The sequence below is a fragment of the Triticum urartu genome, chromosome 4 (genome assembly GCF_003073215.2).
Source record: "Triticum urartu cultivar G1812 chromosome 4, Tu2.1, whole genome shotgun sequence".
NCBI lineage: Eukaryota > Viridiplantae > Streptophyta > Magnoliopsida > Poales > Poaceae > Triticum > Triticum urartu.
In genome coordinates this window covers 138,198,616-138,270,704 of record NC_053025.1, presented here as the reverse complement: position 1 = coordinate 138,270,704, position 72,089 = coordinate 138,198,616, and the positions used below count along the sequence as shown (strand labels likewise).

The 72,089-nt window shown below is 43.9% G+C and overlaps 1 protein-coding gene across 1 annotated transcript; it reads right to left on the bottom strand.

Annotated features, from left to right (window-relative positions):
- Window positions 1–42,264: 42,264 nt before the first annotated feature.
- Window positions 42,265–50,784, bottom strand: LOC125551109 (coiled-coil domain-containing protein SCD2-like). The gene is made up of 16 exons (XM_048714268.1): window positions 49,636–50,784; window positions 48,561–48,696; window positions 47,109–47,187; window positions 46,891–46,932; window positions 46,721–46,783; window positions 46,317–46,366; window positions 46,166–46,193; window positions 45,799–45,873; window positions 45,612–45,722; window positions 45,455–45,515; window positions 44,870–45,096; window positions 44,714–44,783; window positions 44,498–44,539; window positions 44,282–44,322; window positions 43,147–43,273; window positions 42,265–42,691 (listed from the first exon to the last, which is right to left on the bottom strand). The coding sequence occupies exons 1-16, from the start codon at window positions 50,690–50,692 to the stop codon at window positions 42,570–42,572; spliced, it is 2,331 nt and encodes a 776-aa protein (XP_048570225.1). The 5' UTR covers window positions 50,693–50,784; the 3' UTR covers window positions 42,265–42,569.
- Between the last annotated feature and the right edge of the window lie 21,305 nt (window positions 50,785–72,089).

Sequence of the window (72,089 nt, the reverse complement as noted above, 5' to 3'; positions counted from 1 at the left end):
GGCCGGCGTTCGTCGCGGGGCGGCGCCGGGGAGGGAGCGGACCGGATCCAGGGGCTCCTGGGGAGTGCGGCGCGGCGCGGTGGCGCGTCTCCGGCAAGGAGCGGCGTCGGGGAGGAAGCTCGGCGGAGGACGGCAAGGAAGCAGTGGTCGGCGCAGCCGGCCGGCAATGGCGCCACGGTGGCGCAACAGAGAAGGCGGCGGCGCGGGCAAGGAGGAGTGGGGCGGCGCGGGAAGACGGCCAACCGGGCTCGGGGGCCGGAGCTGGGCCGCGCGGGCCTCGGCGGCGGCGGGTGGCAGCGCGCCACATGGCAGGCGGCGGTTAGCGGTGGCGGATCCGGACGCGTCCGGCTTCGTCTGAACGTGTCCGACGGCGGCGGAGATCCGATTTTTAGGGTTAGGGGGGAAGATCCGGGAATTGGAAATGGGGTTCTACTTATAGAGGTAGAGGGAGCTAGGAGAGTCCAAATGAGGTGCGGTTTTCGGCCACGCGATCGTGATTGAACGCTCTAGATGATGGAGAAGGTTTTTGTGGGTTTTGGGCCAACTTGGAGGGGTGTTGGGCTGCAACACACACGAGGCCTTTTCGGTCCCTCGGTTAACCGTTGGAGTATCAAACGAAGTCCAAATGATACGAAACTTGATAAGCGGTCTACCAGTAGTAAACCAAGGCCGCTTGGCAAGTCTCGGTCCAATCCGAAAATGTTTAATCCCCACACACGAAAGAAAGGTAGAAATGACCACCGGAGGAGAACGAAGCGCCGGAATGCAAGACGGACAACGGGGAAAATGCTCGAATGCATGAGATGAACACGTATGCAAATGCAATGCACATGATGACATGATATGAGATGCATGATAACAAAAACAACACACGGAGACAAAAACCCGAACCCGAGAAAATAAAATAACTTAAGGCCGGAAACGGCAAGAGTTGGAATACATATTGGGAAAGTCATATCCGGGGTGTTACACCATCTTAATAGGTTCGTTGATTTGTGTGACATGCAGAAGAATAAAGATGTCGATAATGATATTGTTAAATTGAAGCTATTTCCTTTTTCTCTTAGAGATCGTGCTAAAGCTTGGTTTTCGTCTTTGCCTAAAAATAGTATTGATTCTTGTAACAAGTGCAAAGATGCTTTTATCTCTAAGTATTTTCCTCCCGCTAAGATCATCTCTCTTAGAAACGATATTATGAATTTTAAACAATTTGATCATGAACATGTTGCACAAGCTTGTGAGAGAATGAAATTAATGATACGTAATTGCCCTACTCATGGTTTAAATTTGTGGATGATTGTTCAGAATTTTTATGCCGGATTGAATTTTGCTTCCAGAAATCTTTTAGATTCGGCCGCGGGAGGCACTTTTATGGAAATCACTTTAGGAGAAGCTACTAATGTCCTAGATAATATTATGGTTAATTATTCTCAATGGCATACTGAAGATCTACTAAAACGGTGCATGCGATAGAAAAAATTAATGTTTTGAGTGGAAAGATGGATGAACTTATGAAATTATTTGCTAATAAGAGTGTTTCTTCTGATCCTAATGATGTGCCCTTGTCTACTTTGATTGAGAATAATAGTGAATCTATGGATGTGAATTTTGTTAGTAGGAATAATTTTGGTAACAACGCGTATAGAGGAAATTTCAACCCTAGGCCTTATCCTAGTAATCCCTCTAATAATTATGGTAATTCCTACAACAATTCTTATGGAAATTATAATAAGATGTCCTCTGATTTTGAATCTAATATTAAAGAATTTATTTCTTCGCAAAAGAATTTTAATGCTATGATTGAAGAAAAATTGCTTAAGATTGATGATTTGGCTAGGAACGTTGATAGAATTGCTCTTGGTTAGGACATCCCGTCTTTAGAGATAAAGAAGGACGTGAGCTTTTTGTACGCTGTATGCCTACTTTTTTTAAAACATTTCCGGTTGTTTTGGTAGATGAGGAGGGAATTGTTAGAGCATATGTTGATTCTTTGAAACTTAGATCTATTCCACCTAAGCATGATATCAATGAGTCTCTCAAATCCATGAGAATTTCCATTGACGAGTGCAAAGAAAGAACCGCTAGGATGCGTGCTTAGAAAGATGCCTTCATAAAAGCATGTTCTTCTAGTTCCTATGAAAATAATGATGAAGATCTAAAAGTTATTGATGTGTCCCCTATTAAATCTTTGTTTTACAATATGAATCTTGATAATTATGGGACTGAATATGATCCACATTTACCTAGAAGGCGTTCTAAGAATTTGGAATTTGTTGATCTTGATGCTAAATTTGATAAAAGTGGGATTGAAGAAATTAAAACCCTAGATGTTGCTAAACCCACTATTATGGATTTCAAGGAATTTAACTATGAAAATTTCTCTTTAATTGATTGTATTTCCTTGTTGCAATCCGTGCTAAAATCTCCTCACACTTATAGTCAAAATAAAGCGTTTACTAAACATATCGTTGATGCCTTGATGCAATCTTATGAAGAAAACTAGAATTGGAAGTTTCTATCCCTAGAAAACTTTATGATTAGTGGGAACCTATTATTAAAATTAAAATTAAAAATTATGAGTTTTATGCTTTGTGTGATTTGGGTGCTAGTGTCTCTACTATTCCCAAAACTTTGTGCGATTTGCTAGATTTCCGTGATTTTGATTATTGCTCTCTAAACTTGCATCTTTCGGATTCCACTATTAAGAAAACTTCCCTGGAAAGAAAATAAAATTACCATATGAATCTATCATGAGAGCCACTTATGGATTGCCTACCAAAGATGGCAATACCTAGATCTATTCTTGCTTGTTATGCCTAGCTAGGGGCGTTAAACGATAGCGCTTGTTGGGAGGCAACCCAATTTTATTTTTTTCCTTGCTTTTTTCTCCTGTTTAGTAATAAATAAATTATTTAGCCTCTGTTTTGGTTGTTTTTTTGTGTTTAATTAGTGTTTGTGCCAATTAGAACCGTTGGGAAGACTTGGGGAAAGTCTTGTTGAACTTGCTGTAAAAAACAGAAACTTTAGCGCTCACGAGAACTGCTGTCATTTTTATTTGTAAAGTGATATTTAGTTAATTCTTTTTGAATATGATTAATAAATAAATTCCTCACGTCCATAAAATTATTTTATAATTTTTTGGGTTCCATATCTTGCGCTAGCTACAGATTACTACAGACTGTTATGTTTTTGACAGATTCTGTTTTTCATGTGTTGTTTGCTTATTTTAATGAATCTATGGCTAGTAAAATAGTTTATAATCCATAGAGAAGTTGGAATACAGTAGGTTTAACACCAATATAAATAAATAATGAGTTAATTACAGTACCTTGAAGTGGTCTTTTGTTTTCTTTCGCTAACGGAGCTCACAAGATTTTCTACTTTAAGTTTTGTGTTGTGAAGTTTTCAAGTTTTGGGTAAAGATTTGATGGATTATGGAACAAGAAGTGGCAAGAGCCTAAGCTTGGGGATGCCCATGGCACCCCCAAGATAATTTAAGGACACCTAAAATCCAAAGCTTGGGGATGCCCCGGAAGGCATCCCCTCTTTTGTCTACTTCTATCGGTAACTTTACTTCGAGCTATATTTTTATTCACCACATGATATGTGTTTTGCTTGGAGCGTCTTTTATGATTTGAGTCTTTGCTTGTTAGTCTACCACAATCATCCTTGCTGTACACACCTTTTGAGAGAGCCATACATGATTTGGAATTTGATAGAATACTCTATGTGCTTCACTTATATCTTTTGAGCTTTATAGTTTTGCTCTAGTGCTTCACTTATATCTTTTAGAGCACGGTGGTGGATTTGTTTTATAGAAACTATTGTTCTCTCATGCTTCACTTAGATTATTTTGAGAGTCTTAATAGCATGGTAATTTGCTTAAAATCCTAATATGCTTGGTATGCAAAGATTAATAATAAAACTTTCGTATGAGTGTGTTGAATACTAAGAAAAGTTTGATGCTTGATGATTGTTTTGAGATATGGAGGTAATAATATCAAAGTCATGCTAGTTGAGTAGTTGTGAAATTTAGAAATACTTGTGTTGAGGTTTTCAAGTCCCGAAGCATGCACGTATGGTAAACGTTATGCAACAAATTTGAAACATGAGGTGTTATTTGATTGTCTTCCTTATGAGCGGTGGTCGGGGACGAGCGATGGTCTTTTCCTACCAATCTATACCCCTAGGAGCATGCGCGTAGTGCCGAGGTTTTTGATGACTTGTAGATTGTTCCCTTTGAAGTTATCTTATCGGATTGAGAACACTTGATGTATGTCTTGCGTGGGATACCCGTGGTGACAATGGGGTATTCTATTGATCTGCTTGATGTATGGTTTGGTGATCAACTTGCGGGTTCCGTGACCTTGGGAATCTATGCATAGGGGTTGGCACACGTTTTCGTCTTGACTCTCCGGTAGAATCTTTGGGGCACTCTTTGAAGTTCTATGTGTTGGTTGAATAGATGAACCTGAGATTGTGTGATGCATATCGTATAATCATACCCACGGATACTTGAGGTGACATTGGAGTATCTAGGTGACATTAGGGTTTTGGTTGATTTGTGTCTTAAGGTGTTATTCTAGTACGAACTCTAGGGCTGTTTGTGACACTTATAGGAATTGCCCAACGGATTGATTGGAACGAATAACTTTGAGGTGGTTTCGTACCCTACCATAATCTCTTCGTTTGTTCTCCGCTATTAGTGACTTTGGAGTGACTCTTTGTTGCATGTTGAGGGATAGTTATATGATCCGATTATGTTATTATTGTTGAGAGAACTTGCACTAGTGAAAGTATGAACCCTAGGCCTTGTTTCCTAGCATTGCAATACCGTTTGTGCTCACTTTTATCATTAGTTACCTTGCTGTTTTTATAATTTCAGATTACAAAAACCTTTATCTACTATCCATATTGCGCTTGTATCACCATCTCTTCGCCGAACTAGTGCACCTATACAATTTACCATTGTATTGGGTGTGTTGGGGACACAAGAGACTCTTTGTTATTTGGTTGCAGGGTTGCTTGAGAGAGACCATCTTCATCCTACGCCTCCTACGGATTGATAAACCTTAGGTCATCCACTTGAGGGAAATTTGCTACTGTCCTACAAACCTCTGCACTTTGAGGCCCAACAACGTCTACAAGAAGAAGGTTGTGTAGTAGACATCAAGCTCTCTTCTGGCGCCGTTGCTGTGGAGGTGAGTGCTTGAAGGTATATCTTTAGATCTTGCAGTCGAGTCTTTTAGTTTCTTGTTTTATCACTAGTTTAGTTAAAAAATAAAACTACAAAAAAATATGGAATTAAGTTTGCCTCATACGCTTCATCTTTTTAATGTCTTTCGTGAGTATGATGGAAAGGAAAATTGTGCCGAAGTATTAGAAGAAGAATGCATTAAAATGTTTGGCACTAAATCTTTGAATGATGAGCATGATTGCAATGTTGTTAGTATGAACTCTTTAAATATCTATGGTACTAATGATGATTGCACTAGTTATGATGAAAATGTCTCCTATAAACATGTCAATTTTTGTGGAGTGCATTGGGTTTGTAAGTACACACCAAATAGGGAAGATAGATATTGCAAGAGGCACAAGTACTTAGAAACTAAGTCGTTGCAAGAAAGGATAGATGATTGTGTTGAAAATTTAAATATTCTTGGTCGTACTTGTGGACTTTGCAATGAAAAGGGTCATTTAGCTATCCGATGCAAATTGTTTCATGATCTAATCGTGTCCAAAAATTGTGATGACTTGATTTCCCTTGCACATTATAATGAACTCAGTTTGCTTATGGGTTACGAAGAAATGAAACGTATAACTAAGCATCTTTCAGAATTTTCCCGTTATAAACTTCTTGGTTTTGATCTAGAGGAAATTTATATGTATTGTGCGGTGAATTGCATTGAAAATCCTTATATTGCCAATTACATAAAGAAAAGAAAACAAATAGTAGATGAAGAGAATACTAATGAAAGGGAAGAGACTTCCCAATACCCTCCTATTATTTCTTGTGATGAATCAGGTAACGAGGAGGAGCCTTCTATTCAACCAATCTCATTAATAAGGACCTCCAAAAAGAGGATTGAACCCACACATGATGTGGTGAAGAAGAAGAAAAGAAAAAGCAAGAGAGGTTAAAAGATATCTCCCCCAAATAATGCTGCTCCTATTACTATTGTGCCTCATGAAAATATAATTGTGGAAGGTAATGATACTTCTTATGATCTTGAAAATCTTTTTGGCACCTGCTTGGAAGAATATGATAATTGCTATACTATTGGTGCTATCCATACTATTAATGATGAGAGTGATTATGCTTATGATATGAAAAGACCCAAGCTTGGGGATGCTATGTTTGATGAACATGATGTTTTTGAGAATATATTGCTGCAATTAATGGTTGTCCCAAGCTTGGGGATTCTATGTATAATGAAGATGATATTTTTAGTCTCCCAAGTTTTGATATGCAAATTTATAATGATGATAGCATGCCTCCTACTTATGATGATTATTGTGATGATACTTATGCTATAAAAAGTAGTGATTATATTTATAAAATTTATCATTATTATGAGTACCCCTTCTCTGAACATTACTCTTTTAATGTGGAAACAATTTATAGTATTCAAGTCTCTTATGATACTCCCATTATCCCGAATGAGAATTTTTTTGCTTGTGTGGAGAGTAGTAAATTTTCTATGCTTGTAGATCATGAAAAGAATGTTTTAGGTGCTGGTTATATTGTTGAATTAATTCATTATGCTACTGAAAATTATTATGAGGGAGGAATATATGCTTGTAGGAATTGTAATAATATCAAGTTACCTCTCTATGTGCTTAAAGTTTTGAAGTTATGCTTGTTTTGCCTTCCTATGCTAGTTGATTATTGTTCCCATAAGTTGTTTTCTCAAAAAATCCCTATACATAGGAAGTGGGTTAGACTTAAATGTGCTAGTCATATTCTTCATGATGCTCTATTTATGTTACAATTCTTATCTTTTATGTGAGCATCGTTGAAATCATCATGCCTAGCTAAGGGCGTTAAACGATAGCGCTTGTTGGGAGGCAACCCAATCCTATTCTTGTTCTTTACTTTTTGCTCCTGTTTAGTAATAAATAATTTATCTAGCCTATGTTATGATTGAGTTTTTATGTTTTAGTTAGTGTTTGTGCCAAGTAGAACCTTTGGGAAGACTTGGGTGAAGTCTTTGCGATCATGTTGCAAAAAATCAGAAACTTTAGCGCTCACGAGAATTGCTGCCATTTTTATTTGGAGAGTTCTATTTAGTTAATTCTTTTTGAAGATTATTAATAGAAAAATTCCTCACGTCCATAAATTTATTTTAGAATTTTTGGGGTTTCATAAGTATACGTTTGATCCAGATTACTACAGACTGTTCTGTTTTTGACAGATTCTGTTTTCGATGTGTTGTTTGCTTATTTTGATGAATCTATGAGTAGTATCGGAGGGTATGAACCATAGATAAGTTGAAATACGGCAGATATTACACCAATATGAATTTAGAATGAGTTCACAACAGTACCTAAGTGGTGATTTATTTTCTTATACTAACGGAGCTTACGAGTTTTCTGTTAAGTTTTGTGTTGTGAAGTTTTCAAGTTTTGGGTAAAGATTCGATGGACTATGGAATAAGGAGTGGCAAGAGCCTAAGCCTGGGGATGCACAAGGCACCCCAAGGTAATATTCAAGGACAACCAAAAGCCTAAGCTTGGGAATGCCCCGGAAGGCATCCCCTCTTTCGTCTTCGTTCATCGGTAACTTTACTTGGAGCTATATTTTTATTTACCACATGATATGTGTTTTGCTTGGAGCGTCATTTTATTTTATTTTTTTGCTTGCTGTTTGAATAAAATACCAAGATCTGAAATTATTAAATGTTAGAGAGTCTTCATATAGTTGCATAATTGTTTGACTACTCATTGGTCTTCACTTATATCTTTCGGAGTAGTTTGTCATTTGCTCTAGTGCTTCACTTATATCTTTTTAGAGCACGGTGGTGGTTTTATTTTGAAGAAATAATTGATCTCTCATGCTTCACTTATATTATTTTGAGAGTATTTCGAACAGCATGGTAGTTTGCTTTGGTTATGAAACTAGTCCTAATATGATGGGCATCCAAGAGGGATATAATAAAAACTTTCATACAAGTGCATTGAATACTAAGAGAAGTTTGATACTTGATGATTGTTTTGAGATATGGAGATAGTGATATCAAAGTTGTGATAGTTGGGTAGTTGTGAATTTGAGGAATACTTGTGTTGAAGTTTGCAAGTCCCGTAGCATGCACATATGGTAAACGTTGTGTAACAAATTTGAAACATGAAGTGTTATTTGATTGTCTTCCTTATGAGTGGCGGTCGGGGACGAGCGATGGTCTTTTCCTACCAATCTACCCCCCTAGGAGCATGCGCGTAGTACTTGGTTTTGATGACTTGTAGATTTTTGCAATAAGTATGTGAGTTCTTTATGACTAATGTTGAGTCCATGGATTATACGCACTCTTAACCTTCCATCATTGCTAGCCTCTTCGGTACCGTGCATTGCCCTTTCTCACATTGAGAGTTGGTGCAAACTTCGCCGGTGCATCCAAACCCCGTGATATGATACGCTCTTTCACACATAAACCACCTTATGTCTTCCTCAAAACAGCCACCATACCTACCTATTATGGCACTTCCATAGCCATTCCGAGATATATTGCCATGCAACTTTCCACCGTTCCGTTTATTATGACACACATCATCATTGTCATATTGCTTTGCATGACCATGTAGTTGACGTCCTAATTGTGGCAAAGTGTAGCACCCCGAGACCGATGTGTCAGGTGTCCTCCAGTTATTCGCTGTTGTTGCCTTGTCATTGCTTGCGTGTCATGCATTGCATATCATGTCATCATGTGCATTTCATTTGCATACGTGTTCGTCTCATGCATCCGAGCTTTTTCCCCGTTGTCCGTTTTGCATTCCGGCGCTCCTATCTCCTCAAGTGGTCCTTTCTACCTTCTTTTCGTGTGTGGAGGTTAAACATTTCCGAATTGGACCGAGACTTGCCAGGCGGCCTTGGTTTACTACCGGTAGACCGCCTGTCAAGTTTCGTACCATTTGGACTTCGTTTGATACTCCAACGGTTAACCGAGGGACCGAGAAGGCCTCGAGCGTGTTTCAGCCCAACACCCTTCCAATTTGGCCCAAAACCCACCTAAACTCTCTCCATCATCTAGAGCGTTCGATCATGATCGCGTGGCCGAAAACCACACCTCATTTGGACTCTCCTAGCTCCCTTTATGCCTATATAAAGGCCTCTCCCCGAAAATCCCGGGTCTCTCTTTTCCCCAAACCCTAAAAATTCCCTCTCGCCCACCGGACATGTCCGTCCCGGGGCCGGACAGGATCCCGCCGCCGCGCCCAGCCACTCCTAGGCCGCCACCTGGCCTCAGCCGCCGCCTCCACCGCGCGGCCCGCGGGACCCAGATCGGGCCCGCGCCGCCGCCGCCGCCGTTCGCCCGCAGCGCCCAACGCCGCCCGCCTCTTCCTCCGCGCCGCGCCGCCGCGACGGCTCGCTGCCCGCCGCACTTCTCCTCGCCGGCGCCACCACGCCCGCGGCCACCGCCGCCGTTCGCCCGTGCCGGCGTGCGCCTCTCCTCCGGCCAGATCCGGGCAGGAGCCGGCCGGATCCGGCGGCCCCAACCTCCTCTCCGGCGATCCCTGGCGTTCCCGGCGAGCTCCGGTCATCCTCGAAGTCCGTGCCACGAAACCCTAGACCTGGGTGAGATATTTCTCTAAGTCCCCGAGATTTCCAGTTTTGAATGGCCATGTTCATCATGTCGTAACTTTGCATTTGTAGCTCCGTTTTGCGCGTATAGCATATCAAAATGTTCATCTCAGAGAGCACATCATTTCATCTCATTGCATCATTTTCATTTGAGCTCATCTTGATGCCTGAAATGCTGTTGGAAGAGAGCTATTTGAGATAATTGTCAGATCTGCTGCACCAATTAGCTATTTGTCATTTTTGCCATGATTAATGTGTGCATGATATGCTCCTGAGCTCTACGTGTGTTTTGTTATATGCCATGCCATCTTTACAGAGGTGCTTACCATGTATTTTTGTGATATGTGTGGTGACTAGCACAAGCTTGCAAAGTAGTGCTTTCGTTAATGCTGATTTCAGGGACTTAGAATTTCACTAAGTCCTTGATCTATTTTTATCAACATGCCATATGTTCATGTTGTTTCCTAGTGATCAGTGCCTCTTTTGAGGATGATCAGTAAGGATGATTTGTTAATATTGTGGTTCTATATCCATCCATGTCTTTTTTTGCATTTATGGAGCACCCTAGCTTGAGTCAATCGAGCTCTACTTTTGCTATTTCGTGAATCTGGGCAGATTGTCTACTTGTTAGCGATTTTGCCGAGGATGTTGTTGTTGATCCATGCATGCTATGTTGTTGTTCTTGCCATGTCTAGCTTATATAATATGTATAATTGATGGGTGTATGCTTATTTTGTCATGCCTTGCTCTGTAGTGAGTGCATCGAGCTCGTAAACATGACTACTCGTTAACAGATTTGCATGTTCCAGTTTTTTCTCTATGTCTGTAACCTGTTCATGTTTTTGCCATGTTCACATGCTTGCAATTGTATTTTCTGATCTCTTTTAGCTCAAGGTCACTAAGGGACTTTTGTTAAGCTCTTTGAGTAGCTCAATGCCATGCCTTGCTTTGCCATGTTAAGATCCTGTAGCATATAGTGTTCTTGCTCCAAAGTGTGCTACCTGATCTGAAATTCCAGGCTTGTGTTAATTTCACTTAAGTCTGAAATCTGTTTATCAATTGCACTTTTTCCATGCTTGTTTGAACCTGTTAATGGATGAATTGGCCGTAGCTCAGTGTTCATCTTTTGTCAAGCATTATGAGTCGATCCCTTCCATGTATTTTGTTGCCATGTTTGAGTGCTGTAGCATAATTATCTTGATGTATTTAGATGGCTACTTGCTGTTTATCGCATACCGGTGCCATATTTGTTTTGCTTGCCATTTTCAAACCGTGCATCCGATTCCGGCGATCTTTATATCAATTTCAACAGAAATCATCTCATCTTTCCAGTGGCACTCTTGGATTTCCAAGTTGAGGCCAGGTTCCATCATTCCTTTGCAAATCATGCATATGCATCACATACCGCATCCCGCATATCATACCATGTTCATGTGTGGTTTGTTTACTATGTTGTTTGCTTCTTTCCGGTGTTGCTTCTTTGGGTTAGATCTGGTAACGTTGCGTTTGTGAGGATACGTTGGCTATGTCCATTTGTCTTCTTCATGGACTCGTTCTTCTTCCTTGCGAGATTTCAGGCAAGATGACCATACCCTCGAAATCACTTCTATCTTTGCTTGCTAGTTGCTCGCTCTTTTGCTATGCCTATGCTACGATAACTACCACTTGCTTATCATGCCTCCCATATTATTGAACCAAGCCTCTCACCCACCTTGTCCTAGCAAACCGTTGTTTGGCTATGTTACCGCTTTGCTCAGCCCCTCTTATAGCGTTGTTAGTTGCAGGTGAAGATTGAAGTTTGTTCCTTGTTGGAACATGGAGATGTTGTTCCTTGTTGGGACATGTTTACTTGTTGGGATATCACAATATCTCTTATTTAATTAATGCATCTATATACTTGGTAAAGGGTGGAAGGCTCGGCCTTATGCCTAGTGTTTTATTCCACTCTTGCCGCCCTAGTTTCCGTCATATCGGTGTTATGTTCCCGGATTTTGCGTTCCTTACGCGGTTGGGCTATAATGGGAACACCTTGACAGTTCGCCTTGAATAAAACTCTTCCAGCAATGCCCAACATTGGTTTTACCATTCGCCACCTAGCCTTTTTCTTTCCCTTGGGTTCTGCAGACTCAATGGTCATCATTATTTTAACCCCCCCCCCCCGGGGGCCAGTGCTCCTCTGAGTGTTGGTCCAAACTAGAGTCCTGTGCAGCGCCCCCTCGGGGAAACTCGAGGTTTGGTTTTAGTTGTATGGAGCGCTCATCTGAGTGTGCCCTGAGAACGAGATATGTGCAGCTCCTATCGGGATTTGTCGGCACATTCGGGCGGTGTTCCTTGATTTGTTTTAACTTGTCAAAGTTGTCTTGTAGAACCGGGATACCGAGTCTGATCGGAATGTCTCGGGAGAAGGTATATCCTTCGTTGACCGTGAGAGCTTGTCATGGGCTAAGTTGGGACTCCCTTGCAGGGATTGAACTTTCGAAAGCCGTGCCCACGGTTATGGGCAGATGGGAATTTGTTAATGTCCGGTTGTAGAAAACCCAAAGTTGACCTTAATTAAAATGCATCAACCGCGTGTGTAACCATGATGGTCTCTTTCCGGCGGAGTCCGGGAAGTGAACGCGGTGTTGGAGTTATGCTTGACGTAGGTTGTTCTAGGATCACTTCTTGATCATACTTTTATCGACCGTGCTTTGCCTTCTCTTCTCGCTCTCATTTGCGTATGTTAGCCACCAAATATGCTAGTCGCTTGCTGCAGCTCCACCTCATACTTTTACCTTACCCATAAGCTTAAATAGTCTTGATCGCGAGGGTGTGAGATTGCTGAGTCCCCGTGACTCACAGATACTTCCAAAACCAGTTTGCAGGTGCCGATGTTACCGAGCAGGTGATGCAACCAAGCTCAAGGAGGAGCTCGATGAAGATCTTGTCCTTTATGTTGTTCCGTTTCCAGTTGATCAGTAGTGGAGCCCAGTCGGGACGATCGGGGATCTGTGTAGCTTTTGGGGTAGTCTTCTTTTATTTTGGTTCCGTAGTCGGACCTTGATTGTATTTGGATGTTGTAATGCTTTATTCATGTAATTGTGTGAAGTGGCGATTGTAAGCCAACTATGTATCTCTTTTCCCTTATTGTATTACATGGGTTGTTTGAAGATTACCTCACTTGCGACATTGCTTTCAATGCGGTTATGCCTCTAAGTCGTGCTTCGACATGTGGGAGATATAGCCGCATCGAGGGCGTTACACAAAGCCACTGTTCATAATTCTTTCATACATGTCACTCATGAGTCATCGCAATCCCGGTACACCGCCGGAGGCATTCATATAGAGTCATACTTTGTTCTAGTATCGAGTCGTAATCATTGAGTTGTAAATAAATAGAAGTGTGATGATCATCATTTTCTAGAGCATTGTCCCAAGTGGGGAATAAAAAAAGAGAAAAGCCCCCCCAAAAAAAGAGAAAGGCCATAAAAAGAGAAGACCCAAAAAAATGAGAGAAAAAGAGAGAAGGGACAATACTACTATCCTTTGCCACACTTGTGCTTAAAAGTAGCACCATGATTTTCATGATAGAGAGTCTCTTGTTTTGTCACTTTCATTTACTAGTGGGAAATTTTCATTATAGAACTTGGCTTGTATATTCCAACAATGGGCCTCCTCAAGTGCCCTAGGTCTTCGCGAGCAAGCAAGTTGGATGCACACCCACTTAGTTTCTTTTGTTGAGCTTCCATACATTTATAGCTCTAGTGCATCCGTTGCATGGCAATCCCTACTCCTTGCATTGACATCAATTGATGGGCATCTCCCTATCCCATTGATTAGCCGCGTCGATGTGAGACTTTCTCCTTTTTGTCTTCTCCACATAACCCCCTCATTATATTCTATTCCACCCATAGTGCTATATCCATGGCTCATGCTCATGTATTGCGTGAAAATTGAAAAAAGTTTGAGATTACTAAAGTGTGAAACAATTGCTTGGCTTGTCATCGGGGTTGTGCATGATGAGAGCATTCTTGTGTGACGAAAATGGAGCATGACCAAACTATATGATTTTGTTGGGATGAACTTTCTTTGGCCATGTTATTTTGAGAAGACATGATTGCTTAGTTAGTATGCTTGAAGTATTATTATTTTTATGTCAATATTAAACTTTTGTCTTGAATCTTATGGATCTGAATATTCTTGCTACAATAAAGAAGATTATATGGATAAATATGTTAGGTAGAATTCCACATCAAAAATTCTGTTTTTATCATTTACCTACTCGAGGACGAGCAGGAATTAAGCTTGGGGATGCTGATACGTCTCCAATGTATCTATAATTTTTGATTGTTCCATGCTATTATATTATCAACCTTGGATGTTTTATATGCATTTATATGCTATTTTATATGATTTTTGGGACTAACCTATTAACCCAGAGCCCAGTGCTAGTTTTTGTTTTTTCCTTGTTTTAGGGTTTCGAAGAAAAGGAATATCAAACGGAGTCCAAACAGAATGAAACCTTCGGAAAAGTTATTTTTGGAAAGAAAGCAATACAGGAGACTTGGAGTGCACGTCAGGGGATCAACGAGGAAGCCACGAGGCAGGGGGCGTGCCCACCCCCCTGGGCGCGCCCTCCACCCTCGTGGGCCCCTCGTGGCCCCCCAACGTATTTCTTCCGCCTACATATATCCATATACCCTAAAACGATCAGAGAGGAGAATAGATCGGGAGTTCCGCCGCCAGAAGCCTCCATAGCCACCGAAAATCAATCTAGACCCGTTCCGGCACCCTGCCGGAGGGGGAATCCTTCTCCGGTGGCTATCTTCATCATCCTGGCGCTCTCCATGACGAGGAGGGAGTAGTTCTCCCTCGGGGCTGAGGGTATGTACCAGTAGCTATGTGTTTGATCTCTCTCTCTCTCTCTCGTGTTCTTGAGGTGATACGATCTTGATGTATCGCGAGCTTTGCTATTATATTTGGATCCTGTGATGTTTCTTCCCCCCTCTACTCTCTTGTAATGGATTGAGTTTTCCCTTTGAAGTTATCTTATCGAATTGAGTCTTTAAGGATTTGAGAACACTTGATGTATGTCTTGCGTGGGATACCCGTGGTGACAATGGGGTATTCTATGGATCTACTTGATGTATGTTTTGGTGATCAACTTGCGGGTTCCGTGACCTTGGGAATCTATGCATAGGGGTTTGATGACCCACACGTATAGGGGATCTATCGTAGTCCTTTCGATAAGTAAGAGTGGCGAACCCAACGAGGAGCAGAAGGAAATGATAAGCGGTTTTCAGCAAGGTGTTCTCTGCAAGTACTGAAATAAGTGGTAATAGATAGTTTTGTGATAAGATAATTTGTAACGAGCAACAACTAACAAAAGTAAATAAAGTGCAGCAAGGTGGCCCAATCCTTTTTGTAGCAAAGGACAAGCCTGGACAAACTCGTATATAAGGAAAAGCGCTCCCGAGGACACATGGGAATATCGTCAAGCTAGTATTCATCACGTTCATATGATTCACGTTCGATACTTTGATAATTTGATATGTGGGTGGACCGGCGCTTGGGTGCTGTTCTTACTTGAACAAGCATCCCACTTATGATTAACCTCTATTGCAAGCATCCGCAACTACAACAAAAGTATTAAGGTAAACCTAACCATAGCATGAAACATGTGGGTCCAAATCAACCCCTTATGAAGCAACGCATAAACTAGGGTTTAAGCTTCTGTCACTTTAGTAACCCATCGTCTACTTATTACTTCCCAATGCCTTCCTCTAGGCCCAAATAATGGTAAAGTGTTATGTAGTCGACGTTCACATAACACCACTAGAGGCTAGACAACATACATCTTATCAAAATATCAAACGAATACCAAATTCACATGACTACTCATAGCAAGACTTCTCCCTTGTCCTCGGGAACGAACGTAATTACTCACAAAGCATATTCATGTTCATAATCAGAGGGGTAATAATATGCATATAGGATCTGAACATATGATCTTCCACCAAATAAACCAACTAGCATCAACTACAAGGAGTAATCAACACTACTAGCAACCTACTAGCACTAATCCCGGACTTTGAGACAAGAATTGGATACAAGAGATGAACTAGGGTCTGGAGATGAGATGGTGCTGGTGAAGATGTTGATGGAGATTGCCCTCTCCCGATGAGAGGAGCATTGGTGATGACGATGGTGATGATTTCCCCCTCCTGGAGGGAAGTTTCCCCGGCAGAACAGCTCTGCCGGAGCTCTAGATTGGATCCGCCAAGGTTCCGCCTCGTGGCGGCGGAGTCTCGTCCCGAAAAGTTCCTTCTTATTTTTTTCTCATCGAAAGACCTCATATAGGAGAAGATGGACGTCGGAGAGCCACCAGGGGGCGCGCCCTAGGGGGGCGCCCCCCACCCTCGTGAGCAGGGTGTGGGCCCCCTGGCCATCATCTTTGGCGAGGATTTTTATTTATTTATTTTAAGACCTTCCGTGGAGTTTCAGGACTTTTGGAGTTGTGCCGAATAGGTCTCTAATATTTGCTCCTTTTCTAGCCCAGAATTCTAGCTGCCGGCATTCTCCATCCTTATGTAAACCTTGTAAAATAAGAGAGAATAGCCATAAGTATTGTGACATAAAGTGAAATAACAGTCCATAATGCAATAAATATCGATATAAAAGCATGATGCAAAATGGACGTATCAACTCCCCCAAGCTTAGACCTCGCTTGTCCTCAAGCGAAAAGCCGATAACAATAAATATGTCCTCATGTTTAGAAGTAGAGGCGTCGATAAAAAATAAAATATGGACATGAAGGCATCATGATTATTTTCATAACAGCAACATATATAGCTTTTGTCATATGATTACTTATATTCAAGTGATGATCTATTCACAATGCAAAAGTATAAATCATAAACCTTATTGGGCTCCGACAAACTATAATCTCAGTGATTGAAGCAATTGCAATTTATCATAACATCGGAAAGAGTCTATGTCAGAGCTAAAAAACAAGTCCACATACTCAACTATCATTTAGTCCTCCATAATTGCTAACACTCACGCAATACTTGTGGTTACGGAGTTTTAATCGGACATGGAGAAAGATAGGAGCTTATAGTTTTGCCCCACAACCTTTTACCTCAAGGGTAATGTCAACAATAATGGTTCATGCTCCCCTACATCCAATTAGATATATATATCATGTTCTTTCCAACATGCTGAGCTTGCCAAAGGATAAAATGAAAAAGAAAAGGTGAAGATCACCATGACTCTTGCATAAGGTAGAACATAACAATAAAGGATAGGCCCTTCGCAGAGGGAAGAAGAGGTTGCCATGCGCTTATATGGTTGGATATATAAAATCTCAATGCGAAAGAACGTCACTTTATATTGCCCCTTGTGATATGAACCTTTATTATGCAGTCCGTCGCTTTTATTACTTCCACATCACAAGATCGTATAAAGCTTATTTCTCCCACACCAATCAATCATACATATTTAGAGCAATTTGTATTGCTTTGCACCGATGACAACTTACTTGAAGGACCTTACTCAATCCATAGGTAGATATGGTGGACTCTCATGGCAAAACTGGTTTAAGGGTATTTGGAAGCACAAGTAGTATTTCTACTTGGTGCTGAGAATTTGGCTATCATGAGGGGGAAAGGCAAGCTCAACAAGTTAGAGGATCCATGACAACATACTTTATCTCAGATATAAGAAATACATAACTCATTACGTTGTCTTCCTTGTCCAACATCAACTCTTTAGCATGTCATATTTTAATGAGTGCTCCCAATCATAAAAGATGTCAATGATAATATATCTATATGTGAAAACCTCTCTTTCCTTATTACTTCCTATTAATTGCAACAATGACCAAAGCTATGTCTGCCAACTCCCAACAACTTTTAATCATCATACTCTTTCTATGTGAAGTCATTACTCTCAATAAGATCAATATGAACTTTTTGTTTCTTTTTATTCTTTTCTCTTTTCTTTTATTCACCCAAGATCATGGCAAAATAATCAAGCCCTTGACTCAACACTAATCTTTATTATATATAGCTCATGGACTCGATTACATAGAGAGATTATAAAGCAAAACTCAAAACTAGATCATGCCATAAACTTTATTCTACTAGATCAAGATACTACTAATAGGATCGAACTAAGAAAAAGGGTAAAGATAGGAGTTGTGATTGTGATACGATACCGGGGCACATCCCCCAAGTTTGGCAGTTGCCAAGGGGAGTGCCCATACCCATGTGATTATATCTCCTTTGTCGGTGAAGAAGGTGGTGGTGATGTTGGCTTAGTTGATGGCTTAGGCTTCTCCCTTAATTTGCGCTTGAGGACGGCATTTTGATCCCTCAGATCATCAATCTCCCACTCCATGGTTAATATCTTTTGCATAGGTCCTGCCTATTTTCCTGCAAGAGACGAAAAGGGATAAACTCGAACTTGGGTTTCTTTACCCTATCAGGGAGACTTGACTTTTTGAACTCCACGTGCATGTCCCCAGGTTGCGGTAATGGTGCTTCATCTTCATCTGAGCTCGTCTCCTCCTTCTCCTTGGGTTCATAGTCCTCTTCTTCCTCCGTGGTCCATCCATTATGTTCCACATCTCCATAGACCTTTGGATTTGCTAAGTAATCATCCGCATAGCTTTCTCCTTCCGAATCCTGGGAAGACATGTTGATTTAATCTGCAACGGGACAGCTCGAAACAAAGACAGGAGATTTTTGCGTGATACGGGAGTCAAAACCTTCGAGAGGTTATATAATGATTTTTTACTGACCAAAATACGTAACGTGCAAGAAAACGGAGTTCGGAAGGCACACGAGGTGCTCACGAGGTAGGGGGGCGCGCCCACCACCCTCGTGGGGCCCTCGTGTCCTTCCCGGACTACTACTTATTTTTCTATTTTTCTAAATATTCCAAAACGGAGAAATATTGCCTTAAAAATTGTTTTGGAGTCGGTTTACTTACCGTACCACATACCTATTCCTTTTCGGGGTCTAAAACGCTCCGGAAAGTGTCCCTTATGTATTCCTCCGGGGTTACGGTTTCAATAATATTGGTTTCAAAATTTATGGGATTACCTAAGATATAATGTTTAATTCTTTGACCGTTTACCACCTTCGGATTTGTGCCCTCGAAGTTGTTGATTTTTACGGCACCGGAACGATAGACCTCTTCGATAACATAGGGGCCTTCCCATTTAGAGAGAAGTTTTCCTGCAAAAAATCTTAAACGAGAGTTGTATAGCAATACATAATCACCTACATTAAACTCACGCTTTTGTATCCTTTTGTCATGCCATCTTTTAACTTTTTCTTTAAACGACTTGGCATTTTCATAAGCTTGGGTTCTCCATTCATCAAGTGAACTAATATCAAATAACCTCTTCTCACCGGCAAGTTTAAAATCATAGTTGAGCTCTTTAATAGCCCAATATGCATTATGTTCTAGTTCGAGAGGTAAGTGACATGCTTTTCCATAAACCATTTTATATGGAAACATACCCATAGGCTTTTTGTATGCAGTTCTATAAGCCCATAATGCATCATCAAGTTTTTTGGACCAATTCTTTCTAGACCTATTAACAGTCTTTTGCAAAATTAATTTGAGCTCTCTATTGCTCAACTCTACTTGACCACTAGATTGTGGGTGATAAGGAGATGCAATTCTATGATTAACATCATATTTAGCAAGCATTTTACGAAAAGCACCATGAATAAAGTGTGAACCACCATCAGTCATTAAATATCTAGGGACTCCAAACCTCGGAAAAATAACTTCTTTAAGAATTTTAATAAAAGTGTTATGATCAGCACTGCTAGTTGGAATAGTTTCTACCCACTTAGTAACGTAATCAACAGCAACTAGAATATGTGTGTATCCATTAGAGGAAGGAAAAGGTCCCATATAATCAAAGCCCCAAACATCAAACGGTTCAATAACAAGAGAATAATTCATAGGCATTTCTTGACGTCTACTAATATTACCAATTCTTTGACATTCATCACAAGACAAGACAAACTTACGGGCATCCTTGAAGAGAGTAGGCCAATAAAAACCAGATTGCAATACCTTATGTGCAGTTCTATCTCCAGCGTGGTGTCCTCCATAAGACTCGGAATGACACTTGCGTAGGATCTGTTCCTGTTCATGCTCAGGTACACAACGTCTAATAACACCATCTACTCCTTCTTTATAAAGATGTGGGTCATCCCAAAAGTAATGTCTTAAATCATATAAAAACTTTTTCTTTTGTTGGTATGTGAAGCTAGGTGGTATAAATTTAGCAACAATATAATTAGCATAATCAGCATACCATGGAGTACTACGAGAAGTACTTATAACATTTAATTGTTCATCAGGAAAGCTGTCATTAATAGGTAGTGGGTCATCAAGAATATTTTCTAACCTAGACAAATTGTCTGCAACGGGGTTCTCAGCTCCCTTTCTATCAACAATATGCAAATCAAATTCTTGTAGCAAGAGAACCCATCTAATAAGTCTAGGTTTAGCATCTTTCTTTTCCTAAGATATTTAATAGCAGCATGATCAGTTTGAATAGTTACTTTAGAATCAACAATATAAGATCTGAACTTATTACAAGCAAATACAACTGCTAAAAGCTCTTTTTCAGTAGTAGCATAATTTCTTTGAGCATTGTCTAGAGTCTTACCAGCATAATGAATAACATTTAATTTCTTATCAACTCTTTGACCTAGAACAGCACCTACAACATAATCACTAACATCACACATAATTTCAAAGGGTAAATTCCAATCAGGTGGCTGAACAATAGGTGCAGAGACTAATGCTTTTTAAGTATCTCAAATGCTTCTACACAATCATCATCAAAGAAAAATGGTATATCTTTTTGCAATAAGTTAGTCAGAGGCCGAGAAATTTTTGAGAAGTCCTTAATGAACCTCCTATAAAATCCAGCGTGACCAAGGAAACTTCTTATACCTTTGATGTCCTTGGGACATGGCATCTTTTCAATAGCATCAACTTTGGCTTTATCAACTTCAATACCTCTTTCAGAAACTTTATGCCCCAAGACAATACCTTCATTAACCATAAAGTGGCACTTTTCCCAATTCAAGACAAGATTAGTTTCTCCACATCTCTGCAAAACTCGATCAAGATTGCTCAAGCAATCATGAAAAGAGGAACCATAGACGAAAAAGTCGTCCATGAAAACCTCACAAATCTTTTCACAAAAGTCAGAGAATATAGCCATCATGCATCTTTGAAAGGTAGCCGGTGCATTACATAAACCAAAAGGCATATGTCTATAAGCAAAAGTACCAAAAGGGCATGTAAAAGTAGTCTTTGATTGATCTCTAGCCGACACAGGTATTTGAGAGAAACCGGAATAACCATCTAGAAAGCAATAGTGTGTATGTTTGCATAATGTTTCTGGCATTTGATCAATAAAAGGTAAGGGGTAATGATCTTTCTTAGTAGCTTTTTTTAATTTGCGGAAATCAATTACCATCCTATAACCTGTGATAATTCTTTGTGGAATCAATTCATCTTTATCATTAGAAACAACAGTAATACCTCCCTTCTTAGGGACACAATGGACAGGACTTACCCACTCACTATCAGCAACGGGATAGATTATACCTACCTCCAGAAGCTTTAGTATTTCTTTTCTTACCACTTCTTTCATTTTAGGATTCAGACGTCGTTGAGGATCACGAACTGGTTTGGCATCTGCTTCCAAATTTATTTTATGTTGACATAGAGTGGGACTAATGCCCTTAAGATCATCAAGAGTATATCCAATAGAAGCACGATGCTTCTTCAGAGTTTTCAATAATATTTCTTCTTCATGCTCTGAAAGTTTAGCACTAATAATAACAGGATATATCTTCTTTTCATCAAGATAAGCATATTTAAGATTATCAGGCAACGGTTTAAGCTCAAACACAGGATCACCCTTGGGTGGAGGAGGATCCCCTAAAATTTCAACAGGCAAATTATGATGCAGAATAGGTTCCTGTTTAAAGAATACTTCATCTATTTCCCTTGGGTGCTGTTCTTACTTGAACAAGCATCCCACTTATGATTAACCTCTATTGCAAGCATCTGCAACTACAACAAAAGTATTAAGGTAAACCTGACCATAGCATGAAACATGTGGATCCAAATCAGCCCCTTACGAAGCAATGCATAAACTAGGGTTTAAGCTTCTGTCACTCTAGCAACCCATCATCTACTTATTACTTCCCAATGCCTTCCTCTAGGCCCAAATAATGGTGAAGTGTTATGTAGTCGACGTTCACATAACACCACTAGAGGCTAGACAACATACATCTTATCAAAATATCAAACGAATACCAAATTCACATGACTACTCATAGCAAGACTTCTCCCTTGTCCTCGGGAACGAACGTAATTACTCACAAAGCATATTCATGTTCATAATCAGAGGGGTAATAATATGCATATAGGATCTGAACATATGATCTTCCACCAAATAAACCAACTAGCATCAACTACAAGGAGTAATCAACACTACTAGCAACCTACTAGCACTAATCCCAGACTTTGAGACAAGAATTGGATACAAGAGATGAACTAGGGTTTGGAGATGAGATGGTGCTGGTGAAGATGTTGATGGAGATTTCCCTCTCCCGATGAGAGGAGCATTGGTGATGACAATGGTGATGATTTCCACCTCCTGGAGGGAAGTTTCCCTAGCAGAACAGCTCTGCTGGAGCTCTAGATTGGATCCGCCAAGGTTCCGCCTCATGGCGGCGGAGTCTCGTCCCGAAAAGTTCCTTTTTATTTTTTTCTCATCGAAATACCTCATATAGGAGAAGATGGACGTCGGAGAGCCACCAGGGGGCCCACGAGGTAGGGGGCGCGCCCTAGGGGGGGGCCACCCTCGTGAGCAGGGTGTGGCCCCCCTGGCCTTCATCTTTGGCGAGGATTTTTCTTTATTTATTTTATGACATTCCGTGGAGTTTCAGGACTTTTGGAGTTGCGCAGAATAGGTCTATAATATTTGCTCCTTTTCCAGCCCAGAATTCCAGCTGCCGGCATTCTCCATCCTTATGTAAACCTTGTAAAATAAGAGAGAATAGCCATAAGTATTGTGACATAAAGTGAAATAACAGTCCATAATGCAATAAATATCGATATAAAAGCATGATGCAAAATGGACGTATCAGGGTTGGCACACGTTTACTTCTTGACTCTCTGGTAGAATCTTTGGGGCACTCTTTGAAGTTCTATGTGTTGGTTGAATAGATGAATCTGAGATTGTGTGATGCATATCGTATAATCATATCCACGGATAGTTGAGGTGACATTGGAGTATCTAGGTGACATTAGGGTTTTGGTTGATTTGTGTCTTAAGGTGTTATTCTAGTACGAACTCTAGGGCTGTTTGTGACACCTATAGGAATAGCCCAACGGATTGATTGGAAAGAATAACTTTGAGGTGGTTTCATACCCTATCATAATCTCTTCGTTTGTTCTCCGCTATTAGTGACTTTGGAGTGACTCTTTGTTGCATGTTGAGGGATAGTTATATGACCCGATTATGTTATTATTGTTGAGAGAACTTGCACTAGTGAAAGTATGAACCCTAGGCCTTGTTTCCTAGCATTGCAATACCGTTTGTGCTCACTTTTATCATTAGTTACCTTGCTGTTTTTATAATTTCAGATTACAAAAACCTTTATCTACTATCCATATTGCGCTTGTATCACCATCTCTTCGCCGAACTAGTGCACCTATATAATTTACCATTGTATTGGGTGTGTTGGGGACACAAGAGACTCTTTGTTATTTGGTTGCAAGGTTGCTTGAGAGAGACCATCTTCATCCTACGCCTCCTACAGATTGATAAACCTTAGGTCATCCACTTGAGGGAAATTTGCTACTGTCCTACAAACCTCTGCACTTGGAGGCCCAACAACGTCTGCAAGAAGAAGGTTGTGTAGTAGACATCAGCTACCGCTGTCCTCGGGGCAGCACCCTGCGTGGCGGCCATCTTCCCCAAAAACCCTCACGGGTCGCGGCGCCGTCGTACTTGAAGTGCATGGTTCACCTCCTGCTCAAGCTGCACGCGCGGGCGAACGTCTGCCAGCTGTGAGCCACGACCGCGTTGCCCGCGGCGGAGACCTCCACCGCGGCCCACGAGGCCTTGCTGCAGCAACCGTTAGCTTGCAGCCAGAAGCCGTCGAGATCTGCGGTCGGCAGCTCGCCGGTGAAGGAGCGCGAGAGCTGGAGCCAAGTGCCGGTCGGCTGCTCCGACCACACGACGAACTCCGGGAGCATCTCCACCGAATGGAAGTGTGGCCGAGGAGGCCGGGCGACCACGGCGTGCCTCCCCTCGGCGCAAGGGCTGCTCCATCTAGAGAGGCCTCCGCTGCGGGAGGGGGCCCACTGCGGCCATCGAGGACGACGCCGGTTTCCGAGGGAGTACGTCTGCGCCCCCGAGGGGCCACGGTAGGGTTCACAGCGTGCTTGCAGGGGCGGCCACGACCCCTTGGGTGGTGGTGAGCCAGGCCCCTCCTGGCGTGCCTTCCCTTTCTCCGCGGCCGAGAACCTCTTCATCGGTGCCATGGGCGTCATAGCCTCCATGATCACAAGTAATGATGATCTTTCTTCTGCGTGCAGCAGGGTCTCGTCAAGTCGAACGGTTGCCGAGGTAGCGTGGGGAAGCGGAGACGCCCACGTCCCGTCAATCACCACGCGTCAATCAAGGCCGCGGGCGGTTGAGGCTCGCGGCGCTCCACACTTGCCCTTTGGCTTCGCCTCGAAGCCAAGCTCGAGCGCACCTTGGGCCCGGGGGCTACTGTCGGTGTTCTGGAACCGGGGGTGACCAGACTTGCATGCCTGCGGGCTTGTGCGTGGCTTCACCAACGGCCTGGTACGGCCCATATTTAGCAGCAACCACTCAAGACCCTCGCGAGGGGCCAAGCCTCGCGAGGCGGATGACGCCAAGACCTCCCTGGGGGCATCCTCACTAGGCTAGCTCCCGAGGAGCGGAGATCTCTATGCAAGGGGCACCTCACGAGGTTCACGTGACGTGAGCCGTGATGACCAAGGCCAAGCGGGCACCAGCGGGCGCAGTGTGCCAGTTTCCTCTTTCATGCTAAAGAGGCAGGCGCAGGCGAGGAGTCCCGAGGCATCAGACAAAGGTTTCCATATCAATGCAATGAGACCAAGACCAGCAGGACGGCAGGACAGAGGTCACCCCCGAGCCCACATCAGCGTCACCGCCAGAGCCTTTGACAGGCGAAGACCACCTTTTGTCAGGATAGCTTGTACTAGTTTTCCTCCTTCGAATTTGGCCGTTGTGGGATCCCTTCCCGCCTTACATTTGGGAAGAGGAGCAAGGCCACTATAAATAGGACTAGCCACCACCATAGGTAGAGGAGACTCATCTTGGATCGGATCCATTCCATCCCCACATCCACAGCTCGCCTAGCTCAAGAACACCTCTCCTCCTGAGGTTGTTCGTCCATTGTATTAGTTCATCCTTAGCCCGTGAGGCAATCCAATAACACCACACTAGAGTAGGGTATTACACCGCAAGGTGGCCCGAACCAGTATAAACCCTTGTGTCTCTTGTTCTTTGGGTTCGTTGAGATAAGTCGCGAGATCGTTGAGCAAGCGAACTAGGGAGAGAGTGTTCTTCGTGCACACCCCAGAGTTCGAACCTCAAGGGTTAGCCGGAACCCACAATCCGACAGTGTTTGTACTTGCCTTGTATTTACTCCCTCCGTTTTTATTTACTCTGCATATTAGGTTTGACTGAAGTCAAACTTCATAAACTTTGACCAACTTTATAGAGAAAAGTATGAACATTGACAATAGCTAATCTATACGATGTGAAAGTGTATGCAACAATGAATCTAACGTGATTGATTTGTTATTGTACATGTTAATATTTTTGTCTAAAAACTTTGTCTAAGTTTATAAAGTTTGACTTTGACCAAAGCCAATATGCGGAGTAAATAAAAATGGAGAGAGTACTAACAACAGACAACAATGATCGATGTCATGTCTTTCTTTGGCAATATATAAGTTCCTTTGCTTCAGCAAGTGAATCGAGACTAAGATTTTTTTCTCGCTTCAGCCGGGTTGATAGAAAGACCATACCACCTGAACCATCGGAACCGACCACTCCCACCTAGAACCATATGAGCAGAAGAAAACCACACGAACCGACCAGACGATTGATGGGGCAGGGAAGACCAAAATCAATGAGCACGTGCAGACAACCAACCAAGCCACAATGCCGAAAGGCAAATAGACATGGCAAAACACGCCATCCGGCCAGGCCGCAACGGTCAAAGGCCGGTCAGGCATCCCAAAACACGCCATCCGCCCAGACCGCAACGCTCAAAGGCGGGACAGACATCCCAAAACATGTCATCCTCCAAGAAAGCAACGAGCTCACTCCAGCCCGACAACGTTGTAGAAGAGTTGCCCGGCGTAACCTAGCCCGGTGCACCTCAACAGCCAAATTAGCGACAGAGTCAGCCACCCGTGAGTCATAGGGGGGAGAGAGTCCCCCTCCTTCTTCGTTCTTGCCCCCCCCTATAGGTGGCAGAAGGTTTCCCCCTCTGGTTCGTGGTGTTCATGGCCCCCAGAGGGCGAGCGCCCCCTCCAAAATTGGATCATTTCTCTGGTCGTATCGTCTTATTTTTATTTATTTATCTATTTCTGCTCCGTAAAATTGATTTCTTGAAATGCCCCAAAACACTAGAAAACAGGAATTAACACTTGGCACTAGATTAACATGTCCAATAAAAATGATATAAAGTTGTGCCAAAAGTATGTATAAATGATGTGAATATAGCATGAACATAACAAAATTTATACATATGTCAAAGACATATCAGTTGTCGGCTCGGTTGATGCTTGAGAGAGGGGGTCGTCCGACTTTATGTTAGGGCGGCACCCCCGGATGAGTTGGTATGATGGTTGCCTTGTGCAGTGTGGGTTGTGGATGGCTGGGTCGTGGGGTGTTGTAGCTCGGGCAGGCGATGGTATGTCGGGGTTGCAGCCTTGGAAGGTGGTGTCTGTGGACTGTGTTGGGTGCGGTAGAACGGTTGGATGTAGAGGTGACGGCCTCGAGAGTTTCACGTTGTTGAGTGTGTTTCCCTTGTGCCATGTGGGCAAGGAGGAGTCCTGCAGTGTTGGTCCTCGGTGTTTCGGGCATCACATTTCACATGTGGTTTTGTGGAGAGCAGGCTTCTCATCTCTGCGTGGGTGTCCTAGGTTTGCCCCTCCCATCTAGCCGTCGTTTCTTCTCTTCGAAAGTGGTGGGAGGCTAGCTAGTTTGGTGGAGCCCCCCCCCCCCACACACACACTGAGGTTTGTGCATGCGCAGCTCGCGTGTTCTTGTTATGTTCATTGCATCATTGACTTGACCGCCCCTTGAGTCGGCCTGATCTTGTTTGTATCGGTTTTATGCCTGGTTTTGCTAATAAACCAGGCAACAATCTTCTTCTTAATTAATGAAAAAGGCAAATCGTTTTCTTCAGTTTCATATAAAAAATCAACTCATTCGATGAGACCGATGATTATAGAGCCAAATTTAAGCTAACAAAAATGTTGTTTCTTTTGCATTGCCAAAAAATATACGACATGTACATTGTTATATTGCGTCTCGTATGCGTGTTTAGCCCCCCTCATGTTCAAATTTTGGCTACGCCCGTGCTGATCAAACACTTACTTTAGGACATGATACACAAGCTACCAATCTCTACTCCTAATGGAACAGTTGGTAGTCTCCGCCGGTCAATTTTCGGCCCACCAAAGACGGTTAATTTTCGTCCTCCATCCCACCTCCCGCTACCCAGTGATCTCCCCCTTCCTCCCTCCAGACCGACCAAAAAAATGGCATGCTACCACGAGGCCCGTTGTGAAACACTACGGTTCAGCGACAGAAAATCGTCCTAAAAAAATCTACGACGGTTAACCTACGAAAATTAACCTAATCGTACTATTCCCAACTGAAACCCTCACACCCGAATTGTCGTGCCCTCGATGCACTTGGCCGTCGCCGTCATTCGTCCCTATCGTCCCTATGTACACGCACGACTCGAGCAGTAGTCGTGAGACGCCGCCCTCCATCCATCGCCCCAAATCCACCCCTTCACCGCCACCGCTTCATCCATTCGCCGCCGCCATTCCATCGCTCCGCCGCGGATCCATCCCTTCGTCGTCGCCCCGCACATCAAAGCCACCGCCCTCCATCAGACCATCCCCGTTTAGGACCCGCCGCGGATCACGTCCAGGATCCTGAATTCTCGTTGGACCAAGGCGGCGTCCACCACGTCATGGTGTTATGCTAGCGGCGATTGGGAGGTGATCCGGGCTGCTAGGGTTTAACCATGACCTGATCATGGTGGCGCCGGAGCATGTGAGGTGAGCGCTGCCGGACTCGTCCGCCTCGCCATAATTGATGATCGCGTCGTTGTAGCCACGTCCCTCTCCGGACGGTTGTGATGATGGAGGGAACTGCCATCACTGCCAGGCTCTCCACCCATGGACGCGTCGGGTCACTGCTCGGGGCCAGCCCCCCGTTGTGCTAGATCACGCCTCGGCTTCAGCAGCCTGACCGTAGGGGCGAAGCAACAGCACACTCATACAGCAGGGATCAGGTCCGCCATTAAATTTTCCTGCGTGATGTGTAAGTAGACGATCTATTTGTAGTTTTTAGTATGCTAGATCGATTCAACAGAGCCAAACGCACGTACGTGCAAAGCTAGATCGTAAGCATACAGGCAAGCAACTTGATTGATGTTCCCCACACGTACGTGATGCTCCTGTTTCTCTTTATTTGTTTTTAATACCGACACAATTAGGCCTCTGTGTGATTGATGTACTTTTTCATGTCACAAGGAATTTGGTATGCATGCAGATTTGACTGTGGTTGGAAGAAATTGTTGAACAATTGTTAGTAGTCCATTGTAATCTCTGCCATTTGACGCCGATGGCAAACAAAAATGTTGTTAATAATTTTCTGTATTCAGCCATGAACCACATATGATGGCACCGCCGCGAGATTCCCAAGGGCAGCAAGGTCATGTACGAGTTGGACAAGAAGACGAGGCTCATCAAGGCCAACCGCGTCCTCCACTCCTCCACATCCGGCCCACACAACTCATCCTCCGTCTTCAGCAGCTGTGCAAGAGAGATCGCGGTGACAAGTGAAAGACAGAGATAATTGTACATCCTTGCTCCTTTTTTTCTTTCAGCATTACACACGTAGCAACACCATTCTCGCCATCCATCCCACAATGACAAGAGCCTTTCTAGAGCACAAACCAAGGCAATATCTTCCGCTTAGATGTTCATTTTCATTTTAATTCACAACTTTTCCAGAAGGATCAACCTAACCCGTGATTTCTGTTTCTTTTTCAGATCTGCTATTCGGTAACATGATTTGGTGTGATACTAGCTGACCGTTAAAATCTGGTTTAGATTTCAGTCCCAATTTTCTGTACTCCTAATGGAGCAGTTGGTAGTCTCCGCCGGTCAATTTTCGTCCCACTAGAGATGGTTAATTTTCGTCCTCCATCCCACCTCCCGCTACCCAGCGATCTCCCCCTTCCTCCCTCCAGACCGACCAAAAAAACGGCATGCTACCACGAGGCCCGTTGTGAAACACTACGGTTCAGCGACAAAAAATCGTCCTAAAAAAATCTACGACGGTTAACCTACGAAAATTAACCTAATCGTATTATTCCCAACTGAAACCCTCACACCCGAATTGTCGTGCCCTCGATGCACTTGGCCGTCGCCGTCATTCGTCCCTATCGTCCCTAGGTACACGCACGACTCGAGCAGCAGTCGTGAGACGCCGCCCTCCATCCATCGCCCCAAATCCACCCCTTCGCCACCGCCGCTTCATCCATTCGCCGCCGCCATTCCATCGCTCCGCCGCGGATCCATCCCTTCGTCGTCTCCCCGCACATCAAAGCCACAGCCCTCCATCGGACCATCCCTGTTTAGGACCCGCCGCAGATCACGTCCAGGATCCTGAATTCTCGTTGGACCAAGGCGGCGTCCACCACGTCATGGTGTTATGCTAGCGGCGATTGGGAGGCGATCCGGGCTGCTAGGGTTTAACCACGACCTGATCATGGTGGCGCCGGAGCATGTGAGGTGAGCGCTGCCGGACTCGTCCGCCTCGCCATCACTGATGATCGCGTCGGTTGTGGTCACGTCCCTCTCCGGACGGCTGTGATGATGGAGGGAACCGCCATCACTGCCAGGCTCTCCACCCATGGACGCGTCGGGTCGCTGCTCGGGGCCAGCCCCCCGTTGTGCTAGATCACGCCTCGGCTTCAGCAGCCTGACCGTAGGGGCGAAGCAACAGCACACTCATACAGCAGGGATCAGGTCCGCCATTAAATTTTCCTGCGTGATGTGTAAGTAGACGATCTATTTGTAGTTTTTAGTATGCTAGATCGATTCAACAGAGCCAAACGCACGTACGTGCAAAGCTAGATCGTAAGCATACAGGAAAGCAACTTGATTCATGTTCCCCACACGTACGTGATGCTCCCGTTTCTCTTTATTTGTTTTTAATACCGACACAATTAGGCCTCTGTGTGATTGATGTACTTTTTCATGTCACAAGGAATTTGGTATGCATGCAGATTTGACTGTGGTTGGAAGAAATTGTTGAACAATTGTTAGTAGTCCATTGTAATCTCTGCCATTTGACGCCGATGGCAAACAAAAATGTTGTTAATAATTTTCTGTATTCAGCCATGAACCACATATGATGGCACCGCCGCGAGATTCCCAAGGGCAGCAAGGTCATGTACGAGTTGGACAAGAAGACGAGGCTCATCAAGGCCAACCGCGTCCTCCACATCCGGCCCACACAACTCATCCTCCGTCTTCAGCAGCTGTGCAAGAGAGATCGCGGTGACAAGTGAAAGACAGAGATGATTGTACATCCTTGCTCCTTTTCTTCTTTCAGCATTACACTTGTAGCAACACCATTCTCGCCATCCATCCCACAATGATAAGAGCCTTTCTAGAGCACAAACCAGGGCAATATCTTCCGCTTAGATGTTCATTTTCATTTTAATTCACAACTTTTCCAGAAGGATCAACCTAGCCCGTGATTTCTGTTTCTTTTTCAGATCTGCTATTCGGTAACATGATTTGGTGTGATACTAGCTGACCGTTAAAATTTGGTTTAGATTTCAGTCCCAATTTTTATGATAAAATAATAGTCAATGTTTAGATGCACTATTGTGGTCTTTCATCAAGTTGAAACCCATTTTGAAGTTTCAATATCCCTTGAATTCTTAATGAGTGGATGTTGAGGAGTAGTCAATGTGTTCCGTTTCATGTAGGTGGATGCGGTTATGGTTATGGTGGCATACATCTGGGGCATTTAACGGTTTATGTGTGTAGATACAAGAGGCAGATTAATGATCATGTTAAGGAGCATGTTGATGTTGCTGAGGTATGCCCCCCACCTCTTGAGAATATTGATGACACTATGATCTCTTGATGCCAATTTCTTCAGTTCGTCGATCACATAATTTTTGGTGCAAAATGCCTGAAGCTTATGACATGGGTGAAGGTGTTAATCAAGAATAGAGATTCTCAGTAGCAATGCAGCGATACAGGTATGTATGTCCTTCTACATGACAATATGAGACTCTATGTAATTTCCTCTGAACTTTTTTAAACATATTATTTTTTTAAATTTGCTAGACAAGCAGAGATCCTAAGGCCAAAGATAAAATGAATCCTTTTGCTGAACAGGAAGCATGGGAAGAACATCAAATATGTAATGTTGTTTACTTGGATTAACCACATGCAATCGGTATTGCGACTGTCTTTATGATACCATATGTATGCTCTTTGTTGTATATTTAGCAATTGGTCGACTTGATTCAGGAAAGTCAAAACTGGAATTTGGATCAGAAGATAGAAATCGGTCTTCTAATGAATGCCGGTAAGGTTTTTATTCTTCTTGTGAATTGTTCATCAGCAAAGTTTACTTCTCTCTTGATTCTAAGGGTCCATCTTTCCTCTTAGATTTGTGACAAGCCATGTAATTAATCAACAGTGAACTACATGTCGATTGTATGGTCAGAAATTTTGTTTTGTATAAAAAGATCTTGGAAGTGTGTGCTTGGATTGGAGGTATTTCTTTAGGGTGCTTCGGTAGTTAGTTAAAGCTTGTACTAAATAATAAAGATCACACGAAAGTACCCCTCATCAGTTGATCTTGGAAGTTCTGATGCTTGGTGGAGCCATTCTTGCAGCCTGAAATTCTGTATTTTTCTGCAGGTTGTACAAGAGCAGCTCTGATGCTCAGTGGAGGTCCTGATGTAGTTGATCTTGGAAGTTCTGATGCTTGGTGGAGCCATTCTTGCAGGCTGAAATTCTGTATTTTTCTGCAGGTTGTACAAGAGCAGCTCTAATGCTCGGTGGAACCATTCTTGGTTATTATCCTGTCAGAGTTCTGCCATCTAAGACTCCAATTTTTTTCCTTTTGACCCTAAGTTTCTTCCTTGAGTAAGTAAAATTAGACTACACACGAGGGTGAGGAGACGAAGTTGGAAGGAGAGAGCACATGGGCAATTGAGGACTAAAGGATAACACTTAATCTTGCTTTTCTATATTCTTGGTTCCAAGTACAAATTACATTCAGTTCAGGTGCAAGTAGTCTTATAGATAGATAGAGAGGTGGGTTCTGATTTGTGGATGATTTTGATAATGGTATGTTTTTCCATGATTGCTGTCATTTTGTTGTCCTACATGTGTCCGTGCGTTGGGATAGTATGAAGAAAAGTTGCAGCTATCCATACATCATTATTTATGGCAGAAGGGAAATATACTGAATCATAGTCACATTTCCTAAAACTCTCGAATTCCAACTTAGCGGTGTTGATGACCATGATGAAACTGTGAAATATTAAGCGGTACTTTTCCATTGATTTTTTCATTCTCATCGTATCATTGATGTGATTGTGTGACTCAAGTTTTTATTTCCCCCTCACCTTTTAAGTTCAAAGTAGTATTCAGCAAGTTGTTGTGTCGAATATAAATCTTTGAAACACTTGCTACATAAAGGTTCAGTTGTATCATCAATAATGCCAATGCTTCTGGTTGTTGTTGCTGGCTCCTAACAGCAAAATCAAGTCTGGAAACACGTATGGTAATGGTGTAACAAAAAAAATCGAGAGAGGTTTTGAGTATGCTTTGTTAGCTATGACACTTTGATTTAGCTTACTTTGCTAGGATACCAGAACTAGCACTCTACGAGCGAAATAATTTATTTATTTCGCACCATTGTCAAATTATTACTTTGTATTCCTGAAAATTTAATATAACTGAATGTGGTGAAATGCAGTGAAAATATTGTTGATTTTGATTTAAAAATGGTTAAATTGGAAGAAAGCATTTCCGCTACATTCATCAGCAATACTGCACCATATACTATAGAACCTTGGGCCACTAAATCAGCTGTTTCCGATGGATCTTCTTGGACTCAACAGTATCAATCTACTTCCCACGCATGTGGTTTATTTTATTCTTTAGCTCAATGGAAAACCATGGTAAGTTCTGTTTTACCTTTAGGGTGTTGTCAAAATGATTTCAATGAGACCAATTAAGTGACTAGCCTATGGAAAAAGGATGATCTGTTGTTAAAATAAAATAAAAACAGATAATTGAGTAATAAATTTTGTTTTTCTAAAGCAGCTAGCCTAGAATGTTCATTCGTGAAAGATAATACCGTTTGAAGAATTCGTGGGAACGCGGTGCGGGAGCTGCTCCGTCCCGAGGGACGCACGGCGGTGATCGGGCTAAACGCAGCGGACACATCATAGTGGGAGCCGGGGGAGTTGTTGTTGACCTGGTCTCGAGGCGGGCAGGTGAATTTGTTCTGTTCTTCAGCTCGAGAAATGCAACATCGACACCAAAAGTGTTTCACCTTTTGTGGCAGACTCAAAGTGTTTATTTTTCCATTACAATTCATAACACTCATATGATCAAGTGCTAAACATACAATGTTTATATGCATCACAGCAGGAACTGATGTATGCACTTCGATTGTTTTCGTGGTTAATTGCAGCTGGCATTCTTACTGTTGTAATTAATCCAGGTACAAGTGGAGCAGTGACCATATCAGCTTTGTGGCAGCGACCAGGCAACCAAGGAGGAGTGGAGTAGCACCTAGAAGCAGCAGCCAGACAGAGAAGATTCCTGTCGATGGCAATGAGCGAAGGCGATTAGCACGACTCGGTTCTGGTGTGCTATATCAGTTTAATTTGTTGGTGTGTTATCGACCATAGATTTTGGCAAAATATTATATACTCATCATTGCTACCGTTTTGGTGCAAGAGGAGATAGTTATAGATATGTTTGGTGCCATACATTTGCCATTCTTGATGTGTCTGCTGATTAATGAGGTGGTGTAGAAGGCATAGATGGCAATTATTGCAATGAGGCTACAACATTAAGACTAGACCAGGTTGTAGCATTGAATGAATGAAGTTTGACATGAGAGACTCTGTAGCAGTATTTGGCACAATAAAATATTTGCCCAAATAATCAACCCTCTGTGAGTAGATGTACTTCATTTTTTGGTTTTATCAGCAACCTCTTTGTTTTAGTGTATTTGCTAATGATTCCCTTTCTCGCAGGATCATTTTGTCAGTGCTGCATGTAAGAAGACAATTGAGGAGTGTTCGACGGTATTTTGTGCATTGCTACATAAAATAATAATTTTATTTTCAATGAGTTTTAATGCAGGTTATCTGTGCAAAGGTAAGTGGTTAATAATACAAAGGCAAAATGCTATTGCATGGCACATGCCCGCACGTACTTAAACAGGCACATGCATGAAATCATGGTGTAACTACTACATGTGCATGCACACACACATCCTAGCAGTGGGCATCTTTAGTCTAGACACGTAGCTTAGCTTAGACACATATAAATAGTTATGTATTTGAATACCGGCAAGCTCGCGTTACATATCCGAATACCCGTTTGTATGCATACATCATATAGGTATGTATTTGAGTATCTACGGCCGGTGAGCGCGCACGCATACTTCTCCGAATATCCGATATACATGTACTTCGTTTCCTTGTTTTGATATTTGGACAGGTACATGAAATATGGGCGTGTCTTCGATGGGTGCAATCTAACACATACGTGACTGGAATCAGATGATAGGGTCACGTGAGCAGCCTATGTACGTATATTTGGCAAGCCATCAAAAATTGGAAACGGATACAACCGACCACGGAACCACATAAAAAAAGGTACGCGCCAACTAACATGGTATATATGGGGTTGATCATTTCCTTTTATATGTACAGACTTGGACGTCAAGACAAACAATAGAAGGAAATATTAGGACGGTGCAACCCTACCCGTCCAACACCGCAGCCTATATAAGCTAGCCAACCAAGGCACCAGAAGAGAGGAGGAGCTAGCTAGCATAGCTGGTGCAACAACAAACGCAGCCGAGGAGATGGCCCGGCCGTGACCGCGCGTTCGTAGGCAACAGATGTGATGAGCCCAGAAACGCCGGCCACAACGGCGGCCTGCCCATGGCGAGGATGCAGGCGCCCGAGGAGATGATGAAACGGGAGCTGATCAAGCCCCATTGACTAACTTTATTTGTTATTGTGCATTTCATCTATCAGGTGCCGCACATCCATCCATCAAGCAGCAGCAAAGCTACACACACGTCCCTGGCCAGAAACTCACGCACGCACCGTGCAGGGACGTGCCTGTTGGCGGCGTCAAACCCAAGTGCAAAGGAGGACGTGCTCACAGCGGCGTGGTGGCCGGTAGGCCACCGGCCACGGCGTGCTAGAGGATGCGTAGAGGACGCCGCTGACAGCAGGTGCACTATGACATGGAGGTGAGCTCGGATGCATGCATGTGCAACAACCCTCTTGGTACGTACAGTCTTTTTCTTACCAGGTTCCATGGAGGAGGAGGAGACACGCCCGTGGCGGCGTCGCCAAATTGGAACTCAATCACGAAGGAGGACGCGCCTGCGATGGCCGCGTAGGCCCTGTCTTGCAGCGACGAGCATGCCGCGGAGATGACAAGGCGCACATAAGGAGGAGGCACAGGAGGAAGCAGAAGACGCGTCGTGGCGGCAACATCGAGAACATCAGGAAAGCCCCGCCCATGGCGGCGGCACGCTCGTCGGGCAACATGCACACGGCCTAGCGCTGTCCGGTGGCGGCAGTGCATGCGCCAAGAAGGATCCGCGGAGGCTAGATACGTGCATCTATATCTTTTTTTGTATGCAGGAGCCACAAACACATCTCAACCTGAGGAGGTAGCAGCGATAGAGAGCATGCACCGGCTGGGTTGAAGTCGAGGTCGCCATGTACCCATGCGCCCACATACAACGTTTTGACCATAGACGACGCGCCCATGGCAGTGGCGCGCTCACCAGGCATCAAGCATGCTTCTTGGCTCTGTCCGGTGGTGGTTGTAACGAGGCGGAGCATGCGAGAAGGAAAACACGGATGAACCCACGCGGCCGCAACATCACCTCACGCATCCATCAGGCCGGCTGGTATAAGTGCAAGGAACCCCGGCGGCAGCAACATGAACATGAAGCTCACGTTCCCCTACGGTGAGATGATTGTCTAATTTTTCTTTCTTCTGTTTCTCCCTCACATCCAGCATGCATGCACTATACACGGAGAGTACGGAGAGTACGTACCCGATCCCGCCGTCGTCAGAGGCGATTTCACCGTACCAGGAGTCTACACCGACACCGTCAGACTTTGTCTATGTCAAGCTCTTCGTCTTCAAGCGTCGTGTTCTTGGTTGAAGATGACCCAGGAGCAGCCGGAGCTCGCCAACGACGCAGCCCAACCACTAGCCCTGGTGCTCCTACGGCGGCCTACCCGGCCCCGACGAACAGGTCGCGACGCACAGATCATGGCGAACAGGTCTCGATGAACAGGTCCATGATGTTCCAATCACGGTGTACAGACTCCGATGCACCGGTCCTCGGCGAACAGGTCACTGGTGCACAGGTCCATGGTGTCCCGAACAGGTCTCGCGCCTTGCTTCCCAGAGGAGACGACATGGCGGAGCCGGAGCTCGCGGCGACGTAGCCCGAGACAAGTCCATGACGAACAGGTCTCTCCAGTGCACATGTCCATGGCGTTACAATCACGGTGGACAGGTCCATGGCGCCCCGGACAGGTCTCGCGCCTTGCTTCTTGGAGGGGACGATGTGGCGGAACCGGTGCTCACGACGATGCAGCCCGAGACCGGTCCCACCTATGAAAGTGCACCCACTATCGCGAACAGGTCCTTGGCGTACAGGTCTCGGCGTGCTACTTGTCTCGGTAAACCACCGAATACGGCGTTTAGCCGAGACGAGGCGCCCACAATGGCGGACAGGTCCTCTATGTATAGGACTCGATGTATAGGTCCATGGCGCCCCTGGCGTATGGGTCCCCTTTCGGTGTAGCACCCACCCAAGGCAATGAAACCTCTACAACATCTCTTCACGAGTTCGCCGGGTGGCGCCCTTGACAAAATGGACTGCCATAGACTTGGCGTTCAATCAAGTGAGACACACCTATCACGGCGCATAGGTCATTGGTGAACAGCTTCCGGCGTACAGGTCTATGGCGTCGCCGGTATACAGGTCCCCTTTCTATGGCCATGTGAGGTGGCATCCTTTTCCTTGGCGGACCGCCGTAAACTCGGCGTCCAACCGAGACGAGGTGCCAACCACACCGGCATTGCAGATATGAGCGAGCGTTGGTTTTACATCGACGCTGGTCTCCACAAAAGATTACTCCCGTGAGGCAACCCCTTGCATACCCGACGAAGCCGCTACATCGTCAAGAAGTCCAAGTTGAGCAGGACCCATGCAACTTCAACACCAACTACATCGACGCTGTCAAGACCGACGAGGCGCGACGGCGAGGGCGAACATGGCCAGCACAAAGCCATGTTTTGAGTGACACGTGTACCGACGAGGACACGAGCTTTGCCGCCGCCCACACCATACACTCACACCATCATCATCATGCATGGAGAATGCGAAGCGAAGACGACAAAGACGACCACACGGCTTAATCGGAGGTATCTCGCGGAGCAACCCGCGGGAGTAATTAACCGGGAGCTTTTTGAGGCCCCGGGAACCAGGAGACCGCACATCGCCATAGTCAGGCAGGCCGCGCTAGTAGGCCACAGAGCGCAACCATATTTTATGGGATCTTGTAATTTTGTTCATCCAAAGAGATAAATAAAATACTTGTTTCCCGTATCACTTTTCTTTGTGTACTACGGTACACTGGCACGCCCGCATTTTTCTTTTCCCCGGCGCATGAGAGAAATCCATACTCCTTCTCTTCCCTTCTTCCGGAGTGCATATAAGATTTTTCTCGTGTCAAACAAGGAGACCTTTTGTCATTGTAACCGGTTCTAACGAGGTTACACGGTGCTACAATTGTTTTTTCTGTGATTGTTGATGTAAAACTGCTCGATATTTTTACTAGCAAGAGAAGACACGAGGATGATAGCGAATCATCGAGTAATAACCAAATCAGTGAGATTTATGAACCTGCCTCATTATGGTTGTGCGGTGACGTCCATGATGACGGGCCTCTCATGCGACATTGAGTTCCACCTTGTTAAGGGGGCATGGATCGATTGATTCATAGTTGGGCCTCTCCTTCTTATCATAATATTCATAACTGAAACAAACTGAATGTAGTTGTGAATCTGTTGTTGCTTTTGGTAGAGGAATATTAGGCAACGTAGTGGCTCAGGCCGGCTAGGTGCGAAGCTGGAGGAGTGAGTGGGGTAAGTCGACGGGTGGAAGAGCGTCTTCACAAGCAGCAACTCCACCATCACATTTTCCATCGATGTCAAGGGAGTCAGGTAATAAACTCGCCTTCTTATTATTACCCTCCTCTTGTTTTGGATAATCATAGTTTTTCTTTGTCAACAGAAACAAACTTGTTCATAGTTTTCTTGTGTTTTTTCTTCGATGTGACTCTTTGCCTGACATGTTGATGTTATCCCATATTGGATTTCACATAAGGAATGTCCATCCCTGAAGCACAACCTCGCGTACATGGTTAAGTGGACCAGACCAAGTCCGGAAGAAGATTGAAAATTTCAAACGTGAGAATGACAACTACAGGAAGACTATAAGACTTTATATCGATTCTTCTTGTATAATCGCTAGAACGCCTAGGGCCAACTTTATAATGATTTTTTTTCTAGACAGGAGCGCCAAGCGGTTGAGTCATTAATCGCTATGGACGTGAATAGCTGACAAGGGCCACCTTGGTCAGAATCGCTCGATAAACCAGTTCTTCTAAAAAGACAAGCAAATCCTGCCAGCAAAATCATATTACAAATAGACAGGACACCGGGCATCCAAACCACACAAGCAAGTAAATGATCGAGATAGAGGTTTGAATGATTGAGCCATACAATATGGGAATACATGCTACATGCTAAACAAGTTAGACGGATCAAAGTAATGATGGTCAATAAAGACGGAAAAATCATGGCAGGCAACAGACGAGTGACCGAGTATAATGAACTTTCTATAGTCATGGATTAGTCATGTGTTAAACAAGTTCTGTTCATGGATTAGTTATTATCAAGCCTGCTGTTCTTTCTATAGTCATGTGCTATTTTTTCAATTGAACACAAGGAAGTTCCTATAGATTTTCATGGTTGATGCAAAATAGCTGAGCCTGGTTGTTTTATTCATACATATTCAGGATTGTTAGAGTATAGAATTTGTCGGTTTATGTTGTGGAGAGAGCAGTAGTGTTGTTCATCTTCTGGTTTTGATATAATTACTAACATTTATTCACTTCATAGATTAATGGATTAGTGCATGCTAACAAAACCTGTACTGTCAAAGCATTGTTCTAATGTCTCTTAAAATATATTTTTTCATAGAGGGTCGTTCTGACAAGTGTGGTACCATGCTGATCCAATAAAAGACCGGCGAAGACAAGATCAAGTTCCGCCACTTCTGCTTTGAAGAGACTGCTACCAAGCTGTACCTCAGCCTCAAGGACAAGAATGACTCCAGTTTGGGGTTCAACATGCTGCTCGCAAACCCTAATATAATATTTGAGTCTCACCATGTTACTTCCATTATAAAATGTGGCTTCGTGATGGCAGTATTGCCAACATTGACCTCATCGAGTCCATCAAGATTAATAAGCCTGGGATCAAGGATGCAGGTCCTCATCACATTCAGGCACATATATCCTCGTATGCAGTCTGATATATTCAATGGTAGATCCACCAGGTATACCATCAAGGTTAAGATCAACATGAATAACTCCATTTGGGAAAACAATAAAAGGGAAGGGATCCACTCGCCTCAAGAAGAACGACGACCACAATGAGGTATATATGCTCATACCTGTTTATTATTACATTTACACTTCTTGTTTATGTATAATTACCGTAAAACTATCTGGACCAATTTAGTCTTGTTTTGACAGGATGAATGATAGCAAGAGTAGCTTAGGACCAGTCATTTATTTACATAGCTTTTTTGTTACAGAAGCACAATAGCTAAGAATTACAGCCCTTTCTTGTACTGTGGACAAAGGTTCGACAGAAAAATAGCATAGAACCAAAGAAAGATTAGAATTAACTCACTCTTAATGCAACTATTTTCATGAAAAACAATACTACCATTGAACCGAAGGAGCCAGGTGCGGGTGTCGTTCCGAGATATATCCAGTAGCCCCACAGTCGAAGAAGCTGAAGCGGGCGGTATTGTGACCGTGCATAACAACACTCTAGGGCTAATAACTTCAGGTTCAGTGGGAGGGAAACAATTGTGTAGAATGCCCTATCGTTTGATGTGATATATGCCCAAGAGATTAGGAGTCCTTGATTGTTATATGTGCCAATTCTTAAAGAAAGCAAGGAGTGAAGTAGAAGCTTCACCATTTGAGCACCAAGGACGTATCATTGACTACAATGTTCATCGGGTTGCTTAGAAGAGATATGAGCAAAAGTATGATCATTTGTAAATATTATTTTCAAGTAAGATGAGCAGCAGTACCAAGATAGAAACAATGTTAAAGTATCTTTAGATTTTATTTCATTTTTTTGATAGAGCTGGCATTTATTTGGATATGATTTTCCATGGTGGGGAGAGATGGCGATGGCGCGGGGTGAGTAGGTTGGGGGAATGAGATATGAGTGTGAGCAGTGTGTTGTGGGGTGAGAGAGTGAATCGCCTTTTTTAGATAAGAAGAAAAGGAGTTGTTGATTGCTTTTTTAAGGGAAAAGCCACTGTTTGTTTTGAAAGAAATGTCACACATTTTTTATATAGTGAATAATACCACGTATCCTAATAAGTCATTTCTATGGAATAATTACAAACAAGTGATTCAAAGGTGAGCCATTATCAAAATTGGATGTGACCCACTCTAATAGAAGGCACGATGCCACACACTTCGACTAAAAATGTCACATGTTGTTATCTAGCAGCTGACCGATGAATATATCTTTACTTTTTCGGGTCAGAGTTTAAAACTGATGGCTTCGGCTGATGCTTTGATGGATTGGACTGAGACCTTGTCGAGTTTTACACAATCAGAAGAGGTGCATACAAATAATTGTTATTTTTTGTATATATTTTGCACATGATAACACAAAAGGTATATTTCTACATATATGTTTATTATTGTAGGGGATGAGAGAGATAAAGATGGATTATGTCGACGTTTAAAAACATCGACAAGGGTCCCCATGCGATGTCATTGAAAGGCCCAAAAATATCATCAAGTTTTATACACCAACATGAAATAAAATTAAAGGCCCGTGGCAACGCACGGGCATTGTACTAGTAGTAGTTAGTACTCCTCCTGTCCCATAATATAATGCACATTGGTTTTTGTGAGAGTCAAACTCACAAATTTTGACTAAGTTTGTTTTTTTATCTATTTCAACAATACAAAATAATATTATATGAAAATATATTTCATGATAATCTAATGATATTGATTTGATATTCCAGATGCTGATAATTTTTCTATAAACTTGATCAAAATTCACTAAGTTTGACTTTAAAAATATCTAACACACACTATGTTATGAGACGGAAGGAATAGTATTGTTTTGTCTAATTACAACACACTAGTATTAACTATCACACATGCATATATTTTCAACTTTATAATGCGTTACACCAAAATTTAAGCTTTGCTAAAAAAATTAAATTTAAGCATAACAGCCAAAAGATAATGTTGATTGATCCAACTTCCAGAACAAATTAAAAGAGCATCACATCGCCAAAACACGGCATGAACCAATTAAAATTCCAGCCGAAAGTATGTCGCATAGACCTCCCAAACTGTCGCAGGCTAGTCACATGATTGAAGAGTTAGCTTACTGCTAGGTCGGCAGATTGAACATAAACAGCAAAAAGGCTCTTGATTCACACAAAATTGATAGCAGCTGGGATGGTTATATAGACAGTGACTACTTCAGCTATCTGTTAGGCTCATGGAAAGTACATCACTATGTATAATGAATGATTTTATCCTTTCAAGCCGCTTTCATAACACTGTTGGATGCAGGTTATGTACAAAAATGAAATAAAATCAAAGAACTGTTCTGGAGGTGGAACTCGGAAGTCCAAACCAAAACCAGAAATATCTTTACAATGTCCTGCGGTTTCGGTATAGTAAAGAGGTCTCACTCAGCTGAATGGGAGCGATTCATGGTCGTCGCCTATTGAGGACCGAGTCTCCTAGGTCAGATCATCTTCAGGATCGGACAATTCACCTTCGGCAACATTCACCTCCTGGCGGGAGAATTCCCACAGCAGTTGTTCGATTCCCAGCTTCCTCAATTCATGTATCCCTTGCTCAACTGTAACAAAATTGTGTTTCATGAGTGGGAAAAAACAGAATGCGATGGGGAGAATTATATGGGGTTGAAGTTAGCGTTATGGCTGGGCTGGCAATTGGAATTGATTGCCAGATCCCAAAATTAGCAATTTCAATGTAACGTTTAGAACCTCATAAATGGTTAACCTTCTAGATGAAGACAGTTCAATTTTAAGAGAAGGGTAGGTTTGTTATCCTAAAGGTTCATGCCGCTGCTACTCTGCATCCCAACCTTGTTGCGAGCCAACTTTGGGTTATGATTTTACGATAATGGGATGTGCACCGTAAATTATGTGTGGCTTGATTATGCAAAGTCATGTTTTCACATTTGATCCAGGTTGGAACAGCATAATTAGTGCCAGTTTGCATGTTTTGTTAGGAAATGGAACCAAACAAAATTAGCTTAAGTGGGCAATGTACAAGCAGTCAAGTGCATACCATCTACAGCATCATGTGAAGTTGGTTGCTGCCCATGTCGATCAACCCACATCTGCAGTCGCTCCTCTGCGATATCCTCTTCCACATTATGGGTTTTAGCCCTTCTCCAGAAATACATGAGCCAAGCCTGAGTAATACCAAAGTGAAGGGTCACTTTTACAAGCAAAATAACAACATAGATAGAGAACAAAAAAAGAGGAAGCCCAAGAATCCCATTGGCATGTGAGACTGGACAAACTTGTCATTCTCACAAGCAATGGAAACTTTCCAGCAGCAATATTTCCTATATGACGTACAAATTAAAGGAAGATTCCTTAGCTAATATATCTCATAATTTACACTATAAGCAAGTACTGCTTATATGCAACTTTGTACTAAATCAGCGACACTTATTTGGGGACGGAAGGAGTACATTATAAGAATATCAAAACACCACAAACACGACCGAGGACCAATTGTCTAATCAACAGCCTAAAGAAACATTCTGCTACCACAAAGAATCTTGCTTCTCTCCCGATGTTTCTCTCATTTACTTCTCTCCACAACTAAACCACAATATTGAGATGTACACACAACCCCTAAACCAGTTAAATGCAACAACGCTTAGATACAACACCTAAGAGACAATGCATTAGGGCGGTTGTCTCTAAAAATATACATCACCACCTAGGATGACGAGTTAAGAAATAATGCATTGTGAGTGCCCTAACTACAGTGTCACATCATCTACGTGCTGACTTGGCAGTGCATGACACTTGCTATGATGCCTGCACTGCGAGAGTCCTAGCTTCCCAACTTTTTATCAAAATACTTCCCCTCTTATACTTCCAGTGCAATTCTAGTCATAATGCTGGTACTTTTCCCTTCTTCAGTGTCATAAAAAATAGCTAATTAATTCTTCTTGTGCTTGCAGGCCTTGCTTTGGGTAGGAAAAAGAGGTCATTTAATGCCCTTGTGAGGAAAGAGGGATGGGCAATAGGGGCATTCACTCACATTCTTAATTCTTGTGCCCAACTCTAAAAAGGGCATCTATTTCGAAATGGTGAGCATATCTTTTATAGAGGGAAGAACACACTTATTTTTCACTGGATTATGAAATACATCATATATTTATGAAGAATACATCAAGAGCTACCTGCTTGAACAACACGTCTTCCTCTTCCTCCTTGCTTAGGTCTGCAGAACCAGAAAATCAAGTTACACACTGATAAGAAATTTGCAAAATTCCCATACCGCAAAAGGATAGCATAGCATCGTGCAACAGGTAACTAAAGCTGAAAGAACAGCATTCTCATGGAGATGTAGCTAACTATACGTAGATGGCAGAAAATAAGGATAAAGATGATTGTACCAAATGCCTCAGTGAATTTTTCATCACCGGATGATTTAATATCTGCAAATAAACATAAGTGTTAGCCTCTCTGATGTGCAAGGAAGTAATATGAAATAATGATAACAGTTTAGAATGAATCCCCAGTATAGTTTTTTTGCAAAATGTATTCTTAATATTTTTAGTTTTTTACATAGTTAATAACAAATGGGAAAATCCACGGAAACAAAAACAGACCTGGATCTGATAGCTCTGCAACATTTGGACGATGATGTTGGGCAAGAGCAATAAGAACAGCATCCTCAACCTTTGAATAATAAGAAACAAACAGTGTCAGAATTCAGAACAGCCAACATAAGTGGAAGATCAGATTTCGATCAAAAACATAAGCACCTTTAAGAAGGCAAGTTCTTTAAGTCCCTTATCAACAGCAAGCATTGCTTCTATGTTGCCTTCTCCTGCTGTGACAGTCAAATCATGAACAAGCATGTCTGTTTCTTCCAAATCATTACTACCTCCATCCTTAGCTCTCAGTCCAGCTGATGTCACATACTCGAGGGGAAGAGGAGCAAACGAAGACCAGTATTCATATTTTGACATAGAGATGTCTGGATAGATGCCTGAAATCAATTGGAACTTGCAGAAATCAACTGGCAAGTTAAAAGTGGGGAGTGAAGTTACTGTTTTCTAATGGGAGTCTTGAAACATACTCCCTCCGTTCCAAAATAGATGACCCAACTTTGTATTAAAGTTAATACAAAGTTGAATCATCTATTTTGGAACAGAGGGAGTAAGAAATAGAGCATAATTGTGTGAATACAACAAGGACTGGTATTATAGAATCGGTAATATTTTGAGTCCATGTATGCCATGTGACCAGCATTAAGTCTTTAGGAATTAATTGCATAAAGAAAAGCCCTCTGTGTGAATCTTAGTCCTTGTTCAGCAATATTTCGTAAGGCCCCAGCAAGGAATTACCATATTGGACAGCCAAGCCCCAGTAACGGGCAAGCCAACATCTCTTCATAACAACTTCTTCCTACAAACATCATGCATTTTAAATTAGCATTTCCAGAAGACGATGGACCTCTCTGTTCAGGTTGCATCTTTGGATTAAAAGGGAAAGGAAACTAACCATTTCTTCTTTGCTTAAGATCATCCTCTGTGTCATTGTGCGTAAGGCTTTTGTTTCAGATTCAGCCTCGTTGAGTTTCCGCTCAGCAACTGCAGCCTTTTCACTTGCAGACTAGACGAAAGAATAGCAATTTATCAGAGATGATTCAACCAATACTGTTTTTGTTACCATAGGTTAGTACTTTTACCTGGAGCTGTTGTTGAAGAGTGGTGATTTCCTCGCTTTTATCATTTTTGGATATAAGCGCTTTCCTTATTTCTTGCTGTTTTTATTTCAGAAAAACAGATATACCAATATCATTTTCACGCATAACATCCAGGAGCCAAAGATTGGCAATATGACTAACAAAAGGAATGCATTTCTATGACCTAAGTGTATGCGGGTACATGTACATTCTTTTCAGAAAAAATGTACATGTACATAAGCGAAAACAAATCCTGGGGGCACCATTCATCACAGTTGGAGTATCGACAGCAATTTTATTTGGAAAAATTGTAGAAAAAATAGACAATGTTATCAAGAAAATATCTAACTAATCAAAACAAAGATTGTACCTCCTTCCTCACTAGCATCTCCTCCCTCCTGCATTCAAATCGGAAATCGTCAAAAAAAGTGGTAGGCAAGCCAACATGCAAGAGGACGCAAGTTTTGAAAAGGAGAGAAAACCCCCTGGCATAAGAGGACCAAAATTATATGCATGGTTACCTTTTCATAAGTTTAACTTCCATAGATAATCCATCACCAAGATTAGCAACCTGAACATATTAACAAATTGTGTGATGGATAATATAAAATGTGATGGTCATAACTACATTATCTACTTGAATTGGTCACAGTACTTCTGCTTGACTCCTGGTGATACAAAGCGAAATAACCAAGCTATGTGACCAAAAAGAAAGCTTGAACCAGATGAAACTAAATCAAGACAGGATAACGACTGATGCTTCCATATCACTTCAGGTTAAAAGTGAGAAACGCTGCCCTTTTCGTATTAGCCATTTATTCACCCGCAAAAAAAGTATTAGCCATTTATAATTATATATGTAAAGAAGTAGCAAATGTCATCTTGGTAATTCCATGGTACATCAAAGAATTACTACATGGCTTACCTGTTTCTCAAGCTCCCTTGTCCGAGCTTCAGATTGTCTAAATTTCTCTTCTGCTAGTCCAAGCTAAATTTGAAAAAACAGGAGTATTATCACTAGTGCCACACATAAGACACTTACCCTTTACTTTATTTTCATCGAATTGTTCACAACATGCAAGAATTACAACGCACCTTTTCCAAAAGATTCACATTCTCATCTTTGAGCATCTCAACCTGAAAAGCAACCGTAATCAGATGACCTCATTCGAATTAAGGTACTTCATTATTCTTGATGAACACATCATATTGTATAACTAATAGCTCTGCTGTTCTAAAAAAACTAATAGCTCTGCAAAAAAGCATCCAATCGCATAAAGTATGAGGTGAAAACAACAAAACTGAGGACAAACCTCTTCTGTTAGTGTTGAACTGTCATGTGAATCTCTTGATCGACCGGACTGCGCGAAAGTAGGATCTGGATAGATTGTCCTACAAAATATTTCAGTAAAATTATTAGGTTTGATCTGAACAATCTGCTGCAAATTTACATGTAAATATCTTGACAAAGATTAGTTAGGAATGGATGATCTTGCAGAAGTAGTGAAAGTTACTCCGACAATATCAGCAATCATAAGTGTATTTTGGGTGAGCACTGTTGTGTAAACGTTTTAAGTCAATAAGAAGATGCCGGGGGTGTGATGATTAGATCAAGAGTAATGATTAGAGCAATATAATGTCAATGCACACAGTGTGCTCATGCTGAACAAAGCAATACGTAAACAGGAATTTTGCTAGCCAATTAGGAATAGACAAGATGGTGGCATCAGATTATACTTTGTAAATAGTAACATTATACTCTCTACGTGCAAGGTAAGGGAATAAACATTTATTAGCATAAAAAAAGAAATTGTAAACTCTTTTCAAATTTTATTTTATTGTAAACTACAGATAAATATAGCTCCTTTGTTTTCTCCTGTGCAAAACCCATTTGTACAACACGCCACAGTCACATTTTTAAAACTAGAAATAACTGGACCTTCCTGCATGCCTTATAAGTCAAAATTGTTCTTATTCGTATCAACCAGGAAGCCTGTGCAGTTTAAGTTCTATGCAGCATAGAGAAAGTGTCTGATTCACTTACATTTTGGGAATGCCGTTCAATTTGTTTTTTATTAAGGGCCTCTTTGATTCGTAGGATTTTGAAAACGCAGGAATATGAAAAGATTGGAGTGGCATGCCCACTTGAATCTTATAGGATTAGCCATGAGTGTTTGATGGCACAGGAAAAACAAAGGAATTGTAAAAAGAGGCTGGAGTGGATGTTAGATTTCCTATAAAATGTAGTACAAAAGATTCCATAGGCAAAATTCCTATGGGATTCAATCCTATGAATCAAAGGACCAGCATAGGAAAAAATCCTAAGGATTTCAATCCTCCAGTAATCCTATAAAATTCCTTTGAATCAAAGAGCCCTTAAGGAGCCAAAAGAAAATCAGTTTTCTACAAGTGATTTTTCATCTTACTACTTGGTGCTAGAACTGCCTACCACGGTACCACCACCTTGGTCATACATGTGTGCCATACATCACACACACAAAATTTTCATAAATCATTTGAAATCACCATGAATCACATGGATGATATTGCTTTTCTTTTTCGATAACTAACTAAAACCAAGAGTGTCAATTCTGGATTTGGTTACCAGGCACCAACTTGCACATTATAACAGAAAATGCATTAGGCAAGTTGCACCCATGTTTTCAGAGGTAATATTGGTTTGTTTCAGAAAAACAGAAGTGGTGTTGGCAGTACAGCACTACAATTCAAGCAAAACAAATTATCTCAGAAGCATATTCAGTTACCTTCTTTCTCTAGGTGTCCCATTGGGCACCTCCACAGCTTGTAGAGGCCTCACATTAGCCCCAACAGGTGGTACAAAACTTGACCTTCCTGTTGATTGTGCGCGATTTGCTACACCAGAGTCCACACCGTTCCGACCTAACTAGGTAAACGAGGACAAATATAATAAGCCGGCCAATTCATAGAACTGAAAACTGAAATTCTGAAAAGCACATCATCCTTCAATTATTATAATCAGGTTATCATGCACATGCATCAATAGTTCAGTACTTAAAGACAATCAAAAGTCAAATCAAGTTTTCCATCCGTTTACTTTTTTACCATTCAGCATGAAGCACAACAAGCTTAAATTCTACCAAAAAGAAACATCAAATGCAGCACCACCATGAAAACAACCTACCAACTACAGTTCCTGTTATTGACAAACAAAAACATTACAATTCTGCCGATTTTTACATCAACATCGATGAATTTCAGATCTTCAGGGGAGATTTCTCAGCCTTCAGACCAGCTCCAACTCTGACCATTCTTGGTCCTCTCCACATCGCTCTGGCTGATTTGGTATAATCTGTTGTTCACCCACGATCAATGCCCGCCGATCATGAAGCGGCTGTGGACTTCTACGTGCACTTCCAAGCTCAAGGGATTTGCTTGCCTCCTAATTAATGACAGGCTGAACACTAGGGACATTATGGAAATGAAAAACTGACAAGTTTCTGATAGCAACAGGTGTGTTCTCCACTCAGGCAACATGGTTGAAACTCGTGATCTTCTCCTTGGTTCGTGCCCTTTCGGACAATCTTGCTGGGGTAGGATGGATCTTCAAATGGGTGGTGGCAGCAACTTCAACCAGGAGAGATTTTCAGACAAAATGAGCTCTACCACTTAAACCCCTGATGCAGTTTGTATGCTTTGTCAACTAAATGCCCCCCTTACCTGCTAGCACTGCTATGGAAGAAATTTGCCTCGGTTTATAAAAGAAATTATGTTTAGCCTAGTTTGAGCAAATTAGTTCACAGTAAATTCCAAGAAATTGGTGCGATTGAAACAAAGGAAGGGTATCATCGTTGACATTACTTATGGCCGGTGAGTTGCTCCTGCTACGGCCTCCGGTGAGTATTGACTCCAGCGGCTTTGGCAACGCCACCGGCTCCTCGCCTCCATCCTCACTCCCTCGGCTGCTACCCCACCCGACACTCTCCACATCGGCCTCCAGCTCGGGCTCGGCAACAATAGCATTCACAACGGCCTCCCCACTGCCCTCCCGCCTCGATCGCCGGCTTGGTGGTCTGACAGCCAACACCTCCACGGCCGGCTCAGCAACAATAGGATTCACAGCGTCGTCCCCGCTGCCATCCCGCCTCGATCGTCGGCTTGGTGGTCTGGCAGCCAACGCCTCCACCGCCGGCTCAGTAACAATAGGATTCACCACGGCATCCCGACTGCCCTCCCGCCTCGATCCTCGGCTTGATGGTCTCGCGGCCATCGCCTCCGCCTCCGGTGCCGCTTCCACGCGCCTATCCGCGCTCGAACTCCGCGCTCCGCGCGACAGCTGCTGCAGTGGTGTCTCCTCCTCCACGGCCGACGCGACGTCTGGCTGCGCCTCGACGACCCTCCCAGGAGGCGCGCTGAGACGGCCGCTCTCCCTCCGCGGGTCTCTCATCCGCACCGGCGCCTCCGACTCTTCCTCCCGGCCGCGAGTGCTTGCAGGTCGCGCCCCTCGAGCGTCCCCGGTGCCGCGACGCGAGCGCGCGTCGTCCGCGTAGCCCATGTCCTCCCCGCCGCGTACCCCCCGAGCGTTGCCGACGTCCTCGGTCACGCTTCCCTCGCGCCGCAATCGCGTGGGGACGTCGTCCCTCGCGCCGGGGTCATGAGGTCCGCCGCGCCTCCGCGAGGGAGAGTCAGACGACGGGGCCGCAGGAGGCGTCGCGTTGCGGCGGTAGCGCTGGAGGTTGGGGAGCGGAGCTTCGATGATCATGCTGAACTCGCCCGCCGCGCCCGCGTGGGCCATCATGACCTCCTCCATGCGCAACATGGCCTCCCGCGCCGCAGCCGCGCGCCGGGGATCCGACGCCGCGGCGGCGGGTCGTGGCCTCCGGGCGGGGCCGACGCCGCTGGCCCGGCCTGCGTCCATTTCTGTAGCTTTGACTTTTGTTTGACTCGTTCTCCTCTCTCTCTCTCTCTCTCTCTCTCTCTCTGCCCTCAGAGCCTCGCGTTTGGGTCGGAAAGAGAGGGCAGGTTGGAAATTTGGCGTTGACGGACGGGAAGGCTGGCGGCGGCGTGACACGCGAGCGCAGTGGGCGTGCGACTCGAGCAAAAGGAAGGAGCGACCAGGTCAGCTCGGGTGCGGAGGCCCATTGGGGGACGCGCGATGAGGCCTGGTCCAGACGCTCGGGCCATGCTGGCCTTGTGCGCATATGGCACAGCGGCAGCGGCCGGATGGATTTTTTTTTTGAAAGGACCAATGAAAGAATTCTGATGCGTTCAGCCAGCAGGAAATCAATCCACCGAATGAAAAAGAGAGCACCTATGGCGACTGAATATTTTTGGAAGTCTCAGCTTATTCTAAGTGGACCGTTGTGTTATTGTCACTCCTACCACTGGCGAAGCTACAACAAGGCCAGGGCCCGTCCAGCCCATGGCCGAAACATTGAAGAGTATATGTAAAATAGTGCTTTTTGAGAAATAAATATTTGTTTCCCTTTAGCTTGGCCCACTCAACCATATTTGGTAGCTTCACTATTTTCTTGTACCTTCAAGACATAATTTCTTCTCCCCATGACCCTTCCTCTCCCCGTACGGACTGCTATCCCCCTATCTTGCCTCATGTGTGGTCTTGTCCGAGCTCTCGCCGGCAATGGCCATGTTATCATCATCTTGAGCTCGTGTGGTGTCTAATCCAAGAGAAAATCAAAATGAACAGCCCCCATCTGTACCAACGAAACCTCGTCCTCGCCTACATTGGTCATGCCATCTCCGTTGTCGATGAAGTTCTGGGTTGACCTTGTCGTGGATGCCACAACCATTAGCGTCGCCCTATCTCAGCCTTGAGACTTTGTGTTGTTGCTTCCATGCGGAATCGGCCGATCTAAACCTTATTTTCAGGCAACTGTGGAGTCTTGTGCGCCCAATCATTTGGAATTTTTCGTGAGGTCTTACATAATGCTAATAATTCTAGGGAATCAAGTACACAATTCTAAGGAATCCGGTACCTCAGGGAATGCTAAACATATAAATAATCCCGTGGACGAAAATCTCCTAGGACTCATCCAAAACAAATGAGCAGTAATAGTAAAGATATCTTTGTAATGATAAAGATAATCTTTATTTTGAAAGCAATGGTTTAAATAGTTGAGAAAATGATTTCTTTCTTCCTCAGTTACAAGGACGCATCCTTCTCTTATTTTGTGGCGTGTCATGTACCGTGAGAATGCGATCCACCGGACCACATGGATGAACTTGTGGAGAGCTTTTTCTTCGTGATGGCCGGCCGATCGATGCCGATTTTCCCATTAAACAAAGCCAAAAAGGTCAGAGTGAATAAGGGCACGCATTAATGAGCCGCGTTGACCGTGCATGGATTGCGTGGCATCGACCAGACCGCCTCGGGATTCCCGTGTGATTCACTTTTGGGTTCCCTAAGCTACTGCTAAGCTCTGACTATTTTACTGGTATACCGCGTAGATCAAGCAGATTAGCAGAGCATAATTTTCGCTGGCAGAAATGCAACTGTTCATAGTACTACTCTCGAGCATTTCTTTCTTTCTAATAGCTTTCTACGTAGAAATTAAGCCGCATATGTCTGGGCTAATCAAATTTCCGGAGCAAACACACACGGTTCGAGTGATCGAAACTTCCTCCGAGCAGAACTCAACCAGAGAAAGCTTGCGCCTCTATATCGCCTCCCTGATTTCTCTGCAGCGAAGGGATTTCTGGGAGTGTTCCGCTATGTCTTACTATTTCCGCCTAATTAACCTCTTGCCAAAGATTAAAACTGAAACGCGGGCAGCGCTGGAAAGGAAATGTTAGCAAGTACTAATTAGCAGTAAATACATACCTTGGGCAACGCCATCCCGAAGAACTTGTCCTTGACGCCGCCGGCGCTCTTTGCAACGTACCCGTGCAAGGGGCTCCGGCCGCCGCCGAAACGCCCGTTGGTGCTGCCGTCGTCGTCTCCGTACCCGTTCTCGTCGGAGTCGGAGTCTGCGGCGGCGACTCGCGCGCCTGGGCGCGACATGACATGCGCCAGCGCCGCCGCGGCGCGCGCCTTGGACCGCGCCGCCAGAGGGTGTACCGGTGACGACGTGGCTGGACCCAGGGGGTGTGCCGGGGACGCCGGGGCGGAGTACATCCCCGCTGGCGAGCGTCGCCGGCCGTATGTTGGGCTCCCTGCCCGCCGCCAGTCCATGGCTTAAGTCGACTCACCGTAGAGTAATGCCCTTTGTGTGTACTACGAGAGAGGGGGATATTAGGGAGCACTATCCCTACTCAAGAATGAGAAAGATGGTAAGACTGTATGAGAAGGTAGCGTCGGATCAGGAAAGTATAAATGTCAGGCCCAGGCCCATGGGCCTACAGTGACTCAAGAAGACAGAGGCATGGCCAAGTGAGCCCACTTAGGGCATGTACAATGGTTAATAAGACAACCTTATCTTAAGTCTTACATGTAATTTAGAGATGAAAAAAGAGTATGTCTACAATGGATTATATCTTAACCTTATCTTTAATAACTAGCAATTCCTTAAAACATGGTGAGACAAATTGTGCTAAGAGATTATCTCTTGTTTTATCTTAAATAAGAGAAGACAAACCTTTTCTTATGAGTTCTCTCTCCTCCACCTCATCATTTATCCTACGTGGCACTCCTAAGATAGCATCATTGTACATGCCCTTACTACTAGAAAAATGGTTCCCCTCTCGTTAGGGTTTAACTCCTCTCGGCGGCGGCGATTGTTTTCGCCCCCACGTAGAGATCGATCTCTCCCCCTCCCCTACCTCTATCGCCGGCGTCGCTCGGGGCCCTCGGGGCTCCGCTTCCTGGCGGTGGAACAGGGATCGCTGGGATCTTACCGCCCGCGGTTTCATCAACTCTCGGGCGAGAGAACTATGGCTGACGCTGCTTCTGGATCGGGCGGTCTCACGTCTGACCTGGAGGCGATGATGGAGGAACTTGGACTCAAGGAAGCCGATCTCCAAGATGTGGTGATCGAAGATGAGGAATTACCGGCGGAGGCGCCCCGCTGGATGGCGATAGCTAGGGTTCATACGGATCGAACCTATAGCCAGTACTGGTTCTTCAGGAACATGAGGGCGGCTTGGGACCTGGCCAAGGATGCGAAAATCAGGCCGCTCGAGGACAATCTATACACGCTGCAGTTTGCATGCCTGGGAGACTGGGAACGTGTGATGCAGGATGGGCCGTGGTCTTTCAAGGGCAGGGCTGTGGTTTTGGAACCATATGACAGCTACACAAAACCTTCGTCGATTGATCTAACCAAGATAGAGATATGGATCCAGATCCACGACTTTCCTGATGGTTTCTTCTCAAAAATCAAGGCTCTGTCTTCAACAGTGGGCGAATTCATATACGCCGGACCAATGTCCCAGGATTTCGAAGGGAATTTTGCTAGAGTTCGGGTTAAGATAGATGTTACTAAACCTCTGAAGAATGCAGTTTATTTGGTGGTGAAGAAGAAGGATACAATGCAGAGAGAGATATTCAGGGTGAAGTATGAACGACTCCCTGACTGGTGTGCGGTGTGTGGTTATCTCGGACACCTTTACAAAGAGTGCGGAGATGGAGTCCATGCCCCAAAGGACCTATTTTTCAAGGATTTAAAAGCCTCTTGGTTCAAGGGACCAGGTAGAGGGCCAGGTGAAGGAAGAGGAGAGAATGAGGGTTCGGGATCTCGGGGTGGAAGAGGCAATGGCCGATCTGGCAGAGGCTGAGGTCGTGGATCCACACCAACATCAGCAAAAGCACGGGAGACTGACGAGTACAAGCGTGACTAGGACATCTCCATGGAGGACAGAGAAAGAAATAGAAAGAGAGGAGCCGCGCTGACGATCTCAGACTCGTCATCTGTGAAGTCGGCTGTCCCAGAAACAACAACACAGCAACTGCTGCTACCGCCGCCTGAATTCCAGCTAGCCCATCAGGGAAGCAGGAACCGAAGAGGAATAAAACCGGCGTGATGACCAATGACAAAAACAATGGGAGGACCAATGGTCTGAACAAAAACCTTGATGCGCGTTCTGGCAGGCCCCCACAGGGGTTGCGCCAAGCGCAATGAGCCTATTATGTTGGAACTGCCGCGGGGCTGGCAAACCCGCGACAGTCCAAGAGCTTCGTGGTCTGACGAAGCAGTATGCCCCCTCTGTACTTTGCATTCTTGAAACTCAGATAGAGGGTACGAGAGTTGAAAATATGGTTGGCTCGCTAGGTTTTAACAAAAGCTTTGCAGTTAGTAGTTCGGGTAGAAGTGGCGGTCTTGGAATCTTTTGGAACGATGAAATAAAGCTTGAAATTGTTGGTTATTCGAAGTATCACATTGATGTTGTTATTGATGATATGGTGGAATTTAAAACAAGGGTTACTTTTTTTTATGGTGAAGCCCAAGTGAACGAGAGGTATAAAACTTGGGACACACTCCGAGGAATAGTTGGTTCTAATGACGTACCATGGCTAGTTGTGGGGGATTTCAACAAAGTCTTGCATGACCATGAGCATGACGGAGTGGGTAGCCGCAGCCAGGCCCAGATGGATGCTTTCAGGGATGCGCTTGACACTTGCGGTCTCACGGATATAGGATATGTGGGGGCTGATTGGACGTTTGAGAAAAAAGTTGCAGGTGGCACATTCACTAGAGTCAGGCTCGACAGAGGGGTTGCAAACCCGGCATGGACGATAGCCTTTCCATCAGCGCGCTTGGAACATTGCACGGCAGCGGCGAGCGATCACTGTCCACTCTTTGTTAGCTATGTGCATGGGAACGCATGCAGAAGGGCCCCACGCTCTTTTAAATATGAGATTGCATGGGAGCGGGACCCTACGCTGGAACCAGCGGTGCAGACAGCTTGGGCGCGGACAGAGGGAGATTCGGTCGCCAGCCTAAATGACAAGCTAAAGTCGCTATCTTCGGACCTGGCGCAATGGGACAAGGACCACTTCGGTAATGTCAGGCGCGAGATCCAACGCCTAAAAGCAGAACTACAAGAGATACGTGCGATCCAAGGTAGATTTGGTCCATCTCACACTGAATTAAAAATAGTGGAAAAATTGACAGAGCTTTACCATAGGGAAGAAATATTGTGGAGACAGAGGTCGAGGCTGGAATGGTTGATGCACGGCGACAAGAACACGTATTTCTTCCATCTCAGGGCCAGCAGGAGATAGAGGAAAAATCAAATCAAATCGCTGGAGAGACCGGATGGCCAGTTAACTGATAATTTGGCAGAGATGGAAACGATGGCTACTATTTTTTATCAAAATCTGTACACTACCGAGGGTGTTCATGATATGGATCAGGTGCTCGACACAGTCCCGGCCAAAGTGACAGAGGCCATGAATGAATTACTGAATGCACCTTATAGCCAGGATGAAGTAAAAATCGCGCTGTTTCAGATGTTCCCGATCAAGTCACCGGGGCCAGATGGCTTCCCGGCACATTTTTTCCAACATCATTGGGACACATGTGGGGGTGACGTGACATTGGCAGTATTGAGGATAGTAAAAGGAACGGAGTCGGCTGAGAGAATAAATGAAACTTTGTTGGTACTTATACCAAAGGTAAAAAACCTAACTCTTCTATCTCAATTTCGTCCTATCAGTTTGTGTAATGTATTATACAAGATAGCGTCGAAGGTGATCTCTAACAGATTGAAACAAGTGCTTCCTGACATAATCTCGGAAGAACAGTCAGCCTTTGTTCCTGGCAGGTTGATTACAGATAACATCATTACGGCTTACGAGTGCTTGCATTTCATGAAGAGAAACAAAGCAAAGAAACATCAATCCTGCGCACTCAAGCTTGACATGATGAAAGCCTATGATAGGGTCGAGTGGACTTATTTAAAAGCAATCATGCTCAAGTTGGGCTTCACAGAGAGATGGGTGAATATTGTGATGAGCTTGGTTACAACAGTCAAATTTTCTGTTTTGTTCAATGGGAAGAAACTGCAACAGTTTATCCCTTCAAGAGGGATCAGACAAGGGGACCCGATATCTCCATACTTGTTCTTGCTAGCAGCAGAGGGCCTTTCGTGCCTGTTAAAATCAAAGAGTGAGTCATCAAACTTGCATGGCCTATAGGTAGCTACTACGGCGCCACCAGTGAGCCATCTTCTATTTGCTGATGACAGCCTGCTGTTTTTCAAGGCAAATGGTGTGGGGGCAAACAAGGTGAACCAAGTTTTGGAAACATATTGTCAAGCAACTGGGCAGCGCATCAACTACTCAAAATCTTCATTATATTTCAGCAAAGGGGTGCCGGATACGGTGAGACAGGAGATAAAGGATACACTCAATGTTCCTAATGAAACTCTCAACGAGAAGTACTTAGGGATGCCTTCAGATATTGGTAATTCAAAAAATGGTGCATTCAAGTATCTTAAGGACCGTCTGTGGAGTAAGGTACAAGGGTGGATAGAGCAAACGCTTTCCATGGCAGGGAAGGAAGTTCTTGTAAAGGCTGTGGCCCAGGCGGTACCGGTTTTTTCGATGTCCTATTTTAAACTTCCCAGAGGGCTTTGCGAACACCTAAACATGCTCATTAGAAAGTTCTGGTGGGGAAGCAAAGAGGGGAAATGCAAACCTCATTGGGTTTCCTGGAAAACTATGACCCAACCTAAGAGCATGGGGGGCTTAGGGTTCAAAGATTTCGAACTGTTTAATCTGGCAATGCTGGCTCGTCAGGCATGGCGCCTCTTGCAGACTCCTGAAACCCTGAGTGCGCGAATTCTAAAAAGTGTTTACTACCCAACTACAGATCTTCTGGGTGCCGAGTTAGGGAGTCACCCGAGCCAGGTATGGAGAGCAATAGTAGAGGGCAGAGATACGCTCAAGCAGGGGCTGATCAGGAGGATTGGTAATGGAAGCACAACGGATATTTGGGCACACAACTGGTTGCCAAGGGACGAGATGAAAAGGCCCTATGCTTGCCGAACACTGAACCCACCTATGCTAGTTGCTGAACTCATCTCTCCCGTGTCAGCAACGTGGGATAAACACCTGGTGCAAGCTACTTTCTTGCCAATGGATGCCCAAGTGATATTGGGGATACCGTTGTGCACTCGTAACATTCCTGACTTCTGGGCTTGGCACCACGAAAAGCACAGTTGCTTCTCAGTAAAATCAGCATATAATATGCTTGTTGCAACTAGAAACAGAAGGGAAGCATGGCTTGAGGAGGGGCCAGGGCCGTCTAGCTCTAGGGCTGAGGAAGGAGCATGGAAACATTTGTGGAAAACTCAGGTCCCAGGGAAAGTTCGCATGTTCTTATGGCGCCTATCTAAACACTCATTGCCGACAAATGATGTCCGGGCACATCGACACATATCTGATTCACCCTGCTGTGGTCTATGTGGGGCGCGGGACTCATGGCGTCACTCCCTCGTTGAGTGCACTTCTTCGAGAAGCGTTTGGGCTCTAATGAATGAGGAGGTTACACATAAAATCATATCAACAACCGAACCCAAGGCGAAGCAATGGCTATTCACTCTGATGGATTCAATGTCCCACAAAGATTTTGTCCTTGTGGCCGTGACACTCTGGTCGATTTGGTACGCTAGGAGGAAAGCCATCCATGAGGCGATCTTCCAAAGTCCCCACGCCACACATGGTTTTATCATGAGCTTCATCTCTGAACTGGAAGGGATAAAGGGCAGCCAAGAGCAAAGAGGCAGGGTCGTGCTGACGCCCATACATAGAAATTTGAAGCCGAAAAAACCACCAACAGGATACTGCAAAATCCATGTTGATGCAGGAGTCCGGGGAAGGACAGGGGGTGCAGCCGCTGCAGTCTGCAGGGATGAAGGTGGTAATTATCTTGGCAGCTCTGCTCTTGTGATTGAAGGTGTTACCGATCCAGCAAGTCTAGAAGCAATAGCATGCCGGGAGGCACTAGCCCTCGCCGAGGACTTGGACATTCATCATTTTGTGGTTGCTTCGGACTGCCAGCAGGTGGTGTCGGATATTAGGAGAGATGGCCGAGGTCCATATGGAGCAATCATCAGTGAGATAAATCTGAAAGTTTCATCTTTCCATTGTACTTTTACTTTCGAAAGTCGTGCTGTTAATTATGAAGCACATAGCTTAGCAAAATTTTGTTTAAATAGGGGTCCGGGCAGGCACGTTTGGCTTGGTGCCCCTCATGACCCAAGATGTATCCCACTCAATGTGGAATTCCATGAATAAAGTTGGTTTTCCACCCTAAAAAAAACTACTAGAAAATGGACAAAAGACTACTAATAAAGCTTCGTGGACTTGTCTAAAAAATACTAGAAAAAAATAACTAGGTGCGCCACATCGACTACTATACGGCAAACGAAACAATTTGAATCAGCAGACTGTCCGGAGGCGCTCGGCCGGTCGCCTCCCTCATGCGCAAGCATGTGACACCCAAGACACGACACGTGGATCAAGGCCTCATACGCTCCACTTCCGCCTTCTCTCTTCCTTATCCTCTTCGCGGCCTTCATCCTTCATTTTCCTCTCAGCCACAAACTCACGAGTCATTTTGGCCGAGCGCCGTGTTTACATCCATACCGCATCTTACCTCGGTGAGGATTAGCCGTCGATGCAACATTTTCCCTCCTCCCATCTGGGGCGCTGCTATCCCAAGGAAAGAGCGCTCCATGGTGACTCGATTCGCGGTGGTTATGGTCCCAGCTAAAAACGTGGTGAGCTGCGACATTGCCCACAGGACATGGTACCAACATGGTGTTTGTGGGTGTAGAAACCACGGTTTACTTAGCTACAACCGCATGTTGGTGGAGCTGAATCCATTGGCGACTGAAGACGACGAGCTGCAACCGCGCAACTGGGGAGCTACGACCAGCGGTGACGAAAGCTGCAACAGTTGACGGTTGGGCGACAAAAGCTGCAACCGGCGAAGACGAATGTTCTGATCGTGCGTCGCGATGTTGGAACCAGGCAATGGTGGTGCTACCTGATGGCTCGTGTCCGCTCAGTACTTCCCCGGAGAGGAAGGGATGATGCAGCACAACTACGGTGGGTATTTCCCTTAGTTATGAAACCAAGGTTATCGAACCAGTAGGAGAACCAACCAACACTACGTAAACGGTACCTGCACACAAAGAACAAATACTTGCAACCCGACTCGTAAGAGGGGTCGGCAATCCCTCTCACGTAAAAGATAGATTGGTTTGTATGATTTTGGATAAATAGATTTCACGATGAAACAAAATAAAATAAAGAAAGAAAAAAAATGCAGCAAGGTATTTTGGGTTTTTTAGAATAATAGATCTGAAAGAAAAAGCAAATAAAAATAGATCTCAAAGCAAATATGATAAAGAGTAGACCCGGGGTCCGTAGATTTCACTAGTGGCTTCTCTCGAGAAAAATAGCATATGACGGGTAAACAAATTACTGTTGGGCAATAGATAGAACTTCAAATAATTATAACAATATCCAGGCAATGATCATTATATAGGCATCACATCCAAGATTAGTAGACCAACTCTTGCCTGCATCTACTACTATTACTCCACACATTGACCGCTATCCAGTATGCATCTAGTGTATTAAGTTCATAGAAAACAGACTAATGCAATAAGAACGATGACATGATGTAGACAAGATCTATTCATGTAGGAATAGACCCCATCTTGTTATCTTTAATGGCAACGATCAATACGTGTCTTACTACCCCTTCTGTCACTGGGAAAGAACACCGCATGACCGAACCCATCACAAAGCACCTCTTCCCATGGCAATAAAAATTGATCTAGTTGGCCTAACTAAACCAAAGATTCGAATAAGAAATACGTGGCTATAAGTAATCATACATATAAGAGATCAAAACTCAAATAACTTTCATGGATAAAATAGATCTGATCATAAACTCAAAATTCATCTGATCCCAACAAACACATCGCAAAAAGAGTTACATCAAATAGATCTTCAAGAGACCATTGTATTTAGAATCAAAAGAGAGAGAGAGGAAGCCATCTAGATACTAACTACGGAACTGTAGGTCTACAATGAACTACTCACACATTATCAGAGAGGCACCAATGAGGATGATGAACCCCTCCATGATGGTGTCCAGATTGGATCTGATGGTTCTGGAACTTGCGGTGGATGGAATTGTGTTCCGTTGACACCCCTAGGGCTTTTGGATTTTCGGGGTATTTATAGAGCAAAGAGGCAGTGCGGGAGGTCGCCGAGGTGGGCCAACCCACCAGGGCCCAGGCGCGCCCAGGTGGGTTGTGCTCCCCTCGGAGCTCCCTGTAGTACTTCTTTGGCCCAACAGGTGTCTTCTGGTGCAGAAAAATTCTCCAAAAAGTTTCACTACGTTTGGACTCCATTTGGTACTGATATATTGCGAAGTAAAAAGCAAGCAAAAAACACCAACTGGCACTGGGCACAATGTCAATAGGTTAGTCCCAAAAAAATGATATAGAGTTGCTATAAAATGATTGTAAAACATCCAAGAGTGATAATATAACAGCATGGAACAAGCAAAAATTATAGATACGTTAGAGACGTATTGGCATCCCAAGCTTAATTCCTACCCGTCCTTGAGTAGGTACTTGGCTTGGTTCTGGCCCTACCAGTTGCCGTGGAGCAAGCTTTAGCTGATTGTAATCTTATTGTCACTGAGTACCCTCCGTTCTTAAATCGTTGTCTTTCTAGAGACTTTAACAAGTGATTACATACGAAGCAAAATGAGTGAATCTACACTCTAAAATATGTCTATATACATCCGTGTGTGATAGTTCATTTGAAATCGATAAAAACAGAATTTTTGATGTGGAATGTTGCCTAACATGTTCATCACATATTATTTTCTTTTGTAGCATGGACATATGGACTTTTATATGGTTCAAAGCAATAGTCTAGTTTTGACATGAAGATTTCAATACTCAAGCATATCAACTAGCAACCATGTCTTTCAAAATATCAACACTAAAGCAAGTTATCCCTAGCCCATTATGCTCAATCATTGATCCATTCATGAAACACACTCGCATATTAGCTACATCCAATGCTCAAGTAGGATCATAGTGCCCCTTAGTTGGTGCTTTATAAGAGAAGATGGAGACTCGAATAAAAATAAAATTTGCATAAAGTAAATAGAAAGGCCCTTCGCAGAGAGAAGTGGGGATTTGTAGAGGTGTGAGAGCTCAAAGCGAAAAAATAGAGATAAAACATTTTGGGTGGCATGCTTTTCCTGACAACGAAAACGATCGAGTAGTTCCCAATACTTTCCATGCTAGATATATCATATGCGGTTCCCAAACAGAAAATAAAGTTTATTCATTTTTCCACCATACTTTCACATTCCACAGCTAGCTGTATCCACGGGTGTCATCCACACCAACACATTCCAAGAAATTTATTATTTGACAACATAAAGTAAATTTATTTTTCATTTCGGGACTGGGCATCCCTAATACCTTTGTCGTACTCTCGTGCAATGACAAGTGAATAAACACTCATCTTGAGAATAACACATCTAGCATGGAAAAATATCAGCCACCCCTACCGTTTCATGAGTGGTACGAGCACACAAAAAGGAAATTATTTTGAAAATTAGAGATGGCTCATACAAATTTGCTTAGAACGGCACGGGAATACCGCATATAGGTAGGTATGGTTGTTGGGGAACGTAGTATTTCAAAAAAAAATCCTATGATCACGCAAGATCTATCTAGGAGAAGCATAGCAACGAGCAGGGAGAGTGTGTCCACGTACCCTCGTAGACCGAACGCGGAAGCGTTTAGTAACACGGTTGATGTAGTCGAACGTCTTCGCGATCCAACCAATCCAAGTACCGAACGTACGGTACCTCCACGATGTGCACACGTTCAGCTCGCTGGCGTCCCTCGAACTCTTGATCCAGTTGAAGCCAAGGGAGAGTTCCGTCAGCACACGGCGTGGTGACGGTGATGATGAAGTTACCGGTGCAGGGCTTCGCCTAAGCACTACGATGATATGACTGAGGTGTGTAACTGTGGAGGGGGGCACCACACATGGCTAAAAGATAAACTTGTGTGTCTTTGGGGTGCCCCTGCCTCCGTTTATAAAGGAGGGAGAGGGAGAGGCAGCCGACCCTAGGGGGGCGCGCCAAGGTGTGGAGTCCTACTAGGACTCTCTGGTCCTAGTAGGATTCCACCTCCCACATGGAGTAGGAAAGGGGGAAGGGAGAAGGAGAAGGAAGGGGGTGGGCCCCTTCTCCTAGTCCTAAGCGGCCTCCTGCCAAAGGGGGTGCACTAGCCCCTTGTGGGCTGGTGTGCTTCCCTCTTATGGCCCATAAGGCCCATAACTTCTCCCTGGGTATATGATACATGTTCGCTACAGGTGAGAAGGTTTCATTGTAGTCAACTCATTGAACTTATCGAAAACCTTTCGCAACAAGTCGAGCTTTGTAGATAGTAACACTACTATCAGCATTCGTCTTCCTCTTGAAGATCCATTTATTTTGAATGGCTCACCGATCATCGGGCAAGTCAATCAAAGTCCATATTTTATTCTCATACATGGATCCCATCTCAGATTTCATGGCCTTAAGCCATTTCGCGGAATCTAGGCTCATCATCGCTTCCTCATAGTTTGTAGGTTCGTCATGGTCTAGTAACATGACTTCTAGAACAGGATTACCGTACCACTCTGGCGCGGAACATACTCTGGTTGACCTACGAGGTTCGGTAGTAACTTGATTTGAAGTTTCATGATCATCATCATTAACTTCCTCACCAATTGGCGTAGGCATCACTGGAATTGATTTCTGTGATGAACTACTTTCCAATTCGGGAGAAGGTACAATTACCTCATCAAGTTCTACTTTCCTCCCACTCACTTCTTTCGAGAGAAACTCCTTCTCTAGAAAGGATCCACTCTTAGCAACAAAGATCTTGCCTTCAGATCTGTGATAGAAGGTGTACCCAACAGTTTCTTTTGGGTATCCTATGAATACGCACTTCTCTGATTTGGGTTTGAGCTTATCAGGCTGAAACTTTTTCACATAAGCATCACAACCCCAAACTTTAAGAAATGACAGCTTAGGTTTCTTGCTAAACCACAGCTCATCCGGTGTCATCTCAACGGATTTTTAGACTGTGCCCTATTTAACGTGAATGCAGTTGTCTCTAATGCATAACCCCAAAACGATAGTGGTAAATCGGTAAGAGACATCATAGATCGCACCATATCTAATAAAGTACGGTTACGATGTTCGGACACACCATTACGTTGTGGTGTTCCAGGTGGTGTGAGTTGTGAAACTATTCTACATTGTTTCAACTGAAGGCCAAACTCGTAACTCAAATATTTCGTCTCCGCGATCAGATCGTAGGAACTTTATTTTCTTGTTACGATGATTCTCCACTTCACTCTGAAATTCTTTGAACTTTTCAAATGTTTCAGACTTGTGTTTCATTAAGTATATTTACTCATATCTGCTCAAATCATCTGTGAAGGTCAGAAAATAACGATACCCGCCGCGAGCCTCAACACTCATTGGATCGCATACATCAGTATGTATTATTTCTAATAAGTCTGTTGCTCGCTCCATTGTTCCGGAGAATGGAGTCTTAGTCATCTTGCCCATGAGGCATGGTTCGCAAGCATCAAGTGATTCCAAAAGCCCATCAACATGTGATACGTCCATTTTGCATCATGCTTTTATATCGATATTTATTGCATTATGGGCTGTTATTACACATTATGTCACAATACTTATGCCTATCCTCTCTTATTTTACAAGGTTTACATGAAGAGGGGGAATGCCGGTAGCTGGAATTCTGGGCTGGAAAAGGAGCAAATATTAGAGACCTATTCTGCACAACTCCAAAAGTCCTGAAACTTCATGGAAGTCATTTTTGGAATTAATAAAAAATACTAAGCGAAGAAAGTACCAGAGAGGGCCCACACCCTGGCCACGAGGGTGGGGGCGTGCCCTACCCCCTGGGCGTGCCCCCTGCCTCGTGGGCCCCCTGGTGGCCCTCCGATGCCCATTTTTGTCTATATGGAGTCTTTCGTAGAGAAAAAAAATCAGAAGCAAGCTTTTGGGAAGAAACTCCGCCGCCATGAGGTGGAACCTTGGTGGAACCAATCTAGGGCTCCGGCAGAGCTGTTCTGCCGGGGAAACTTCCCTCCGGGAGGGGGAAATCATCACCAACGATCCTCTCATCGGGAGGGGGTCAATCTCCAGCACCATCTCATCTCAAACCCTAGTTCATCTCTTGTATCCAATCTTTGTATCCAAACCTCAGATTGGTACCTGTGGGTTGCTAGTAGTGTTGATTACTCCTTGTAGTTGATGCTAGTTGGTTTACCTGGTGGAAGATCATATGTTCAGATCCATTATGCATATTAATACCCCTCTGATTATGAACATGAATATGCTTTGTGAGTAGTTACGTTTGTTCCTGAGGACATGGGAGAAGTCTTGCTATAAGTAGTCATGTGAATTTGGTATTCGTTCGATATTTTGATGAGATGTATGTTGTCATCCCTCTAGTGGTGTCATGTGAACGTCGACTACATGACTGCTACCTCTTGAGCTTGCGTTGGTTTTCCCCGAAGAGGAGAGGATGATGCAGCAGAGCAACGTAAGTATTTCCCTTTGTTTTTGAGAACCAAGGTATCAATCCAGTAGGAGGCCACGCTCAAGTCCCTCGTACCTGCACAAAACGATAGCTACTCGCAACCAACGCGATTAGGGGTTGTCAATCCCTTCACGGTCACTTACAAGAGTGAGATCTGATAGATAGTATTTTTGGTATTTTTGGTATAGAGATGCAAAGTGAAAAGTAAAAGGCAAAGTAAAAAAGCAAAGCAAGATTAAAGTGATGGAGATTGATATGATGAGAATAGACCCCGGGGCCATAGGTTTCACTAGTGGCTTCTCTCAAGAGCATAAGTATTCTACGGTGGGTGAACAAATTACTGTTGAGCAATTGACAGAATTGAGCATAGTTATGAGAATATCTAGGCATGATCATGTATATAGGCATCACGTCCGTGACAAGTAGACCGAAATGATTCTACATCTACTACTATTACTCCACTCATCGACCGCTATCCAGCATGCATCTAGAGTATTAAGTTAAAAACAGAGTAACGCTTTAAGCAAGATGACATGATGTAGAGAGATAAATTCATGCAATATGAAATAAACCCCATCTTGTTATCCTCGATGGCAATGATACAATACGTGCCTTACTGCCCCTTCTGTCACTGGGAAGGGACATCGCAAGATCAAACCCAAAGCTAAGCACTTCTCCCATGGCAAGAAAAACCAATCTAGTAGGCCAAACCAAACTGATAATTCGAAGAGACTTGCAAAGATAACCAATCATACATAAAAGAATTCAGAGAAGATTCAAATATTATTCATAGATAGACTTGATCATAAACCCACAATTCATCGGTCTCAACAAACACACCGCAGAAGAAGATTACATCGAATAGATCTCCACGAGAGAGGGGGAGAACTTTGTATTGAGATCCAAAAAGAGAGAAGAAGCCATCTAGCTACTAACTATGGACCCAAAGGTCTGAGGTAAACTACTCACACTTCATCGGAGAGGCTATGATGATGTAGAAGCCCTCCGTGATGACGGCCCTCTCCGGCGGAGCTCCGGAACAGGCCCCAAGATGGGATCTCATGGATACAGAAAGTTGTGGTGGTGGAATTAGGTTTTTGGCTCCGTCTCTGTTTGTTTGGGGGTACGTAGGTATATATAGGAGGAAGAAGTACGTCGGTGGAGCTTCAGTGGGCCCACGAGGGTGGGGGGCGCGCCTGGGGGTATAGGGCGTGCCCCCTACCTCGTGCCCACCTCGAAGCTTCCTTGGCGTAGGGTCCAAGTCTCCTGGGTCATATTCGGTGAGAAAATCACGTTCCCAAAGGTTTCATTCCGTTTGGACTCCGTTTGATATTCCGTTTCCTCGAAACACTGAAATAGGCAAAAACAGCAATTTTGGGCTGGGCCTCCGGTTAATAGGTTAGTCCCAAAAAGAATATAAAAGTGGAAAATAAATCCCAATATAGTCCAAAATAGTAGATAATATAGCATGGAGCAATCAAAAATTATAGTTACGTTGGAGACGTATCAGGCATCCCCAAGCTTAATTCCTGCTCGTCCTCGAGTAGGTAAATGATAAAAAGAGAAATTTTGATGCGGAGTGCTACTTGGCATAATTTCAATGCAAATCTTCTTAATTGTGGTATGAATATTTAGATTAGAAATATTCAAGACAAAAGTTCATATTGACATAGAGAATAATAATACTTCAAGCAAACCAACAAAGCAATTATGTTTTCTCAAAGTAACATGGCCAAAGAAAGTTCATCCCTACAAAATCATATAGTTTAGTCATGCTCCATTTTCGTCACACAAGAATGCTCTCATCATGCACAACCCCGATGACAAGCCAAGCAATTGTTTCATAACTTAATAATTTCAAACTCATAAACTTTCACACAATACATGAGCGTGAGCCATGGATATAGCACTATGGGTGGAATAGAATATAATGATGGGGGTTATGTGGAGAAGACAAAAAGGAGAAAGTCTCACATCAACGAGGCTAATCAATGGGCTATGGAGATGCCCATCGATTGATGTTAATGCAAGGAGTAGGGATTGCCATGCAACGGATGCACTAGAGCTATAAATGTATGAAAGCTCAACAAAAGAAACTAAGTGGGTGTGCATCCAACTTGCTTGCTCACGAAGACCTAGGGGACTTGAGGAGGCCCATTGTTGGAATATACAAGCCAAGTTCTATAATGAAAAATTCCCACTAGTATATGAAAGTGACAAAACACGAGACTCTCTATCATGAAGATTTTGAAGCACAAGTGTGGAAAAGGATAGTAGAATTGCCCCTTTTTATTTATTTTCTTTTTTGGGCCTTTTTTTCTTTGGCCTTTCTCTTTTTCTTTTCTTTTTGGGACAATGCTCTATTGAATGATGATCATCACACTTCTATTTATTTACAACTCAATAATTACAACTCGATACTAGAACAAAGTATGACTCTATATGGATGCCTCCGGCGGTGTACCGAGATATGCAATGAATCAAGAGTGACAAGTTTGAAAGAATTATGAACGGTGGCTTTGCCACAAATACTATGTCAACTTCATGATCATGCTAGCAATATGACAATGATAAATGTGTCATGATAAACTGGATGGTGGAAAGTTGCATGGCAATATATCTCGGAATGGCTATGGAAATGCCATAATAGGTAGGTATGGTGGCTGTTTTGAGGAAGATATAAGGAGGTTTATGTGTGAAAGAGCGTATCATATCACGGGGTTTGGATGCACCGGCGAAGTTTGCACCAACTCTCGATGTGAGAAAGGGCAATGCACGGTACCGTAGAGGCTAGCAATGATGGAAGGGTGAGAGTGCGTATAATCCATGGACTCAACATTAGTCATAAAGAACTCATATACTTATTGCAAAGATCTACAAGCCATCAAAAACCAAAGCATTACGCGCATGCTCCTAGGGGGATAGATTGGTAGGAAAAGACCATCGCTCATCCCCGACCATCACTCATAAGGAGGACAATCAAATAACACCTCATGTTTCAAATTTGTTGCATAACGTTTACCATACGTGCATGCTACGAGACTTACAAAATTTAACTCAAGCACTTCTCAAATTCACAATTACTCTACTAGCATGACTTTGATATTACTACCTCCATATCTCAAAACAATTATCAAGCATCCAACTTTTCTTAGTATTCAACGCACTCAAAAGAAAGTTTCACAAATCTTGAATACCAAGCATGTTATTATTAAGCAAATTACCATGCTATTAAGACTCTCAAAATAATTTAAGTGAAGCATGAGAGATCAATAGTTTCTTTAAAACAAAACCACCACCGTGCTCTAAAGATCTAAGTGAAGCACATAGAGCAAAACTACATAGCTCAAAAGATATAAGTGAAGCACATAGAGTATTCTATCAAATTATAATTCATGTATGGCTCTCTCAAAAGGTGTGTACAGCAAGGATGATTGTGGCACACTAACAAACAAAGACACAAATAATACAAGACACTCCAAGCAAAACACATATCATGTTGATGAATAAAAATATAGCTCCAAGTAAATTACCGATGGAAGTAGACGAAAGAGGGGATGCCTTCCCGAGCATCCCCAAGCTTTGAATTTTTGGTGTCCTTGGATTATCTTGGGGGTGCCATGGGCATCCCCAAGCTTAGGCTCTTGCCACTCCTTGTGTTGGGGAACGTTGCAGAAAACAAAAAATTTCCTACGGTTTCACCAAGATCCATCTATGAGTTCATCTAGCAACGAGTGATCGGATTGCATCTACATACCTTTGTAGATCACGCGCGGAAGCGTTTAAGGACGGGAATGAGGAAGTCGTACTCGACGTGATCCAAATCACCGGAGATCCTAGCGCCGAACGGACGGCACCTCCGTGTTCAACACACGTACGGTCAGTGTGACGTCTCCTCCTTCTTGATCCAGCAAGGGGAAGGAGAGGTTGATGAAGATCCAGCAGCACGACGGTGTGGTGGTGGATGCAGGGCGTCACCGCAGCAGGGCTTCGCCGTTATACTGCGAGAGGGAGAGGTGTAGCAGGGGAGAGGGAGGCGCCAAGACTCAAGGGTGTGGCTGCCCCCTCCCTCCCCCCTTTATATAGGCCCCCTAGGGGGGGTGCGCCGGCCCTAGGAGATGGGATCTCCTAGGGGGGCGGCGGCCAAGGGGTGGAGTGCCCCCCAAGCCAGGTGGGGCTCCCCCCACCCTAGGGTTCCCAACCCTAGGCGCATGGGGTGGGCCAAGGGGGGCGCACCAGCCCACTATGGGCTGGTTCCCCTCCCCACTTTGGCCCATGGGGCCCTCCGGGATGGGTGGCCCCACCCGGTGGACCCCCGGGACCCTTCCGGTGGTCCCGGTACAATACCGGTGACCCCCGAAACTCTCCCGATGGTCGAAACTGCACTTCCTATATATAATTCTTCACCTCTGGACCATTCCAGAACTCCTCGTGACGTCTAGGGTCTCATCCGGGACTCCGAACAACTTTCGGGTTACTGCATATTCATATCTCTACAACCCTAGCGTCACCGAACCTTAAGTGTGTAGACCCTACGGGTTCGGGAGACATGTAGACATGACCGAGACGGCTCTCCGATCAATAACCAAAAGCGGGATCTGGATACCCATGTTGGCTCCCACATGCTCCTCGATGATCTCATCGGATGAACCACGATGTCGAGGATTCAAGCAACCCCGTATACAATTCCCTTTGTCAATCGGTACGTTACTTGCCCGAGATTCGATCGTCGGTATCCCAATACCTCGTTCAATCTCGTTACCGGCAAGTCACTTTACTTGTATCGTAATGCATGATCCCGTGACCATACACTTGGTCACTTTGAGCTCATTATGATGATGCATTACCGAGTGGGCCCAGAGATACCTCTTCGTCATACGGAGTGACAAATCCCAGTCTTGATCCGTGTCAACCCAACAGACACTTTCGGAGATACCCATAGTACACCTTTATAGTCACCCAGTTACGTTGTGACGTTTGGTATACCCAGAGCACTCTTACGGTATCCGGGAGTTACACGATCTCATGGTCTAAGGAAGAAATACTTGACATTGGAAAAACTCTAGCAAACGAACTATACGATCTTGTGCTATGTTTAGGATTGGGTCTTGTCCATCACATCATTCTCCTAATGATGTGATCCCGTTATCAATGACATCCCCATGTCCATAGCCAGGAAACCATGACTATCTGTTGATCAACGAGCTAGTTAACTAGAGGCTCACTAGGGACACATTGTGGTCTATGTATTCACACATGTATTACGATTTCCGGATAATACAATTAAAGCATGAACAATAGACAATTATCATGAACAAGGAAATATAATAATCATTTTATTATTGCCTCTAGGGCATATTTCCAACAGTCTCCCACTTGCACTAGAGTCAATCATCTAGTTACATTGTGATGAATCGAACACCCATGGAATTCTGGTGTTGATCATGTTTTGCTCTAGGGAGAGGTTTAGTCAACGGATCTGCTACATTCAGGTCCGTATGTACTTTACAAATCTCTATGTCTCCATTTTGAACACTTTCATGAATGGAGTTGAAGCGACGCTTGATATGCCTGGTCTTCCTGTGAAACCTGGGCTCCTTGGCAAGGGCAATAGCTCTAGTGTTGTCACAGAAGAGAGTCATCGGGCCCGACGCATTGGGTATGACTCCTAGGTCGGTAATGAACTCCTTCACCCAGACTGCTTCGTGTGCTGCCTCCGAGGCTGCCATGTACTCCGCTTCACATGTAGATCCCGCCACAACGCTTTGCTTGCAACTGCACCAGCTTACTGCCCCACCATTCAAAATATACACGTATCCGGTTTGTGAGTTAGAGTCATCCATATCTGTGTCGAAGCTAGCGTTGATGTAACCCTTTACGACGAGCTCTTCGTCACCTCCATAAACGAGAAACATTTCCTTAGTCCTTTTCAGGTACTTTAGGATATTCTTGACCGTTGTCCAGTGTTCCTTGCCGGGATTACTTTGGTACCTACCTACCAAACTTACGGCAAGGTTTACATCAGGTCTGGTACACAACATGGCATACATAATAGAACCTATGGCTGAGGCATAGGGGATGACACTCATATCTTCTATATCTTCTGCCGTGGTCGGACATTGAGCTGAGCTCAATTTCACACCTTGCAACACAGGCAAGAACCCCTTCTTAGACTGATCCATATTGAACTTCTTCAATATATTATCAAGGTATGTGCTTTGTGAAAGACCTATGAGGCGTCTTGATCTATCCCTATAGATCTTGATGCCTAATATATAAGCAACTTCTCCAAGGTCCTTCATTGAAAAACTCTTATTCAAGTAGGCCTTAATGCTGTCCAAAAGCTCTATATCATTTCCCATCAAAAGTATGTCATCTACATATAATATGAGAAATGCCACGGAGCTCCCACTCACTTTCTTGGAAACGCAAGCTTCTCCATAAGTCTGCATAAACCCAAACGCTTTGATCATCTCATCAAAGCGAATGTTCCAACTCCGAGATGCTTGCACCAGCCCATAAATCGAGCGTTGGAGCTTGCACACCTTGTCAGCATTCTTAGGATCGACAAAACCTTCCAGCTGCATCATATACAGTTCTTCCTTAAGATAACCATTAAGGAATGCCGTTTTGACGTCCATTTGCCATATCTCATAATCATAGTATGCGGCAATTGCTAACATGATTCATACGGACTTCAGCTTTGCTACGGGAGAGAATGTCTCATCGTAGTCAAC

What these genes read in the sequence shown, in the direction of transcription:
- LOC125551109 (XM_048714268.1), bottom strand. Translation starts at nt 50,692, where the DNA reads ATGGACGCAGGCCGGGCCAGCGGCGTCGGCCCCGCCCGGAGGCCACGA. An exon ending in GAGCAACTCACCGGCCATAA is followed by an intron (nt 48,697 to 49,635) that starts GTAATGTCAACG and finishes TTACCTAGTTAG; the next exon opens with GTCGGAACGGTGTGGACTCT. An exon ending in AAAATTCACTGAGGCATTTG is followed by an intron (nt 44,323 to 44,497) that starts GTACAATCATCT and finishes CTGGTTCTGCAG; the next exon opens with ACCTAAGCAAGGAGGAAGAG.